The sequence below is a fragment of the Garra rufa genome, chromosome 8 (genome assembly GCF_049309525.1).
Source record: "Garra rufa chromosome 8, GarRuf1.0, whole genome shotgun sequence".
In the NCBI taxonomy this organism is placed as follows: Eukaryota; Metazoa; Chordata; class Actinopteri; order Cypriniformes; family Cyprinidae; genus Garra; species Garra rufa.
In genome coordinates, this window is record NC_133368.1 from 17,226,346 (window position 1) to 17,292,609 (window position 66,264).

The 66,264-nt window shown below is 38.4% G+C and overlaps 3 protein-coding genes across 4 annotated transcripts in view; 1 reads left to right on the forward strand and 2 right to left on the reverse strand.

Annotated features, from left to right (window-relative positions):
- Positions 1 to 4,859, forward strand: part of tlk1a (tousled-like kinase 1a) — a 61,096-nt gene extending 56,237 nt beyond the window's left edge. For both annotated transcript variants that reach the window (XM_073845401.1, XM_073845402.1), the window contains one exon: positions 3,780 to 4,859. In XM_073845401.1, the coding sequence (XP_073701502.1) occupies positions 3,780 to 3,920 (141 nt within the window). In that variant the 3' untranslated portion in view covers positions 3,921 to 4,859. The remainder of the gene's footprint in view (positions 1 to 3,779) is intronic.
- A 15,401-nt stretch (positions 4,860 to 20,260) lies between these two features.
- On the reverse strand, positions 20,261 to 44,012 carry gad1a (glutamate decarboxylase 1a). Its single transcript, XM_073845702.1, has 17 exons — positions 43,522 to 44,012; positions 42,447 to 42,590; positions 40,976 to 41,035; positions 38,640 to 38,792; positions 37,334 to 37,576; positions 37,058 to 37,148; positions 30,334 to 30,446; positions 29,437 to 29,552; positions 27,511 to 27,590; positions 27,382 to 27,436; positions 27,130 to 27,246; positions 26,973 to 27,037; positions 26,600 to 26,678; positions 25,464 to 25,613; positions 23,020 to 23,127; positions 22,823 to 22,912; positions 20,261 to 22,703 (listed from the first exon to the last, which is right to left on the reverse strand). Exons 2-17 carry the CDS (start codon positions 42,529 to 42,531, stop codon positions 22,530 to 22,532), a joined length of 1,779 nt encoding a protein of 592 aa, XP_073701803.1. The 5' UTR covers positions 42,532 to 42,590; positions 43,522 to 44,012; the 3' UTR covers positions 20,261 to 22,529.
- Positions 44,013 to 49,158: 5,146 nt separating this feature from the next.
- On the reverse strand, positions 49,159 to 51,836 carry sp5a (Sp5 transcription factor a). The gene is made up of 2 exons (XM_073846226.1): positions 51,530 to 51,836; positions 49,159 to 50,941 (listed from the first exon to the last, which is right to left on the reverse strand). Exons 1-2 carry the CDS (start codon positions 51,578 to 51,580, stop codon positions 49,880 to 49,882), a joined length of 1,113 nt encoding a protein of 370 aa, XP_073702327.1. The 5' UTR covers positions 51,581 to 51,836; the 3' UTR covers positions 49,159 to 49,879.
- Between the last annotated feature and the right edge of the window lie 14,428 nt (positions 51,837 to 66,264).

The following is a 66,264-nucleotide window of genomic DNA, read 5'->3' on the forward strand; positions in this document are numbered from 1 at the left end:
GTTAGTAAGACTGCTGACAGTGTCTTTTCCATGCGTCATATATATATATATCTATCTTGCGTGGCTTGGAAAGCAACGACCAGCAGTTCTGCTTTATTTTCACAGCAGATGATTACAGCATTTCAGTAGATTTGTAGTGGGATGTGTTTTTGTAAGCCTGTTTTTACTGAAGCTGGAGTTTTCCGTCAAAATAAAAGCTTAAAAGTGCAGTATGAATTGCTGACAACTAGTGGTTTAAATGGTTAACTTTACTGGAGTCCAATATAAAAATATGATTTTTAAAAGATAAGTTGCTGTCTAATATAACACCCAGATTTTGACTGTAGAGGAAGTAACAGTACATCTGTCTATACTCTTTAAAATAAAGGTTCCTGCCATAGAAGAACTTTTTTTTTTTTTTTTTTTTTTTTTTTTTGTCTAAATGGTTCCATAAAGAACATCTGAAGAACCTTTCTTCATAAAAGGTTCTTTGTGGCAAAGGAAGGTTCTTTAGATTATAAAAAGGTATGGTTCTTTGTGGAGCCAAAAATCGTTCTTTTATGGCATCGCTTGAAGAACATTTTTAAGCACCTTTATTTTTAAGAGTGTAGTTGCAAATTGTAATTCAAGAGATTTTGTGTGCTGTTTTTTGGTTCAATAAGTAATATCGCTGTCTTATCCAAATTTAATAGGAGAAAATTATTGGTCATCCAATCTTTTATATTTTTAACACTCTCTGTTATCTTTGATAAGTTAGAAGTTTCATCTAGTCTTGTTGAGATATATAGTTGAGTATCATCAGCATAACAGTAGAAACTAATCCTGTATTTTCTAATAATATTACCAAAGGGGCAACAATATATATTGAAAATAGCAGAGGACCTAGAACAGATCCTTGTAGTGATAACTGAGATGACTCCCCGTTTAAAGGTTGTATCAGCGATTTCTAGGCTGTAAAACAAAGTGTCAATTTCAGCTGACCTTTCATCACGATCCGCTCGCTGCCTGCCCCATAAATTGTCTGAAAAAACCGCGTCTCTCTGGTCAGCCTAGGGTCCGAGATATGCCAAAAAAACAATCGGCACTACCAACCTTTCCACACATAAACAAACATTGTTCCAACCAATCAGCGTCAGGGGTTTGGTGTTGTGGACTTTCGCTCCGCCTCCCTCACATCCCTGCACCAGTAGGAAAGTCCACAACACCAAACCCCTGATGCTGATTGGTTGGAACAATGTTTGTTTATGTGTGGAAAGGTTGGTAGTGCCGATTGTTTTTTTTGGCATATCTCGGACCCTAGGCTGACCAGAGAGACGCGGTTTTTTCACAGACAATTTATGGGGCAGGCAGCGAGCGGATCATGAAGAAAAGTCAGCTGAAATTGACACTTTATGTTTTAGGCTAGAAATCGCTGATACAACCTTTAAATTAACAAAGTGGTAGCATCGGACAGGTATGATCTGAACCATCTTAAAGCCTGCCCTTGAATACCCATATAGTTTTGTAATGTCATGATCTATAGTGTCGGACACAGCACTAAGATCAAGTAAACTTGCAATAAGATACAGCCTTGGTCTGATGCAAGAAGCAAGCAGGGCCTGAAACCTGACTGAAATTCTTCATACAGATCATTTTTTTGCAAGAAGGAACACAATTGAGCAGACACAAGAACAATGGGTTGGAGCTCTTAATTTTGAACTCTAAAAGTGCATTAGATAGGAAAAATGGAAGTCTTCATCTGTCTTTTTTTTAAAATATCGCACCGTGCGATATTACTGTATTGTGAGATTTTGATATAGTTACATATCCATGCATTTGGTTACAGATCAATCATATAAATCATACATATAAAACAATAAAATCACTCCATTCTCCATCCTTTCTTGTCTGTAGGGCTGTTCGATTCCTACATTTTTGGAATCGATTCCAATTCCTGGTTCTGGAATTGATTGGATTCGATTCCAAGAATCGATTCCTCACTGTTTTTTTTTTTTCAAAAGCTAATTTCGCAATGACTGCAGGATATAAAAGTCATAGAAAGTAGCCTTCTCATAATATGAAGCTTCATTTGTAAGAATTACGATATTTCTGTAGCTCTGACTTTAATTGTAATTTTGTCTGCATTGCCCATGGAATTAGTCATAACCCACAGCTCAGCAGTGGACATGCATGTATTGCATTAATAAAACAAGACAAGTGTCTAATGTCCATAGTTCAGCTGAATGATGTTTATTTCAACAGTATGTTTTGCACAAAATTAGTAAACTATACACTGAAACAAAATAAACAGAACTTAAGTGGCTTAGCTGTCAATCAGATGCACTCTTAGCCACTGATTTGTGCTCTATGCATTTTTCCCCCCAGAATTATCATTGGCCGATAGAAAGGTTAAAAATAGCATTTATTTAGGATGTAAGATCACGTCATGATCTATTCCGTCATGCAGTGCTCATGGACAACATGAATGTGGACGACAAAATAACTTCAAAATCGTTTTTTTAACTGAATAAACCTTTTCGTGGAAACAAATCAGACTTCTAATAATTATAGGCAAGCAAGAGGCAAATTAATGGGTGCTTTTCAAACAGAAGGCTGCACCCTCAAACTCAGGCGAGTTCAGTAATGATCGTTTTCATAGTTTATTTTTGTAGATCGATGTTCAGCAACGTTTGATGACTAGCAGCTGAGATATGCAGACTTCGTTGGAGAGGCACCCACAGTACAGACCAAAAGTTTGGACACACCTTCTCATTCAAATGAATGAGAAAGAGTGTTTAAACTTTTGGTCTGTACTCTATATTTTTCTGTTTATTAAAGTAGAGTAAAAACATTTGTGCAGTTCTTAGTGGGTTAGTGATATTTTTAAATATATATAAATTAATTAAAAAAAATTTAATGGGTTTTTATACAAAAACTGCTTTTTTATGTAAAATTCACTTTATAAAAGACCCACATTTCTAACTTTAATTCATGGGGATAACATGGATAATTTCACATGGTTTAGTGTCAGATTTTTGCCCATCTTTTGGAAAATCCAGTTTTAAAAGTAAAAAAAAAAAAACTTTTACCAGTAGGTGGCTGCAGAGCTCCACTATTTGCTATTTGCTATTTGACCACCTGAAAGATATTTTTTCACAAGCTTTTTCAGTTGAATTCATATCTACAGTACAGACCAAAAGTTTGGACACACCTGAATGAGAAGGTGTGTCCAAACTTTTGGTCTATACTGTATATATAAGTTTTGTTGAACTGAAAACGGTTCTGAATGAGGAGTCGATTCCCCTTGATGGGATCGATTCCAACTTTGGAATCAACTCTCGATTCAGAATTCCTCGGAATCGATTCTTTTTGGAATCGATTCACAGCCCTACTTGTCTGATCTTGTCTGACTGGTGTGTGTCTTCATTCCTATCCTATTGTCACTCCCAAAAGACGCTCTGTATTTGCATAAAGTTAAACACTTCTCATCTTTATGTCACTGGACTTGCCTTCATTGTGTCACCCATAGTCAACTGTCACAAATTTTGCCTAGTTGCCAGCACTCTTTTGCAAATGATTAGGATCCTGTCCAGGATTCTGGGCTTAACATATATTGTTAGCTATTAATTTCAGTTGTCTTGATTTATTACATTTTAATATTAAAACACGAGTCACTTGCGTTGGCTGACAAACTCAGTCACTCGAGTTTAACCACAAACTTAAATTTTTTATTGTTGTCAAATTCAAATACTGTTGTCAACAGGCGCATTATTATTTAGTGATGGGATTTGTAATAATTGGCATGTTGCTGTTCTCTGTAGGCGTTCATCCGCCGGTGTCTAGCCTACAGGAAGGAGGACCGGTTTGACGTGCACCAGCTGGGCAGTGACTCCTACCTGCTGCCTCACATCAGACGGGCCAGTTCGTCAGGAACCCTGGCACCAAACTCCGCCTCCTATTGACAACTTGCACTGAACACTCTTGACTGACAGCCCGAGCGGCCAGCGTCTGATCTCCCTTCCCTGGAGCAGGGCGGGACCATTTCCAGGCAGCCATAAGGAAAAGAAGCTGGCTTCCTCAGCTTGAGGAAGTTTGTGTTGAATTATTGTGCTTTTGCAGCAATGAGATTTGGGTTTACTGAGAAAAGTGTTCGGGAAGAGAATGAAGTAAAATAAAGCATGAATATTTAGACACCCAGAGAATGCCACGATAAAGTCATTGAAGAAAAACAATGCCTTCTGGAGACTCAGCTACTGTTAAGTACTTTGGAAATGCGACTGTTGTCATTTGGTTTTTTCACACGGTTGCCTCCTAGTTCAAAGAGGAGAGAGACCTGGCAAACCACTATCAATTCCCCGCCGTCTCTGCTGGGTTTCCGACAATTAAGGATTTCTTTGAAGAGGCTGCGTTCAGAGTTACTGTAACTGGCCTGCAAAGGTTTCATTCTTCACTCTGTAGTAATGTTATGTGGTACAGACAACAGTGTTAGCTTTCCTTGCTTTGTTCAACTAGCTACGAGAATGTAATTCTAGCATACAGAGCGGCTACTGGCACACTAGGCCCAGGCAGCATACTAATGTTAAATGCACAAAATAACCAAATGTAGACGAATGGCAATGTACAGAATCCTATGCAGGACAAAATAAAAGTATCCCCTCTGGAGAATTCATGTATATTTGTTGTACAGGACCTTACTTTCAGATATTAACTTGCAGCAGATTCATTCTGTACAGAGGTTTAACATTTTGCCCTTTTTTCTTGTAAATTTGGTTTCCTGGTGTGTTTCTTTGATTTTGCTGCTTTGATGTTGCTCTTTTTCAAACCGCTGTATAATGTACTTTGGGTATAAATTGTACAGTCCTGTTAAAAGAATAATTGCAAATAAATGCCAGGAAGCTCCATTTAGTGTATTGAATATGGTTGATGTGAATTGCTGTTCTGTCAGGCAGTCTGTAGCGCCACCTACTGGCCTTCCAAAGTAACGCTTAATGCATGCATCAAGCTACAGTTCATCAAATACACACAGAAGGCATCCGGTAAGTCAAATACATTGTCAAATGTAGGTTCATAAATTGCTGTGGGGTAAGTTGAGCCACTCTTTATACCTAGTAAACGGCATCAATTTTAATGTACCATATCTATCTATAAATATAATGCAGTTTTGTCATGTTTTGCAAGTAAGTTTCATAAGTATGTTTATGCCAATGTCCGCTAGACATGCCCTAAATAGTGGCGCCTGATTTATGAACTAGTTTCTGCAATACATAGTCATTGTCATAATAATGGCTGAAAATTAAACTAATGATGGGCTGGTTTATGTTTAGATATTATTATGATTTCTGGGACAACACTCTTCATAGTCCAGTCTCCTTCCTCCTCAGACACATACATATATTTCTAAGCACTAATTAAATTCATAATTACACACATGCCACCATTTGCCAGTGGTGTAATGTAACGAAGTAATAATACTTCGTTACAGTACTTAAAGTACAGTTACTCCCAAAAAGTACTTGAGTTTTTATGTGTCTGCCTACTTTTACTCCACTACAATTCCCTGAAGCATATTCGCAACTTGCTACAAAATAGTCAGAAGTCAGGATCTCAGTCAGAATTGCGAGATGTAAATTCGCAACTGTGAGAGAAAGTTTTTTTTTTTTCTTAATTTTGCAAAACTATGAGAAAAAAAAATCTCTTACAAAAGTTTTCCTTTTCAGGAAATTCTGGCTTTTTCTCCCCAGAATTGCATGATACAAACTCAATTCTGACTTTTTTCTCAGAATTGGTTGATATAAACTTGCAATTGCGAGAAATAATATCAGAATTGCGAGAATTCTGACTTTTTTTTTTTTTCTTAGAAATGGATGATATAAACCCGCAATTGCAAAAAAGTTGCATTTACTTGTACTTTTACTTTAAATTCAATTACATTTAAAAAAAAATTGTACTTGAGTATAAGTCTTAAAGTATGTGATATTTGTTGTACACTGTAAAACCCGACAAGTTACGTTAACTCAAACCGTTTGAGGAAACCAATAAATATGTGTAGCTACTATAAACTCATCCACATTGAGTTAATTTAATAAATGAATAATCATAACAACAATTATAATACATTAATACTTGAGTATTTGAGGGTATAACTTATAAGATTATGATTGTTTATAACACAATGGACGGCATATTAAATCTTCATTTCTAATGGACTATTTTATATACATTTTTTTACATTATATTACGTTTTATTTTGATGGTCCACTTAGTCTATTGTCTATAAGCAACTTTCCAACTACATGTCAGCTAACACTCCTTAGAGTATTAGTAGACTTAGCTTAAGGTTAGGCTATGTAGAAGGTTCAAGTTACTTTTTTTCAGATTGTCTTTTGGTGATCCATTAAAATATATTGTTTGCAAATATTTAGCATACTACTAAACAATTACTGCTAGCTAACATATTATAAGGTTTTTTATAATGCATTATGCATTAATTACAATGCCTTAAGAATACCCTTATAATGTATTATAAATACAGGCTTCATAGAAAGTGTTAACAAAATTTTTATACTTTTTAACCACAAATGCGCATATTTGCACTATAGTTTTTTGTGCATATTTGCACAAAATTGCTGATTTTACTAGATAAGACCCTTATTCCTCAGCTGGGTTTGTGTAGAGCCCTGTGAAGCTGCATGGAAACTGCAATTTGGACCTTCAACCTGTTGGCCACCACTGAAGTCCACTCTATGGAGAAAAATTTCTCAAAAAAACTACTTTCTTTGCAACTGAAGAAAGAGACACATGAATATCTTGGATGGCATGAGTGTAAGGAAATTTTAATTCTAAAAAAGGGAATTTCTCCTTTAACACATCATCTCAACTACACTTTCCTCCTGAAGACCTGTGTGGCTCTGGAATCCACCTGGAACTTCCCTGAGGAACAGTTTTAATAAGAAGGCCAGAATAGGAATATTCCCGCTGTCCAACTCCTGAAACATTCAGCTCCTGACAGCCTTTCACTGACCTGTTGACCCTGAACAGGCCACTCTTATTGAGACAAACACACATTTGACAAATACAATCTCTGCACAGAAGTTACAAACCCACACTGTACTCACCATGCTTGTCCATAAATGTGTGTGAGCACTAGTGGAAACACTTGTTTGTCTGTCAAAACCAGAAAAACCAAAAAAGCCGAAGAAATAAAAGAAATTCATCTACCGCAAACCATTTAAATTTTTTAATGAAGTATAATTTAAATAATATATTAATGGGCCTATAATAAAATAAAGGGTTCTTTACTGGCATCAATGGTTCTATAAAGAACCTTGAACATTCCATGGAACATATCAAAGGCAGAAAAGGTTCTTTATAGTCAAAAAAGGTTCTTTAGATTTTTAAAATGTTCTTCAAAATGGTTCTTTTAAGAACTGTTCACTGAAAGGTTCTTTGGAGAACCAAAAATGGTTCTTCTATGGCATTACTGCAAAAACCCCTTTGGCACCTTTGTTTTTAGGAGTATACCAGCTAAATGCTTTTGAAAAGTAAGATGTTTTAATATTAATGTTGCATTTATTTGATCCAAAGTATATCAAAAACAGTACAATTTTGAAATAGTTTTACTATTTAAAATAACTGTTTTCTATTTGAATATATTTTAAAATGTAATTTATTTCTGTGATTTCAAAGCTGAATTTTCAGCATAATTACACATGATCCTTCAGAAATCATTCTTATATTCTGATTTGCTGCTCAAAAAATATTATTATATATTGAAAACAGCTGAGACATTTTTCAGGTTTTTTGATGAATAGAAAGTTTAGAAGAACAGCATTTATTTATTTATTTATTTATTTATTTATTTATTTATTTATTTATTTTTGGAAAATAAAGAGGTAAAGACGTGGTCAACCCCCTATAAAATCTGGAAGACCAGCTAAATCTTTTGCATAAATAATCTTTTGTAAAGTTATAAATGTCTTTATCATCAATTTAAATATTGATAATAAAAAAAAAATGTTTCTTGAACTGCAAATCATATTAGAATTCCTTCTGAAGGATCATGTGACGCTGAAGACTGGAGTAATGATGCTGAAAATTTAGCTTTGATCACAGGAATAAATTACATTTTAAAATATATTCAAATAGAAATCAGCTAGACCTATTTTAAACAGTAAAACTATTTCAAAATTATATTGCTTTTGCTGTACTTTGGATCAAATAAATGCATTCTTGGTGAGCAGAAGAGACTTAGCCTAATAAGAATCTTACTGTACAAAAACTTTTGACTGGTAGCGTATAAGCTAATAAACATCTATTAAAACATTTCATTCATACCTTACACGCCAGTTAATTTAATTTCCACCACACTGAACAAATTTGGCCATGATTTTATCCGAGAAATAATTGGGTAAAGTGTTGATAAATGACAGTGAATGCACTGCATACCACGATCGGCCGCTAGATGTCCAGCTGGCATAGCAGAAGTGAATGCAATCCACAGTTTGAATGCACAACATGCATATAAAACCACCTGACAGCCCATCACTCCCTGTGATTGTGAATGTGTTTCTGACTAATAAAGCGGCTGATGTCTATTCTTTCATTGTCTCATGCAGTGTTTCTGTTCCAGCTATTTTCGCATGCAGCTTGTGTTTTCACTGTACGTAATTCACATGATGGACATTTGGGCTTTTTAATTACTCACCTGCCGACTGTCAACCTTAACAAGAGCCCCTTTACAGACTCCAACAAATAGGCCTGTTTCTGAAACCAAGAAATAGACCAAGCAGAACCAGTAACAATTGCCTGTGAAAATGATCCTTTTCAAAGAGCTCCTATTTCAATAATAAATCTTATTTTACATAACTGATTAGGCATAGATAATGATGCAGTAATTATTATGAATGATTGCTGAATGAATAATCAGTGAAGTATGGTTAACACAGTATAATTTAGTAAGGACTGCACAAGACGCCCGTATGCAGAGGTTAATGTATTAACGCTGCACTGATTACACTGCGTTCTAGAAAGTGATTTAAGAAGGAACAAATAAAGGAGAGAACGACGGGGAAACAAACGGGCTGCCATCCAACCCGTTTCTGTCAATATCATCACTGTTTCAATTGCAGGGTTCAGCACTGAACGGCTGTCGGTATTTATCAGACGCAGGCAGTGCCAGAGAAAAGCAAAAGCAGCTGCACATCGGACCGCTTGAGGGCGCTGGAGCGCCGACTTGCGGAAATGTTGGCTGTGTTGCATACTGCGCAGTACACACAGTTTTATTTATTTATCTATTTTGAATAGCAGTATATGTTCCATTCTTCAACTACAAACGTTGTAAACGACGTAGCAAGTTGTCCCATGACTTCAGTTTCGCGCCTCCTCTGCCTTCGTCAAGGCAACAGGGCGATAGAGGAGTATGTTGAAGATTTTTGTGGACTGTGCCATCTTGTTGCTTTTAATGATGTGGCCCTTAAGGACATTTTTAGAGTGGGTTTAAATGAGCCCATGCGTTCTCAATTGCCTGGGGAAAGATTCATTGGTCATTGGAACAATATATTGACTTTGCTTTGTTGCTGACGGGTTCCTCAAATACTTTGGGGGTTGCAGATGAGGAACACGTCACATCTGCCAAGCCACAGCCAGTTCACGTCATGCCTGCTGCTCCAAAGCCTGCTCACATCATGCCTGCTGCTCCAAAGCCTGCTCACGTCATGTCTGCTGCTTCAAAGCCTGCTCACGTCATGTCTGCTGCTTCAAAGCCTGCTCATGTCATGTCTGCTGCTTCAAAGCCTGCTCACGTCATGCCTGCTGCTCCAGGGCCTGCTCATGCCAAGCCTGCCGCCATCCCAGAGCCTGTTCACAAGATGGCCGCCCTTCCAGAGCCAGTTCACAAGATGGCCGCCATCCCAGAGCCAGCTCACAAGATGGCCGCCCTTCCAGAGCCTGTTGCCAAGATGGCCGCCATGCCAGAGCCAAGACAAGATGGCTGCCATGCCAGAGCCAAGCCAATCCACGGTCCCTATACCAGAGCCACGCCATGCCTCGTCTGATCTGCCAGAGCCATGCCATGCCTCGTCTGATCTGCCAGAGCCACGCCATGCCTCACCTTATCCTTCAGAGCTTCATCATGTCATGATTGCAAGTGTGATGGACCCACCAATGATGTCAGTGAGAGCTGCTGGCATCCCAGTGGTCCCTACACCCACTAGCCCGGTGGGTCTCCCTCTATCCACTGCGCTGCCTGTGATGGCCATCGCCATTTTAAGTGTGTGGGCTGCACACTGCATCACAGAGGCCACGTCTGTCCACGAATCTGCTCCAGAAGCCTCGTCTGACCATGAGTCTGCTGCGCCAGTGCCTCCAGAGGTGGCAGTACCAGCTGCAGAACCTTCCAAGGAGGCGGCGTACACAGCAGAACCTCCCAAGAGGGTGGCACCCTTTTATGAACTTCCTGCTCTGCCTGCACCGCCAAGGCTTCCTGCTCTGCCTGCACCGCCAAGGCTTCCTGCTCTGCCTGCACCGCCAAGGCTTCCTGCTCTGCCTGCAACGCCAAGGCTTCCTTCTCTGCCTGCTCCGCCAAGGCTTCCTTCTCTGCTTGCTCCGCCAAGGCTTCCTTCTCTGCTTGCTCCGCCAAGGCTTCCTGCTCTGCTTGCTCCGCCATGGCTCCCTGCTCTGCCTGCACCGCCCTGGTTTCCACTGCTCCACAACGCAGGTCCTCCAGATCTTCTCCATGATCCAGGTCTGCCATTACTCCATGCCCCAGGCCCTCCACTGTTCCACAGCCTGCCACTGCTGCACGGCCCAGGACCTCCACTGTCTCACTGTCTGCCACTGCTCCATGGCCCAGGTCCTCCCGTGCTTCACTGTCTGTCGTTGCTCCATGGCCCAGGTCCTCCCGTGCTTCACTGTCTGCCGTTGCTTCACGGTCCAGGACCTCCATGTTTCCACTGTCTGCCACTGCTCCATGGCCCAGGTCCCCCCATGCCCCAATGTCTGCCTCTGCTCCATGGCCCAGGTCCTCCAGAGTGTCAGGGTCCACCTCTGCACCAGGGCCCTGGTCCAGGCCCTGACTTGAGACCTGTTCCCCTACATGGACCTGGCCCTCCATCCTGCCCTCTATTTCGCCCCTGCTCTACCACCCTCCTGGACTTGTTGATTTTGGGTTTGGTTTTGGCGTCTGGAGCCGCCCGTAGAGGGGGGGAAATGTAACGGGTTATTTGGGTTTTGTTTTGGGGTTTTCTTCATGTTCATGTTTTCATGTCTTTTAATTTGTATTTGTTTCATGCTGTTGTGTTTGGCTTCCCTTTCCCTGTTTTCCTGCCATTGGTCCCCCTGTTCCATGTGTCTTGTTCTGATTGGTTGCTATGTCTTGTTCCCTGTTTTTCATTGGTTTGTTTGTATCATGTGACCTGTATTGTCTTGTATAAATAGGCCTTATGTTTCTTTGGTTCCCTGTCGTGTATTGATGTTGTAACCGCTGTTTGGCGAGTGTCTGTTTTTAGTCAAGTCTATTCTATTCTAGTTCATGCCAAGTCTGTTTGGTCAAGTCTGTTCAAGTCAAGTCTCGTTTGTTTTGGATTATGTTTGGATTATGGATTTCGCACATGTGAATAAACTGCCTTCACCTTACATCTCATCATTCAGTGGACTTAATCGTTACAACTAATAAGAAAAAATGACTTTAAATAAACTAACATTTGTGCTTTATTGTTTTTTTTTCTGGCTGAAGAGTGTCAACCTTTCTTCTCCTGCGTTTTACTGTACAGACGTGAATTTATTTTTCCTTCAGCCTGAGGCTTATTCATTTCACTTTTTGGTGTGAAAGATAATTTACAGTTTTTCTCAATTGCTTAAACACATTTCTTGAAATTATGCCTCTTATTTGCGAAACTCTAAACACAAATCCACAACTCCTAACTCATTTCCCCAAACTTCCTATATTGAGGTCAAAATGAAGCTCTCCACTCAAAACAATTCAATCTTGCTGAAAAACCAAACTTTGCTTTCAGACATGACACACAAATCCTCAAAAACAAACACACTACAACACAGTTTTACACACTGATGATATAAATTCAAAACAATACTACAAAAACAATACAAATAAAAAACTTTTCACATGATGAACACAACAAATCTATGCCTTTGCAAGTGTTTTATTCCTTAATTTAATGTACTGTAGAGTACAGTACAAAACAGCAAAAAACAACAAAATAATTATTCTGCCCAGCATCCTGTCTTTGGTCTGGGACAGGCCAAAGAACCTCTTCAGCATCACAGGCTAAATTAGCCCTGGCCAGGCAGCAGGGGTAATATCCTCTTGCATGCCTGATCCAACCCTGGCACTCATCAACTAAAATATACGAGACTGCTTGTCTTCTTGCCCTTGCCCTTCCTCTGTCTCTTCCATGTTGTTGTCGTCATCGTCCTCCTTCTCCTCCTCCTCTTCCTCTTTCACCTCCTACTCTTCCTCTTCAAAATTACACATTACTGTGTGTAGGATATTGATTGAAAACTGGATAGGATTCACAGTTACACTTGTACTAGTGGTCTGACAAAAAAAAAAAAAATAAATAAAAGCACACAGCGTCATTGTGAAACAGAAAAAAAAAGAAAAGAAATATGGGCACAAAGGTGAAAATAAAAATAAGAAAGTCCACTGTCAGAATTTGTAACTCCTGTGTTGTCCTCTGTCTATATGCTTTCCAATGGAAGGTTCATGAGATGTACCTTTGATCTATTTCAGAGAACTGCTTTATCATTGGTTGATCTATATTATCTTCATTAGTGAAAGTCAAGATTCACTTGAATAATTCATGGCAAATTTACAAAAAGTCTAATAGAAATGTGTAGAATATATGATTGACAGTTTAGGACAACTAGATCCAAAATTTTGCATTTAGGTGATTTATACGATGAGCTAATGACTTGATGTTTTGAGGGGTAAGACTATTGAACAGAGAACTACAGTATATAATACATTTTGAGCAACATGACAATAGCAACTGATAATATAGGAAACTGCAGACAAATGTATATTTCATTTCTGATCTGAGAAATGCACCAAAGTGACTGAGAAAAACTTTTATCCTTTTATCTCCATCGAAGGTTCTGATGGGTGTGTGCTAAATTTTGACTCCTAGTGTTTCCAGTTGGGTAATTGTGTGCTAATTGAGCTCAAACTTCGCAGACTTGAGTGAACAATATTGAATGCTTGTGCTTTCTAAATGACCTCATGGTGTAAGCACTGAGAAATGTAGGGATTTGTGTGTAGAGTTTTGAAGTAACAGTTCACCAAATATAACTCATGTGTCAAAGCAGGAAATAGTGTTTATAGTTTAGGGAAATGGGTGTGCTTTTTCAAAAATGGCGTTATAGTTTTGAAATTTTAGTTCAAAAGACTGGTTATAGTGTTTTAGCAATTGAGAAAAACTGTAATTTTTTATTTTTTAAAACAAGCAATCCCTGTCCAGATTTGAAAAGTAACGCGAATGTAACTCAAAAAGTAACGTAACACATTACGTTCCATATAGAGTAACTAAGTTACGTTATTAGTTACTTTTTAGGGAGTAACACAACATTGTAATGCATTATTTTTAAAAGTAACTTTCCCCAACACTGGGTAAGACACATGTGAATAGCTAAAACTAATCAGCTAAAACAATTACAGTAGCCTAAATGAAGATAACAGTTTTGTATTACAAGTTTTTTTTTTTTATATTATTTTTAAATTATGCATTATCTAATTACAGTGCCCTCCACTAATATTGGCACCCTTTGTAAATCTGCTATTAGGCTATTTATCCTTTTGTTTATCATTAATTTAAAAAATCACAAAACATATAATTGAAGTAAAACAATGGAAAGTAGAGGGAAAATCTCATTATTAAATAAATGTTTTTCTCTAGTTCAAGTTGGCCACAATTATTTGCACCCAATTATTGTAACATCCTTTTCCCAATATAACAACTTAAAGTTTTCTCCTACAATGCCTGATTTTGGAGAACAGTTTGGAAATTAGAGACCATTTCTTTATACAAAAGAAAGATTCCCAGCTCCATGTTAGTGCTTCATCTCTTTAGTTCAGCCCACTCATTTTCTACAGCGTTCTGGTCAGGGAACTGAGACAGTCATAGCAGAAGCTTCATTTTGTGCTCAGAGGCACATTTTTGTGTTGATTTTGATGTTTGTTTTGCATCATTGTCCTGATGGAAGATCCATCCATGGCCTATTATAAGAGTTCTAACAGAGGCAGTTTCATTCTGTTGGTTTAATAAAATGATGCCATATCTGAACAAGACGTCCAGGACCTCAGGCAGAAGAAACAGGCCAACAACATTAAATACCCAGCAGTATTTTTAACTGTGGGCATGGGGTACTTTTTTATCACTGTTTGCACCAAACCCCATCTGGTGGGTTTGCTGCCAGAAAGTTCTTTTTTAGTTTCATCTGACCATAAAACCCTGTCGGTTTGAAGTTCCAATCATGTCTGACAAGTGAATATGCTGGAGTTTGTTTTTGAATGAGCGAGGAGGATTTTTCTTAAAACCCCTTCTAAACTTGTGGTGATGTAGGGGCTGTTTGATATATTTTTAGGCTTTTTGACCCCAAGACCCAACTAATCTCTTCAGTTCTCCAGCTGTGATCCTTAGAGAGACTTTAGCCACTCCTCAGTGTGCATTAGGACAATATAGACACACATCCTCTTCCAGGCAGATTTGTACCATCTTTAGTTGATTGGAACTTGTTAATTACTGCCCTGCAGTCTTTTAAAGAACCTTCTCTTTCTTACATTTAAAAAAATCTGAAGAACTTTCCTTTGCCACAAAGAACCTTTTGTGACAGAAAGGTTCTTCAGATGTTAAAGGTTCTTCATGGAACCATATAGACAAAAATGTTCTTCAATGGCATCATGAAGCGCCTTTATTTTTAAGTGTGTGATGGTGGAAATGGGGATTTTTAATGCTTTAGCTCTTTTCTGACAGCCACTTTCTATTTTGTGAAGCCCAAGAATCTTGTTCTGCATATCAGAACTATATTTTTTGGTTTTACTCCTTATGATGAATGATTAACGTAATTTGGCCTTTGTGTTCCTCATATTTATACTCCTGTGGAATTCAGGAAGTCATGGCAGGACAATTTCATGTGTGCTAAAAATATGTAAATATGAATGGGAATATACTTCAGAGATATTTTACTCATTAGAATTTCTAGGGGTGCCAATAATTGCGCCCAACTTGTGTTTCATAATGTGGTTCCCCCCACTTTAAATTGTTTCACTTCAGTGAATGGTTAGAATTTTGTGATTATTTTTTTTTTAAAAGATTAAAAGGATAAACAATGCAGATTTATTTTCACTGCCACTTTTGGTTATATTTACCAAGGGTGCCAAAATTAATGTAGGACCCTGTAAATGTACTAATTTCCATACATTTCCAGAACAGTGTTGCTGGAAAGAAAAAAAAAAAAAAAAAAAAAAAAAAAATTAAACAGCTAAAACCTGCCTAGGCTGGTTGCCTGCCTGGTATTAGCTGGTTTAAGCTGGAAGTAGCTGGTTTTAGCTGGTCTCCCAGCCTGGTTGGCCAGCTAAAACCATCCAACCAGCCTAGGCTGTTTTTTCAGCAGGGAGAACATTGGTTAAAAACAGGTTCAAATTTCTTGTTGCACCAGTCAGAAATTTTTTTGATGGTTTCTTTACACTAGATACAGCAACGTGTTAGATGGTAATACCAAGTTACTTTGATATGCACCATGATACTAAATGATTACCATATTCATGTACCATTGTATTTGCGCTGTACTCAAAGGCACTTCAAAGAATATTGTTCTACTTTTATGTTATTGTTACAAAAAAAAAGACATTAACTGTAAAGAGATTTCACAGCAGTCTATTTTGGTTTGGATGGTTACCTAATGCAATGGGAGAATTGTGTGTGTGTGTGTGTGTGTGTGTGTGTGTGTGTGTGTGTGTGTGTGTGTGTGTGTGTGTGTGTGTGTGTGTGTGTGTGTGTGTGTGTGTGTGTGTGTGTGTGTGTGTGTGAGTAAGTGGCCTTGTGTATATGGGGTGTAAAGTCAGAGCAGACGGCTGGTTTTCTCAGTCTACTGGTCACAGTCTGCACAGCAGCACACCTGAGACGTGTGTGAGGGAACAGAGCCAAGCTTATTCTTTCCAATGCAGCTCTAAGTTTAATAACGCTTGCAATTGGAATGGATGGGTGCAGAAGAGCTCTGCTAAGACTGTGAAGCTCACCTGAGTAAGTGAGAGCGCTTTTGGTTGCTTTCCACAAGACTTTTCCATTTGACAGTATAGGAAAATAACATTTACAAGTGTACCAGCAGAGTCTTAGATAGAGAACTAGTGATAAATAAAAAGCTTAAATAACAGAGAATTAATAAAGAGTTCTTTGAAGGGACAAACACATTATCATAAATCTAAACAATACATGCTATTTCATAATTTCATTTCATAATGTCTATATATAATTATACTTCTTTTATGGCATGACTGAAAACCCCTTTACATTTACATTCATGCATTTAGCAGACGCTTTTATCCAAAGGAACAAAGAGGAACAAAGCTATTTGTCAAAGAGCCATAATACACAATGCCAGGTTTATTATGCAACTAGAACAGGAGACTTTCTTTTTAAACGTGTAATGCTGATGTTGTTTTCAATGCCAGAAATCACACATTTCAGGCTCCAGCTTGAAACGAAAAAAACAAACAAAACAGAAATATACCTTTCTCCTGCATTAACCCAAACCCAGATAAAAGGCGTTCAGCCAGCAAGCGCTGAAATTGGCTCCCCACAGGCTGCTTTTGCTTATGAAAGAGAACAAGTCCTGATGGCTTTTATGATAAATATCTTTAAAGAGGTAAATAATGAGCAAACCTGCTCCCACCGGACTGGAAACTCTTCACTGCTGTGATCACTCAGTAAAACTCCTGCTCAGGGTTATTAATGTGAGAAACGTGGAGTGACAGATCTGAGGAAATAAGATGAAATCTGTAGATCCGGAGTTTCTTTCCCCTGTCCTTAGGCAAATCGCTTTCATTTACGGCAAAGTAAACTGAATTCTGCCATAAGAAGCTTTTTGGGTAAGGTAATGGTGCGTTTTGTAGTGATTGCATTTCGATTAGAGAGATGCATTTAATGCTGCAGCTGTGTCTCAACATTATATCCAATGGCTGTGAAATTCACAGATAATCCCTGTGAAATGGGCTGGAACATGGAAATTCTGCAGTTTATGGAGTCTAATGAGTGGTGTGGGCTCTTTGTCTATTATAATGAATCATGACCTCACGCAGTGCTTTGACTTTGTTCCTCTCGTTTGACGCACTGACCCCAAGACACCCATCTTTCTCTTAAAAAAAAACAAAAAACATTTTAACATAAAACACAGCATTTATTTTTGAGATATTCAAGTAGTTCACCCAAAAATGACAATTTGCTGAAAACGTACTAATCCTCAGGCCATCCAAGATGTAGATGAGTTTGATTCTACACTGAAACAGATTTGGAGAAATGTAGCATTACATCACTTGCTCAACAATAAATGGGTGCCATCAGAATGAGAGTCCAAACAGCTGAGAAAAACATCACAATAATCCACAAGTAATCCACACCACTCCAGTCCATCAATTAACATTTTATGAAGAGAATAGCTGTTTGTTTGTAAGAAACAAGTCTATTATTAAGGCCTGTTTTACGTCAAGTCCATAATACATTCTCCAGTGAAAAATCATTTGAATTAGGAAAAAAATATGCACAGATCAAGCAAAAACAGCCCAAGACGGTGGTAAACAAAGATGTTGGTGATTTTGATCTGAGAGGAAAACAAGGAAAGGACTTTTTCTCTGGAACAAGCATGCCAAGCCAGGAGTGGTGTGGATTACTTGTGTATTATTGTGATGTTTTTATCAGCTGTTCTGACGGCACCCATTCACTGCAAAGGATCTATTGGTGATCAAAGTAATGCTACATTTCTCCAAATCTAGTTCCCATGAGGAAACTAAGTTCACATCTTGGATGGTCTCAGGGTGAATACATTTTTAGCACATTTTTATTTTTGGGTGAACTATTTCTTTCATCTGCTTCTATATACAGTTGCAATCAAAGTCATTCAACCCCCAGAGATTGCAGCACTTTTCAATACAAGGTTTTATTAAGATCCAGGACTTTATAAAAAGTGCATTTATAACATTACTGGTAAATGATAATGTTAATATATAATGTAATATTTTTGAGTTCTATGATTTTTTTTTTTTAATAACACAGCTATGTCATAATTATTCAAGCCCTACTCAACAATTCTGTTTTTTGTCACTTATTTGTATATTATAGTGGGGAACAAAATTGTCTTAAAACACAGTTAAGCCTTAAGAAACTCTAATGGAAAACAGAATTAGCTTAAGCTGTTTCACATACAGTGCCTTGCAAAAGTATTCATACCCTGTCATGTTTTTCACGTTTTATGTTGCAGCCTTATGTTAAACTGCTTTAAATTTCTTTTTTTCCACATCAATCTACACTCCATGCACCATACTGACAAAGCACAAAACAGGTTTGTAACAAATTTATTAGAAATAAAAAACTGAAAAGATCCTGTTGCATAAGTATTTCTGGGACACTACAAATTTAGCTCAGGAGCATTCATAGATGTTACTACACTTCGAGTGGAGTTAAACTGTGGCAAATTCATTTGAATGAGTATGATTTAGAAAGGCACACACCTCTCAGAAAAGGTCTAACAGATTAAAATACATATCCAAGCAAAAACCAAGTCCTGAGGTCAAGATAACTGCCTGTAGAGCTCAGTGACCGACTTGCGTTAAGGCAATGATCTAGGGAAGAGTTCAGAAAAAAAATCAGCTGCATTGAAGGTTCACAGAAGCATTATCCATAATGGAAGACGACTGGAACAACTAGGACTCTTGAAAATGTCTGCCAGCCCCCATCCAAGCTGACAGAGCTTGAGAGGTGAAAAGGTGAGGCAAAGAATGGCAGATAATTGCCAAATGCAGATGTGCAAAGCTTGTCACATCATACCCAAAAATACTTGAGGCTGTAAAGGTGCTTCAACTATTTACTGAGTTAAGGGTATGAATACTTATGCAATATACTTATTTCAGTGTTTTATTTTTAATAGATTTGTAAAATTTGCAATTCTGGTCTTTGGAGTGTAAATTGATGTGGGGAAAAACTAATTTAAAGCAGTTTAACATAATGCTGCAACAAAACAAAATGTGAAAAAAATAAGGGGTATGAATACTTTTGCAAGGCACTGTATATACACTTAGCCCATGCATGTACTGAAGTTTGAGTAGCTAATATGATAAAGTCAATATGACAAATAATTGTATTACTTTAGAAAGTCTAAGGCTATATATAGTTTTCAAAGACATTAAAAGTTCCTAGAGACCCAGCTGGCAGCCTTATTCCTTAGCTTAAAATGTGTTGAACCAGAAAACCTTTGAGGGTGTTGAAGAAAAAGCACAATATCATAAAATGTTTGATCAGAACAACTGAGGAAAAACCTGCAATGTACAGTCAAAGACTTTTGACCCAATGAAAGGTGGAAAAAACATTTCAATGCAGATTATAAGATGAACCTCTTGCCGAATACCACTCTTTACCCAAGAAGAACACAAAAAGCTAACTTGAACATGCTAAAATTAATTTAGATAGACCTGCGGAATTCTGGAGGAGTGTTTTATGGAGTCTTTTGAAATGTTTCGCAGGTCAAGGGGATTGAATATTTCTGATTGCAACTGTTGATTGCAACTATAATTTAGATTGCAACTTTTGCGGAGCAAATCATTTCCCATATAGCAAAAATCGTCTGGCCCAGACCCATCAGAGTCCGTGCAATAGACTGGTTTTGTTTTGCACAACGGGCCAATACTGGCACGGATTCATTTTTCCACATCTGAACCAGAACCGGGCCAGCTCCGGGCCAGATGTGGATTTCTTTTTTAATGATCTGTCCCAGATATGGGGCGGATCTGGTCCAGTACCATGCCCAGATGGACTCGGCCCAGATTTGCTCTGTGACTGTTGTTCACACCCACTGAAATCCAGGCTTGGGCTGAATCCATGTTAAAGCACTGAAACGGATGTGACTGTTATGCGGATTTGCCTGTTAAAAAACGGATCCGGCACAGAGTCAGCTGCTGTCTGGGTTCTAAGCATTGCTCTATTCTCAGTCTATTTGGCAACACTTATTCCAGCATTCTGTTTATTGATACACGACAACCATCATTCCTTTCTTTTATAAATACACACAAAAGAAATCCAGATTTTTCAAGCTGAGTGTTTATTTGTACTGGTGACAGTGAACAGCAATATTGCACATACTGCAAGCCAGTTAAAATGCACATTTTCTAAGTAGTAAACACTCAGGCCCTTCAATCTAGAGATCATTAGCTTTACATCTACTGTGCAGACTGAAGTAAGCATAGCGTACACAAAATATTAGCATAGTTTGTTACTTTAGGAATGTGAAATTGTGTTTGGTCTATACTGAAGAAATCAAACCTAATTACTAATACTACAAAGAGCTGCTAATAAAATACATCTCCCTTTTCAGAGGATCATCGCTGTGACGTCGCTGTGCTTTTCTCTTAATGAAAGTTAAGAGACTTTATTTTAGATTTTTTCTTCCTTTTTAAACTTTTTTAATATTAATTCATGTATACCAGTGACTAAATCTCAGCTACAGCATTCATTGCACTATGGTTAGAAAATGCTCTGTTATATTGATATCCTAAGTTAGACATTCATTTCTTACACTAAGTTAGATACACTATATGGCCAAAGGCACTGATGTTGGATGAGGGTCAACTGATGTTAATGGGGTTCAAGTCTGGGCTTCACTGGAATTACTGGAATAGCAAAACCCATTAATTTGAATGAGATGTTCACATACTTCTGGCCATATAATGTAGCAGAGTGTTACAGGTGTGTAGATTGACAATGAAATGTCATTTTTTTGTTCCATGTCTTTGGTTAATAAATGAATTCAAATCTCTAATGCACTATTTTTTTTAAACAATATAGATAAATATTGTCTCTCAAAATACAAATGAAAATACTTGGAGGTTACAAATAGAGGAATAATCTCTGTCACAGAATTGTTCTTGTGATATAAATAATATACCTATTGAATTACCACTATTCAAACATTTCTTACTGTAAAACTATGTGATATATGTTTGTCACAAACAATCACAATTTACACAAAGAGTCATAAATTCTAAAAACACAGCGTGGCAATACAGTACTTGGTACAATGGTACACACTTCAAATGATCTTCATTACATAACAGCTAAGAAGTTATGCATTTGTGCAATCACACAGACGGTCCAGATGGCTCTAAGATGGTGGTATGTTACAGTAAACTCTTAAAGTCTTATTTTTATTGAGAATTCAGAGCAGTTCTGGGTTTTAAAGGAAATGTTCACGGTTGAAAAGTCATGTTCTATGTCCCTTAGTTTGTACAAAAGTATTGTGTTTAAATTATTGCACAATGTATGTCTACGGGGCAAGACGTTCATGTCTTGTGTGATATATGAGCTGCAGGTTTCTCAATCGTAATTGTGACTATTAATACAGTGAGATATTGCAATATTGTAAGCACAATTTTTGCTTTTTTGTAGAAAGTGAGGGACAAAATATTTTTAAATTCTGTGGTAATCAACAGAGTATCAAAGACACAGTCATAGAGCTTGTATTGAACCATGAACATTTCTTTAATGTACAGTTAATGTATAGTTGTGCTGTATAGTGAGTATAATATTTCCTGTTAAAATAAAGGGTAACACTCTACAACAAGGTCTCAGTAATTAACAGTGAGTTAGTGCATTGAGTAAGGAATAACTGACAATGGGCTGTTGAATTATTAGCAAATAATGCACACTCGAGGAGGTGATTTAAGGGCTGTAAGTTTAACAGCTTCAAGAAGAGCAGCGTTACCGTTTGTCAGGTTCATTTTGCTACTGAGAAATGTCATGTAGCTTTTCATTTAACTGTTAAAGTTTTAGGGCAGCACTGACAAAAAAAAAAATAAAAAAAAAAAAATAATAATAATAATAATTAGCTGTGTGTAAGTAAGCTGTGTGTTTTCCTAAAATAACTGCACACCTTAAAATGTTCATCAACCAATCGGATTCAAGCTTTCAACAGCCTGTTAGTATAACATTAACAAACAATAAACAAAATGTAATTTTTATGTTAACGAATGTAGTAACAAATGTTAAGAAATAAACCTTATTGTAAGTGTTACCAAAGAAAGAACAGAACAGGAAACAAGACATATAATGTCATAGGAGGAAATCTGATCCTTCATTATGAAATTATAGCTTGAAGAGCTCACTATCTCTGCATTCTGGAATGTCCAGTTTCTTAGTGGAACATTCTAGAATATCCGAGAGGTTCATTATTCTAGAGCACCTCATTGGTCTAATACTCTGGAATGTCCAGCTGATACAATACTTCAGAATGTCTTCTCCATTTGCTATACCTCTACAGAATTTACTAACATCTACAGACTTGCCAACCTGTGTGCTCTATAAATCCTGTCCCAGTCTTTCTATCTCATCGATCAGGAAGTCAATGTCAGACCTGGTTACAGCCGCATTAGAGACGACCATTCTGAAGAAGTTGACCTTATCACCTTGAGGCTGGTAGCCCACCATTGTCGTCCCACACTCCATCATCATTGCCTTGATCTTGGGGGCAACCTAGATAGAAGGCACAGGACAGATGCTTAAGGTAACCTGGCTAGTGGTGAAATATGTTATCAGTTACATAAGAGCAGCTTATGTTGACTAAGAAAGAGTGAGTCTGAGTATCATCTCACCTTATGAAGACGTTGTCTTTTCTCCTCTCCATCTGGCAACAGTCGCAGGCTTGGAGGAATGTACCAGAAACACACATTGGTGTGCTGGGGCTATAATACAGAAAGAAGGGCAGCATTAAAAAGGTATGAATCTGAATAATACTAGAGTATGTGACTGACATGTGATGGTAAACTCTGTTGTGACTGTTTTCACTCACCTCCCCTTGAAACACCATCTGATATCCTTCTCGGTTCTTTATCTTGTGGTAGAGATACTCAGAGAGCTCCAGACATCTGTCAATGTGCTTCTCAAAGCCTATAGTGCCCTATTAAAGACAGCAGATTCATTACATGACAATTGATAATCTACACAGACATCTTTGTGTTGGATCGACATTAATTCTACACATGACAATACAGTAAAGATACATCCAACATCCATCCATCAACCCATTTATCCATTTAACTGTTAGTCCATCCATCCATCTGTCCACTCCATGCTACAACTGTTCAATTTCCACCCATTAATCCATCATCCATCTAATCATTCATCCAACCATCTATTCATACATACAACTGTTTGTTTCACCCATTTATCCATCATCTATCCAACTATTCATCCATCCATCATCCATCTAACTGTTCATCCATCCATATATTCATCCTTTCATCAGTTAATCTTTCATTCATCCACTATCAACTATTCATCCATAGTCTAGCGATCAACCCATTCATCCTTCATTCATCCAACCATTAATTTATCCATCCATCAATCATCCAACTATTAATCCATCATCCATCCACCCCTTCAAACATGTAACCTTTCATCTTCCACCGATTCTTCCAACCATCCGTTATTAAAGGAGAACTCCGGTGTGATTTTGACCTGAAGTGTATTGAATCATGATACCGAGTGTGAACGTACCTTGCATATCTCATCTCGGTTTGTGTCCAGCTGTCCGAAATCTGGGGTCAGTTAGCCGATGCTCACAACAGGTTGTCAGTGAGAGTCAACAGGGCATCGGAATAGCCGATGTAGTTTCCTTCGTGCTCGACACTCGACTTATCGTGACTACATTTAAGATGGCGGCGACCGGATTTTCTTTTCCAGGTACTGTCTGTATAAATCTTCTTGTAAACAAATTACCGGTGCTTTTTCTGAGTTCTCAATGTCTCGTTTTAAATGTCAGGGCCCTTGGAAGTCTACCAATGAAGTGTGGAGCTACTTTGTGCCTCGTAAATGGCGTAAAACAGTGATTTATTTACATGGCTATTCCGATGCCCTGTTGACTCTCACTGACAACCTGTTGTGAGCATCGGCTAACTGACCCCAGATTTCGGACAGCTGGACACAAACCGAGATGAGATATGCAAGGTACGTTCACACTCGGTATCATGATTCAATACACTTCAGGTCAAAATCACACCGGAGTTCTCCTTTAATTCCAACTGTTCATCCATCCATCCATCCATCCATCCGTCCATCCATTCAACATCCAACTATTTATCCATCGCCCATCCACCCCTTTAAACATGCAATCGTTCATCTTCCACCCATTCTTCTAACATCCATCATTAATTCCAACTGTTCATCCATCCAAGCAACTAACTATTCATCCATCCATCATCCATCTATTCATCCATTCATCAATTAACCCATCATCAATTTAATATTCCATTCATCCATCCACCCCTTCATACATAGAACCGTTCAACTTCAGCCCCTTTTAACCATCATCCATGCATCATCCATCTAATCATTCATCCATCCATCTATTCATGCATCTATCATCCGTCCACCCTCCCCTTCATATATACAACCATTCAACTTCCACCCATTTATCCATCATCCATCTAATTGTTCATCCATCTATTCATCCATTCATCAATTAATTATTCCATATTATTAATTAATTATTCCATATTATTAATTAATCCATCATCCATCCAACTATTCATCCATAGTCTAGCGATCAACCCATTCATCCATCATTCATCCAACCATCCATCCATCCATCATCCAACTATTAATCCATCATCCATGCGTCCATCCATCCATCTATCCGTCCAGCCATCCATCCACCACTTCAAACATGTAATCATTAATCTTCCACCATTCTTTTTAACCATCCATCATTAATTCCAACTGTTCATCCATCCATCCATCCATTCATCAATTAATCCATCATCCAATAAATTTTCCATCCATTCTTTAATCTATCCATCCATCCATCCATCCATCCATCCAACATTAATTCCAACTGTTCATGCATCTTTCCATCAATCCACCCACACTTTCATACACACAACCATTCAACGTCCACCCATTTATTCATTATCTTCTCATTAACTATTCATCTATCCATCCATCATCCATCTAACTGTTCATCCATCCATATATTCATCCATTTATCAATTATTCCATCATCCATCCATTTATCCATAATCTAGCCATCAACCCATTCATCCAACCATTCATCCATCCTTCCTTTCTCCCATTCATTCATCCATCCACCCAATGCATTCATCACCCATTCAACCAATCCAATTCGTTTTACATCAGTCCATTAAAAACATGACTTTCACATCTTGCATTTGATTCATTCATGAGTAATACATTATCAAACACTGATGTTCTGATCTCATGGATGTGCACACACACCTTTGACTTCCACATGAGCCAGAATTTGAAGATGTCTACATGGCGGCCACACTGTATGGCCTTGTCCCCTGTGTCATAGGTGACATCATACTGCTTATCCGGCTGAAAGAGATACCCAGCACACATGGAGTTGCAGCCCTGCAGAAGACCCTGAACACACACACACACACACACACACACACACACATGTTGGGTTTACATGTTTTATGGGGACATTCCATAGGCGTAATGGTTTTTATACTGTACAAACCGTACTTTCTATCGCCCTACACCTACCCTACACCTAAACCTAGCCCTCACAGGAGATTGTGCATACTTTTACTTCATCAAAAAACTCATTGTGCATGATTTATAAGCCTGTTTCCTCATGGGGACCTGAGAAATGTCCCCACAAGGTCAAAATCTACTGGTATTCCTATCCTTGTGGGGACATTTGGTCCCCACAACGTGATGAATACCAGGCACACACACACACACACACACACACACACACACACACACACACACACACACACACACACACACACACACACACACACACACACACACACACACACACACACACACATGTTGGGTTTACATGTTTTATGGGGACATTCCATAGGCGTAATGGTTTTTATACTGTACAAACCGTACTTTCTATCGCCCTACACCTACCCTACACCTAAACCTAGCCCTGACAGGAGATTGTGCACACTTTTACTTCCTCAAAAAAACTCATTGTGCATGATTTATAAGCCTGTTTCCTCATGGGGACCTAAGAAATGTCCCCACAAGGTCAAAATCTACTGGTATTCCTATCCTTGTGGGGACATTTGGTCCCCACAACGTGATGAATACCAGGTACACACACACACACACACACACACACACACACACACACACACACACACACACACACACACACACACACACACACACAAACCCAATGAGACAGGAGGAACACTGAGTTGAGACACATATACATAATAACATTTCCGATAGAAGCCTTCTCTCTTTTGATTCGTTTTCTCCACCGCTATTGTCCTCTTGTCCTCACTTAGTTTCCTTTGCATTCTATTACTGAATTCTTCTCCATTCCATTGCTATTCAGACTCATTTACTCTGATACCCCCATTTCTCTCTTTTCCTCTTACCTTCTCTCGGACCAGAATAGCGGAGCACTGTAGTGGAACGCCCATCATCTTGTGCGGGTTCCATGTGACAGAGTTTGCTCTGCAGAAACATCACTGATCAGAACACGCTGTTCTCACACATGTGTAGTTTCTTATAGAGGCTTAGCAGGTGCTTAGCAATAATTATAACATTTAGAAATTTGAAATTTGCACCTCTTTTGGAAAATCATTATATTTTAGTTTTATGTTGCATGTCTGCAGTGCAAAAATAAAAATAAAAATCTAGTCAACTGCATGAACTGAATGTAATGTTTTTGGACAATTAATTCTATTAACTGCAATTAACATTGGAAAAAAAAAACTATGCTCTGAAGCATAGTGCAATGTACCATACCTCTCAACGCCATTCAGTTTGTGTCTGTGTTTTCTAGACATCAGCAAACCTCCACCCCATGCTCCCTTCAAAAACACATTCACACCATCAGCTCCAAAAAACTGGTTTCACTAAAATAGGTCTGTTATAGTGAATAATAAAATAATCACAAACGTACATCCACATGAAGCCATATGTTGTATTTCTCACAGATATCGGCGATTTCATTAATTGGATCAAAGGCTCCATACACTGTAGATCCAGCTGTAGCATTCACGAACATTGGCACAAACCCCTGGACAGCAAGAGATTTCAAGACTGGATTATAACTTCACACAAGGATAGTAAGACATTGTCTCAATAGCCTCATATAATGTTAAAGTCTTTTGGTTCGCATTGAAGAGTTTATTCTTGTGCGCTGGAGACTCACCTTCTGTTTGGCATCAATGACTTTGGCCTCCAGATCAGCTGGAATCACTCTACCTCTAACAAAGACACGCAAAGACTATTGTTGATGGGACGGTCCACAAAAGCACAGACACAGAGAGCTTCCACTTACCTCTCATCTGTCTTCAGCAAGATCAGATTCTCTGTGCCGAAACCCAGCACTGCACTGGCCTTCTTTATGGAGTAGTGACTCTGGGAACAACATTGTAATGGACTGGTAAGTGCTAGTTTGTACATTTAATTAGATTCAAAGCTTCAAAACTGACAGAGAAGACACATGAAGAAACACAATCTAAGATATGCATGTGCATCCCAAAGCTATAGTGCAAGATGAGTATTTGTGAATAAAAAAGTTTATAAATTGTAATTTTTTTTTAGAAAATGACCAATCATTTTGCTAGATATGACCCTTATTCCTTGGCTAGGATTGTGTAAAGCCCTGTGAAGATGCACTGAAACTGCAGTTTGGACCTTTGACCCATTGGCTTCCACTGAAGTCTACTATATGGAGAAAAATCCTAAAATGTTTTCCTCAAAAACCTTAATTTCTTTTCGACTGAAGAAACATGGAGAAGGTTTACAGTAAATAATGGGTTCAATTTTGGTCTCGCAAAAAGCTAGCGTATGGTTTTAGAAGACTTACAATATAATGCACAATTTTTATGGGCTACTGTTTGGAGCTTGTTTTGTCAGTTTTAGAGATTTCATTGTATGAAAAAGAGACACTAGGATATTCTGCAAAATATTTTCTTATGAATTTCAGCAAGAAAGAAAATACAGATGAATAAATGACAGAATTTTCCTATTTTGTCCCATTATTGATTTTTGGAAGATTTGATACTAACAATGCAAAGTGAGTGATAACTTTTTCAGGCTCTCAAATCATAAGCATTTAACTGCAGTTATATTTAAATATATATATAAAGTGAGGGGGGAAATATTTTATCCCCTGATGATTTTGTATGTTTTCCCACTGACAAAAAAAAAAAAAAAAGATCAGTCTATAATTTTATGGTAGGTGTATTTGAACAGTGAGAGGCAGAATAAGAACGAAAAAAAAAATCCTGAAAAATTTCAATAAAGTTAAAACATTAATTTGCATTTTAATGAGTGAAATAAGTAAAACATGACTTAGTACTTGGTGGCAAAACTGTTGTTGCTAATCACAAAGGTCAGACGTTTCTTGTAGTTGGCCACCAGGTTTGCACACATCTCAGGAGGGATTTTGTCCCACTCCTCTTTGCAGATCCTTTCCAAGTCATTAAGGTTTTGAGGCTGACGTTTGGCAACTCAAACCTTCAGCTCCCTCCACAGACTTTCTATGGGATTAAGATCTAGAGACTGGCTAGGCCACTGCAGGACTTTAATGTGCTTCTTCTTGAACCACTCCTTTGTTGCCTTGGCCGTGTGTTTTGGGTCATTGTCATGCTGGAATACCCATCCACGACCCATTGACAGATTTGGGATTGACAGTTATTTTTTTGTTTCTTCCGTTTTGCAAATTATCGCACCAACTGTTCACCTTCTCACCAAGCTGCTTGGCGATGGTCTTGTAGCCCATTTCAGCCTCGTGTAGGTCTACAATCTTGTCCCTGACATCCTTGGACAGCTCTTTGGTCTTGGCCATGGTGGAGAGTTTGGAATCTGATTGATTGATTGCTTCTGTCGACAGGTGTCTTTTATTCAGTTAACAAACTGAGATTAGGAGCACTTCCTTTAAGAGAGTGCTCCTAATCTCAGCTCATTGCCTGTATAAAAGACACCTGAGAGTCAGAAATCTTGCTGATTGATAGGGGACCAAATACTTATTTCACTCTTTAAAATGCAAATCAATTTATGACTTTTTTGAAATGCATTTTTCTGGATTTTTTCGTTGTTGTTATTCTATCTCTCTACCATTAAAATTATAGACTGATCATTTCTTTGTAAGTGGGCAAACATACAAAACTAGCAGGGGATCAAATATTTTTTCCCCTCACTATACACTGAAGGAAGGAGCAGAAAGAAAGTGAAGAAAGAAAAGGAGTAAATGACCTACATGTTCTGAGGTGAACAGCACCAGTCTGGGAGCCGCTGCCATGCCTTTGATTTTAACCTCAGGGTAGTGTTTATACCGTGCCACCATCACGCTGTACATGTTTGAGATTGCTCCTCCTGCAAGAACACACATTTTACTACATTTAGTAGATCTGTCATCAACCCTATAAAGCTTTGTAAATCATAGCTGATGCACAACATTTCTGAAACATTGCACACAATCTACTACATGCCTTTTAATTATATAAATGGCCATATAAACATCAGTAACTGCACCAAATTGTATATTTTGCCCAGTTTGGGCCTCTGAATAAAATTTTAATCTGTTTTTCTCCATTCGAGCTCCATATGCTCTATGAGCTACAAAGCCTGGTGTATCATATTTGAACAGATAATTTTTTTATTTTGTTCAATATACCATTTCATTACAAAGATTTGTTCAGGCTTTCAGTGTTAATGTGGCTGTGGCTAGATTATATTGGGTCAAAAATAATATTTGTGCATACATGCATTTATGATTTTCTGCAAAAATCTGTAATAACATGGCAGCTAGAAGAAGATGTCTAGACCAGATCCATGCACTCTGGGCTTCTCCTAAAGTTTCTTCCTTTTCCTATTTAAAACATGAGTTTTTGCCATTAGCCTTGCTCACTGTGGGTTTGTAAGGCTCTGTTCATTGTAAAAAAAAAAAAAAAAGCTTTAGAATAATTTGTATTACTACTACATGGAAATGGAATGCAAACATCAAGAGAGTTACAGTTTACTTACAACATTTTTTGTTTGTGAATCTGTGCAGCCACCAGTTGTTGAGATGAAAACATCAGCCATTGGAGTTTTACATTAAACATTAACCGTTAATCTAGAATTTTTCATTATTCTGTTGTTTACATGACCACACCTGGTGAGAAAATGCCATCGCCCTCTCCATTTGGCCAGCCAACGATCTCTCGCATTTTCTTCAGAGTGAGTTGTTCCATCAGTACAAATACTGGTGCAATCTCGTATGTGAACCTGTAAACACACACACACACACACACACACACACACACACACACACACACACACACACACACACACACACACACACACACACACACACACACACATGTTGGGTTTACATGTTTTATTTATGGGGACATTCCACAGGCGTAATGGTTTTTATACTGTACAAACCGTACTTTCTATGGCCCTACACCTACCCTACACCTAAACCTAGCCCTCACAGGAGATTGTGCATACTTTTACTTACTCAAAAAAACTCATTGTGCATGATTTATAAGCCTGTTTCCTCATGGGGGCCTGAGAAATGTCCCCACAAGGTCAAAATCTACCGGTATTCCTATCCTTGTGGGGACATTTGGTCCCCACAACTTGATGAATACCAGGTACACACACACACACACACACACACACACACACACACACACACACACACACACACACACACACACGTTGGGTTTACATGTTTTATGGGGACATTCCATAGGCGTAATGGTTTTCATACTGTACAAACCGTACTTTCTATCGCCCTACACCTACCCTACACCTAAACCTAGCCCTCACAGGAGATTGTGCAAACTTTTACTTCCTCAAAAAAACTCATTGTGCATGATTTATAAGCCTGTTTCCTCATGGGGACCTGAGAAATGTCCCCACAAGGTCAAAATCTACTGGTATTACTATCCTTGTGGGGACATTTGGTCCCCATAACGTGATGAATACCAGGTACACACACACACACACACACACACACACACACACACACACACACACACACACACACACACACACACACACACACACACACACACACACACACACACACACACCTCATTTCTACTTGTCCCACAATAATGAGTGTCCTGACAGCAGGAGGTAATTCACTAACTATCTGTATTCATGTCAGTATGTTCAATCCATCACAGAATCATTGTGATGGGACGAAGCCCACTGGAGGCATCTTCAACCTATTAGCACCAGTCAATAATCATCCACGGTGATTAGTAATGATGAGCAGCTCATTAGTACATGCAAATGTCAAGCGCTCATGCAGTTCTGTCTAATCAATATAAACAATACTGACATATCATTTAGAGACATGTGAACATGTGCAAACACGAGAAGGTGAAATCATATACTGCAGAGGAGACCAGGGCAAAGGTCCAATTAAAGAATCTCTAGCAGAGGTTTTATATTTTTGTTTAAAATTCAAAAAAGTATTTTTGCATGTGTATTCTGTCTTCCAAATGACTGTTTTGTAGTAGCTGTTGGGTAAATGCAATAGAACAATAATTTCACTTAATAAACTATTGATGTTTTGTCATTCTTTGAGTTGTATTATGCTTCATACTTATTTCACTTTAGGTTTTGCTCAAATAAATGAACAAAATGTTAATTTTGCTGGACAATAATGGTGGAAATGTTCATTGTCTTTCCATACAAGATTTTAAAGATGCACAATATTCATTAAGGCAAAAAGTGTGCCTATACAGTACCTGATACATACTTCTTTACATACAAACTTCTGTATGTGCTCACTCTAAAGTACTTCATGAAGAAAACAAGGCATTTTACAATAGATCTGGATCAGATTTGATGTCATTTTCTTAGTGTTAATTTGCTGCTTTTATGGCACCATCAGTTCAGTCATAAAACTGACTGTTGGCCATTATAGGCATTAAGCAGCAGTGTCACACAATACAGCCCCTAAAATCCAAAGGTTCGGTCATTTGGGAATGAGGGAAGTAAATCTGAGGATGTGGAGTAAATCTTTTATTGATCAAAGGAGTATTTGGGCATGGACTGTGAAAGACATCATAAAATCTCTGACCCTCAGAGGTCAAACAGGACCAGGGGACTCACTGCTGCTGTCCTTATGTAAATGAAGAAGATCCCAACAGACCCATAAAAACACTAAGACAGCAGAATTAAACTTTTATAATCTGACATTAGAGTCATTAGACCGAACTATACAGCAGTATAGTTTTTTTTAAAGGACTGGCATGGTTGGTTTTAGTATTCCTTGATCATAGAGAGTTCTTAAACGTTCTAAAAACTGACGAATTTGAAATGTTCTTGAAATATACAGTGGTGGCTAAAATGATTAGAGCAGTATTTTCAGCAGCTAAAAATGGTTTTAAGTCAGTTATTTCTATCTTTTGCTGTAGTGTGTCAGCAGGAAATATCTGTTTACATTTCCAAATAGGGGTGGGCGATATGGTAAAAATATCATATCACGATTTTTTCAAGAAATATCACGATTCACGATTTTATCACGATTCTTTGTCTGAGTAGTACAGCCAAATTAATTTTTCTATTTTAAAACCAAAACCTTACAAGGTAACAAAATATAAAATAAAAAGAATGGCAGATATTTAAGCCAAAGTGGGCAAAGACAAAAAATCTTTGTCATTATTTTCTTTGTTTTTAAAAAATAAGAACAAAGATAAGCTACATGTTACAAATACACATACTATACAAATAAAACAAACAGTGCTTTAATTTTCAGGTACAGTCCATGTATTTATCAGTAGCATTCAAGAAATTTAATTAACAAATATAAAAATAAAACACTATATACATTATATACATAAATTATACATAGAAGCAACATTTAAAGCAACTGTATTGAAGTTCTTCAGTCAAGAGCAGTGAGTGATTTTCCTTTGTGTTTTGTTTTATTAGTGTATCATCACCCAAAAATGACAATTCTGTCATCATTTACTCACTCTCGCATTTTTTTAAGCATAAAACATGCTGAACATAAAACTTATTTTGAATAATGTGGGTAACCAAACAGTTGCTGGGTCCCCAGTTACTTCCATATATTTTATTTATTTATTTTAAGTCAGTAGGGACCAGCTACTGTTACCCACATTCTTCAAAATATCTTATTTTGTGTTAAGCACAAGAAAAAAAAATTAATAGAGATTTAGGACATGTGAGTGACAACATTTTTGGGTGTACTGTCCCTTTAATGACAATCGACAGCATGTTTAGCTCTGTCGCAGAGCTGCACGCATCTATACAGACACGCATCCGTTTTTCTCTTAACTGTTTACTTTCACTTTAGACAACCGACTGTGTTTATATGTAATCCTTGCGTGTTTTTGACAGTATAAGCAAATTAAACGCCAAAGATAGCTCAGTTTAGTAATCAGGTGCTGTTTGACAGGCTTTTAGCGCACGTGCTTCAGGTTTACGCGCTCATGAAGCGCATGCCAGAACAGCGCGCGGACCAAATGGCGTTATTTTACCGGCAAGACTTTGAAGCACATTCAAATAATGTACTTTTGTGATCGCGAATATGAATAAGTGCAGTGTCCCGTGAGTGAATGTACAGTATATTAAGACGGAGGCACACTGTAGCACGATACTACGATATTTATTCAAAAGCAGATCGTGGAGACATTTTAATCGTCCACGATCAAAAATCGTCATATCGCACACCCCTATTTCCAAACATTAATTTTGCCATTAATTGTAATAATCCAGTGAGATTTTTGCTTGCAACAAGGAGTCTGACATCAGCCAGTGCTCCACACTGACATCTGATCTCATCCTCATTGGGTCTGTCTGGAATCACATGAAGAAACTGAAGAAACTGAGACAGACTAAATCCAGAAAAACTGTGGCAACGTCTCTAAAATGCTTCAAGAGACCTACCTGCAAAGCTACCTGAAAAACTATGCGCAAGTGCAGCAAAAATGCAAAGTCACACCAAATGTTGATTTAATTTAGTTAATAAAAGTTAATTGATTAACTAAATCTATTTATGGCATTATTTTTGACAGCATCTCCATTTTACAGCATTTTTACACAAGTGCCTAAAACCTTTAACAGTACTCCAGGTAGGTTTGTAGGTAGGTTTCTTGAAGCATCTTGGAGACATTGTCACAGTTTTATCTGGATTTAGTCTGTTTTAGTTTGTTCTGTTTCTTGATGTCATTCCAGACCAGTGTTGGGGAAAGTTACTTTTAAAAGTAATGCATTACAATATTGAGTTGCTCCTTAAAAAAGTAACTAATTATGTTACTTAATTACTTTTTATGGAAAGTAATGTAACGTACTTTTACGTTACTTTTAAAATCTATTTTTGGCAAATGTAAAAGCTTTTTGCACCAAAAGCCTCACGTCAGTACAGTAGACCGCAGAAGAAAATATGTCAACTCTTCAGCAATTAAAAAAAAGGAAAACAAATGTTAGATTATCTTGAGTAATTTTTGCTTATTAGTATGGATGAATTGGATCATCGAATGTCAGCAGCAAAGACATTGGTTAATAAAATGGGATTAAATACATGAAGGATATTTGTATTATTTAACATATTTAATAATTGCAGGTTTGTGTTGAATTTCACTGTTTTTATTCATTTTGAGGAATACTGTATCTGTTTTTTTAGTGAGTGAGATGAATTGATGCATTTTCACATTTATTCTAGAACTAAAGTAACTCAATCTTACTCACAATTTCTCTCAACATGGGACAGGAGAGCTTATAATCAATAAATGAGGGGAAAAGTAACTGGCACTACTTATTTGAAAAAGTAACTCAGATATTTTCTTGTCAATTAAAACGTAATGTGTTACTTTACTAATTACTTGGAAAAAGTAATATTATGTAACCTGCATTAGATGTAATGCGTTACACCGAACACTGTTCCAGAAAAAGTGGATGATGATGAGATCAGATGTCAGTGTAGAGCACTGGCTGTTGTCAGACTCCTTGCGCAAACAAAAATCTCACTGGATTATTACAATTAATGGCAAAATTTGGAAAAAATGTTTGGAAATGTAAACTGATATTTCCTACTGACACACTACAGCAAAAAAAAAAAAAAAAAAAAAATTGAAATAACTGACTTAAAACCATGTTTTAGCTTGTGACAATGCTAGTGTTCTAATAATTTTGGCCACCACTAAATATTTCAAGAACATTTCAAATACATTCGTTTTTAGTCAGTTTGTAGCGCATTGCATTGTAGGTTTCAAAACTACAGAGCTTTGATCATAAAACCAAGCATTTAAATATCATTAAACATCGAAAATGCGTGTGTAGCACCTTCCTCATCCTTTGTGCTACAGGCTTGCATAATACCTCACATTTTGGTAAGAGGTGTAAAATAAAGAACTCATTGGACTTATCTAGAGATCAGAACATTGTAGATAATGTAGATAAAAGCAACCACAACAACCTTGCAACTACATAGCAAAAGTACATTTTCTTTTAAGCATAATTTGCTTTTATAATACCACTATTATTTTTGCTATTTTTAAACACTAAATGTCAAATAAATTACTCACAGATACCAGTCTACCTTCAGGATGAACAGAATAGATGGGTGGATGGCTTGATGAACAGATGAACGGGTGGATGGTTTGATGGACAGATGAATGGGTGTGTGGCTGGAGTGATGGGGGTGGAGGTGTGGATTGTGTCAGAGTCTCAGCTGGCACTGTTTCTCAGCGTGTAGCTGTAAATTAGTCTTGACCAATGAGGTGTTACTCTTCATTCTGGCCATGTCCATCCGCATGCTGTTACATATCACTGGAGCTTTTCTGATTAGAGCTAATGTGTGTTATTCTGAGCTGCCACAAGCAGGTACATGCCAGTCATGTTACATTTTATCAAAGACTTCGGTTTGCAGAGCAGCAATACACTTTATTTGCTTTTTCTGACTCTAGTGTTAATAAGATTTAAATTAAATTTCAGGCTGTGATTCTACACTGCATCAGCACAATTATGTTTTCTGTCATCTGTGCATGAATCTTTGAAATGTAAAGATGACTTTATGTTTACATAGACTGACTATGCAAAAATGTATATCTTACTGCTGCTGCTGTGAAAAATGGTCTCCTTAAAATGGTAACTTGTTCAATTTGAGTCAAACATATTATTTCACTTATTAAATTTTTTTAATCTAATTGTTTAATTTAACTAATTTCTGAACCGATCTACAGGTCACCACTTTTTACAGTGTGGCTACAGTTTGAATGTTTGACATCACATCAATAGGAGTTTTTGAAATTCAACCAACCAACCAATCAATCAATCAATCAATCAATCAATCAATCAATCAATCAATCAATCAATCAATCAATAAGATCCTTATAAATCATATCAGATGTAAAGCTAAATCTGAAATACACTCTTAAAAATAAAGGTGCTTCACGATGCCATAGAAAAATCCTTATTGTCTAAATGGTTCCATAAAGAACCTTTAACATCTAAAGAACCTTTCTGTTTCACAAAAGGTTCTTTGAGTTAAAAGAAGGTTCTTCAGATTATAAAAAGGTAAGAAAGAGATGGTTCTTTAAAGAATTTTTGACTGAATGGCTCTTTGTGGGACCTAAAATGGTTCTTCTATGGCATCGCTGTGAAGAACCTTTTAAAGCACCTTTATTTTTAGGAGTGTAGCTTGAATTGAGGCTGTACATTTAAGCTTCCTAGACCCTGTCTAGGAAGTTTGAAAAATATTCTTACTGTTCTGTCTTGCAAGCACCGTAAAACTTCTTAAACGGTGTAAAAACAAAGTCTTCAATGGTCTGATTGCTGAACTGTCAAAATAATGTACTCACTCAACACAACAAATGACAACTAACTGGAAGGAAAGTTGAACTCACATGTTAGTGTTGGCAGTAGAGGTCAGCCACTCTCCAGCTAAACCAATGATGTCTAGACCTGAAGACAGCTGGTTAAAAAACCTTGGGTGACCTACAGAGAAAGAGAAAGAAGGAAAGAAACTGAGACATGACCATCACTGTACAGCATATGTGACCCTGGACCTCAAAACCAGTCTTAAGTAGCATGTGTATATTTGTAGCAGTAGCCAGGAAAACATTGAATGGGTCAAAATGACTGATTCATTGAATGGGTCAGGAAGAGCAGGTATGGGTCACCTGTGCGGACGCCGTATTTAAGCGTGTCCCTGCAGTCCACCAGGATCTGCTCCAGGCTCTCTGGCTGATCACACAGCTCTAGATTGAAGCCCTCCATTCCTTCCAGCAGCTGGTGTGGATGATGGAAGTCCAGCACTTTTGTGGATCTGTCGAAAGTCTTCCGCACATAGTTAGTGAGGATGTCCACCACCTCCAACAGGAACTGCATTGTATACTCGTCTCCATTTTTGGCAGGAAGTAGATCTGTGACCAATTTTGTTGCACAGCTTTTTGAGTCAATCAAATTGCCATTTGTTCTGACAGTTTTCATCATTAATATAAAAATATGTAAATTACACATACTGGTTTGGAATAATTAAGATGTTTTTTTCTCATCTTTTTTATGTTTTTGAAAATAGTTACGCTCACCAAGGCTGCCATTAATTGATTAAAATACAGTAAAAACTGTAATAATATACAATATTATTAGAAATAACTGTTTTTTATTTAAATGTTTTTTTAAATTAAATGTATTCCCATGATAGCACAGATGATATAAAGAAAGAAATTATTACTTTAAATTTAAAGTAAATTCAAAAGTATTAATGCATTCAAAAGAATGCATTAAATTCACTAAAACTGAAAGCAAATATATAATATTATAAAATAATTCTGTTTTGGATAAATGCTGTTCTTTTGAACTTTCCATTTATGAATTTGAAAAAACAGTGGGAATGTACAATTCCCACGAAAAATATTAGGCAGCACAACTGTTTTCAATACTGATAATAATAAGAAATATTTCTTGCAAATCAGCATATTAGAATGATTTCTGAAGGATCATGTGACACTGAAGACTGAAGTAATGATGCAGAAAATTTCCTCTTTACATCACAGGAATACATGTCATTTTACAGTACATTCACATAGAGAACAGCAATTTTAAATTGTAAAAATATTTTAAAATATTACAATTGTTATTGTATTTTTGATTAAATAAATGTAGAGTATAAGAGAGTTACTTCAAGCATTAAAAAATCATTCATTTAAACCGTTGGTATTATGAGAAGAAAAGCAGAATGTTTAAATTAAAAATAATGTTACATAAATGTCATATTTTTTAATTTTTAGCATTCTTAATTCATTCCAAAACATGATTATCTGCATATCAGAAGAAATATGTATAATAAAATAAAAAGAATCCCATAGTGAATGATATAAGTAGCCTATATTTTTTTTATAATATGGACACTTTTGAATTAACCAGAAAATAGACATTTGAGAATAAGGCTTATTATACTGTAAAACAGCAGCTTTTATCACTCACCCCTTGCATACAGATTGGAGAAGTCAGTCTCTGTGCGTCTGAAGCGAGAATCTCGCTCGTTGTCCCGTGTTAAAATGCTCCTAGGCTGCTGATCGTTAAAAAACCCGACAATTCGGCCCTTGTCGTCAACATTATTGTTCTTCTGTAAAAATCCTATATCATTGCACAGAGAAGAAGACTGAAATGAGCGGCCTCCATTTCCAAACATTGCAGCAAGTAATTGAACACAGAATAAAGTATCTTTAAACTTCTTCTCTTCGGAGCAGTGAGGATGATCTTACTGTCCGACTCATGTGTATTTATGGTCCAGGTTATCTGGGGGGAGGTCACCACTGATGACATCAGTGTAACAGTGATTTAGATGGACTGTAAATGCTCAGTGAACCCTCAACACCACAGAGACCCAGACATGAGCGCGGGGACGCGCTGCTGATGCTGATCTGATGCCGCGTTGATGTAGCCTGACAAGCCAGACCCACTATATTCTAGGCTAGCGTTGATGATATATGGACCATAATTGCTTTAATTTAAAATGGCATAGTTAATAATAAAAATCAGTTAAAAATAAAATAATTGTACTTTAATTTTGTAGCTTGAACGCACGGTGCTTTCGTTTAAAAACAAATAACTACAGTTCTACATGAGTGCAGAATTTAAGATCTTATCGCACTGTATTTACTAGGGAGGAATTATAGCATAACGCCAGTTTAGCAAAACACACACACACACACACACACATGTTGGGTTTACATGTTTTATGGGGACATTCCATAGGCGTAATGGTTTTTATACTGTACAAACCGTACTTTCTATCGCCCTACACCTACCCTACACCTAAACCTAGCCCTCACAGGAGATTGTGCACACTTTTACGTCAACAAAAAAACTCATTGTGCATGATTTATAAGCCTGTTTCCTCATGAGGACCTGAGAAATGTCCCCACAAGGTCAAAATCCACTGGTATTCCTATCATTGTGGGGACATTTGGTCCCCACAACGTGATGAATACCAGGTACACACACACACACACACACACACACACACACACACACACACACACACACACACACAAACTCTGCATCGAGACAGCAGCAGACGCTTTCCATCCGCATTTGAACGCCACTGCAGATTATTTCATTTTGTCTTCTTCGGGTTTTGTCCTCATCCTCATCTTCCTCATCTGATATGGGATCATTCAAGCGGTGCTTATGAACGCTCTTCTTCTACCACGGTAGCGCCACATTTCAAGTATGCCGAATGAACCTATTGTAAATGATGCAATATTTCATTTAAATCGTTTTCTAGAAAGGATAGACTAGCCTATATTTCTTCTTTTACTCCGTCGTTTTATATGTACTCTTATTTATAATCGAATTTTTTTATTTATATTCTCATTCGTCTGTATCTAATGAAACACATCCATAAACCGACTTGGCACGACTAATTCATGAACGACCATTTCTTTGGAAAGCACCTCTTATCAGTAAGCATTATGTAAAGGACTTGTGTTATCGCTGCAAAACAGAGGCTTGACGGATCGTCGTTTAATAGATCTCCACTGAGCATAAATTCTCTTGGGACACATAGAGATTTATCTGCTCACATCCTAACTCTATGCTAACATTCTAACTATATGCCGGACAAAACAATCGCTATTCTTTATCTTTAATAACCGCACCTTTTCGAAGGGATTTTCTTTAAGCAACATTGAGCAAATTCTCTATTCAGAATGTTGTTGTTGTTGTTGTTTTTTCTTAAATAGTCTACTTAGGCTAATGCAGTGCATTTTCAGTCTTTCAGATGAGTCAAATACTCAACCTTCATTTTTTTCTTTAAAAAGAAACGCATTTTCAGTCTTTTCCTCCATTCATGCGTACATAATAGAGGTAATTGCTATGGTGCTGTTGACTGTCAATTAGGTGACCAAGAGCCTACCAAAAGGGGGCGCTAACACGTCTGCTTTTCAAAAAGCAATTAATACAGACATATTATGCACCCCAGTGCCAGGTGGTGTTTCAAAATTGTTGGCATACAATCTTAAAAATAAAGGTTCCAATGGGTGTTTTTGCAGAGGTGCCATGGAAGAACCATTTTTGGTTCTCCAAAGAACCTTACAGTGAACAGTTCCTAAGATAACTATTTTAGAACCTTTTTCAACTATAAAGAACCTTGAAAGGTTCTATGGATGTTCAAGGTTCTTCATAGAAGCAATGGTGCAAATAAAATAACCTTTATTTTTAAGAGTGTAGTAGCTATTTCAGGCCTACGAACGATTAAACAATTCCGTCTTATTATTGTTCACTGCTTACTTATTATATTTATTTTTTCAACTTACCGCATATCTTCATTCCAAGTTTCCTCGTACATCCATGCGCGACTCCACTCCAGTCATAGTCTACGGGGAGAAAACGGCAAAGTAATCTGGCAAATAAAGCGATAATTATGGTTCCCGCCTATCCACAAAATACAATCGAATCCCTCTTTCTAAATTTACAGAAGCGGTAAATGCGCCATCCTTTATGCTACTAATATGAAATTAATGTGGCAGCTGAACAGAATTCAGCATTAATACAGGCCAAATCAGGACAAGAGGTTCATTTGGAGCTCCGCCGCGGTCCCGCCCCTGCGGCCCAAATCCTCGGCAGCGCTATTACGAGTTCAGCACCATTTAGCAGCTCATTATCTCTGTCGGTCCAGAGCTCGGCCGCCCAGCGTCTCCCAGCAATTCCGTCCCATTCTTCTCCAAATGGCTTCTCCTCTATTCATCTCAGGTGCATTAAATCGTTTTCTATTTCAGCTGCAATTCTGATTTACTTTTCTTAGACTATGATGTAAATAATTGCCTTGCTTGGTAGATAAAAACATAAAATGATTATTTGAAATCTTATTTGAAATTTTATATTTCTAAATTTATATAGAGGCCTGTATGACGAATTTGTTGGCATCTTGTTTTGAAAAGACTGCATAAAGAGTATAATAATGGAATTGAATAAATAGCGATGATTTTACGCTTTTGAAAATTCTTAAAAGAACATTAACACTATAAGAAATAAAGTATTAAAATAAACTGCTAATCTAAAAAATGAATAAAACAGAGCTCAGAATGAATGTAAGCGAATTTACCCTGCAGCTACAGACATACATGAAATCACAATATGCCGTGTCTAATTTTTGAAAAGCAGTTTCTGTTCCGGTCATAAGGAAATAAACAGAGCTGTGTGCTTCTTCCATCACAGAGAAGCACACTGAAGCGAGAAGCGAGCCATTAGTACCGTTTTAGAGTGCCAACAATTAGAGCTACACTTCATATAATTATACACTTATACAGACTCGTTCTCTTTTTTCCTTTTAAACCGAGAAAATATAGGCTACTTAATACAATGCCTAAGCTATAAAATAGTCTTGGAATATAATAATAATAAGCTAAATAAGTAATAAAAATAATAATAAATAATTTTAATAATACATTTTAAACAATAGTGTGTGGCAGGTTACCTGTGCATCTAGCAATGAAAAAAAATGTATTTAAAAAATGAATAATGACGGATCAGAGTTAGCTGCTCGTCTGTCTTCGCTAATTGCCTCTGAGCAGGTGTGTTTAAAAGCCATCACCTATGTTGACAACGACATTGGTCTGGCTAGCCGGCTGGCGCCGGAGGTCCGCGGCGCGCTCAATGCTGCGGTGATTTGTTGGTCCTGACGCGTTGCGAATAGCGCCGTTTTCTCGCCTCACAGACAAGATTAATGACGTTGGCCACAAAGCAAATAGCCGGAGTGAAATAGCGGTTTATCGGTGATGGACCTACTTGAGGAAGGTGGCCGTAAATTTGTCGAGTTGGGATCCGGATCGCCGCCAGAAGAGGAGGAGGAGGAGGGTGCCGACGCCGCCATCAGCCCCAGTGTTTAAGTCCTCAATCCAAAGAGCGCTGTCACTCTCAGAGAAACGGCTCCTATTTTAGCAGACAAAAAAAGTCAAGCTGACTGCAGGGGAGAAATAGGGGAAGTTCAGCATCATTTAAGCTCCATATCTAGCTTCATTTCATTGAAACAGATTTTCATATCATAAATTAAAACTATAATTATGTCGAATATGCCAATGAACTAGATGGGCACTCTTTTCTTTAAAAAATAAAATACTTTACGTTTTTTGGGTTACAAGCTCTTTTTTTTTATAAAAAAATCTAAAGAACAGAATAGAACCTTAACAAAGAACCATTTCAGCATTAATGATTATGATTATTTAAGTGGATGTGGTTTAAATGCGCACACAGGTTGCGCCTTAAAAATATTTCTTGTTGGCTAACTTCCTCAAATAATGAGAATAAACATACAAGACAAACTCATGATTTTTACATTTTTTCCCCCTTCACTGATGAAATGCCTCTGGATCAATATGTCAAATGATTTTAAGACCTCTGCATTGAATGAATGAATAATAGCCTACATGTGAACTAAAAACGGCACTCTAAAAGTTTATCACAGAAATCGATTTGGTGCTCATCATCATGCCAACAGGAATCGCATATTATCTTGATTAATATAGCCTACACATGTTAACATTGATTAAGAAATGGTGCATATTGATTTCTCAGTTCAGGTGACATGGATGATCGAAATGATGGGTTGAAAGGTTAATAGAAACCTGATACTATATAAGCATGCAATATAGACTGCCATTGTTAGATTTAAATAGATATTTTTTCAGATAACATAAAATATAACTAGTTTTACCGAATGAGCATGAAGCACAAAAGCACAGACTGCGCTTTACTGAACGCTTGACTGTCGGTGAAGCACCTGTTAGATTAATAATTGCAGTTTTACTTTACACAATCAACATAAACATTTTAAAAGAAGCAAAAAATCCAGGAAGCAGCTTACCTGTGAAAGAATCGAGAGTATGCAACAGTATCCAAAATCTCCACGCAACTAAATTTCCTCGACGTCAGATGCGCCCTCACTCCTCCAAAATCAGCTCACAAATATCAACCGAAAAATCTCATTGCGATGACCTTCCCCGAGGCAATGTTTTATTCGCTGCTACTCAAAGCGTAAATCGCCTATTTATTTACGCGTGTGACGCGCGTTTAGTACTCCTCGGACTCTCTCCACAACATCAGATTGGCTCTGAAACACATCTCATTTCTACAGAAGCATCAGCACGAGCATTACGACAGCTCTGGTACGTTCCCGCAGGACTTTGTGCCTTAAATGAGAACGCAAGTCACGAACAAACACTTTCCAAGTTTGACACACGACAGCAACGCGCAGCACAACCACATTACACGCTGCTCTGGAGCTTAAGAGGCTGTGAGAGGAGTCTGGGTCATTCTGACCTTGAATCATCAAGGACAAAAGTGCTTGTAGAACATCAAATGTCAGAGTGTTCGTGCGTTTTACCACCTGTTCTTGAACAAGTTATTCATTATAAATATCTGTAAGCGTAATGATACTCATCGAGCTTTGAAAGGCTGCCTACATGTTTATGGGCAAGCGATCTTCTTAACCTTGAAAAGATAAGTCTCTCTTGTCTGAGAAGTTTTAGTCTTGAATATTGGGCACGAATGGGAATGCTTTTTCAGAATTCCACATGGTGGCAGCAAGCGTTCAATTAATGCAATAAACTCATGCGGTTCACACGCACATTCTTAGTTCACGCATGCAGTGCTTTTTACGTTTACCTTTTTTCCTCAAGGTGATAAGATTTCATTAAACATTATCCTTAAATATTTTGACACGACAGAATGCATCTACGGTAGGCTTTAGGAATAAAACTGATCGCTAGATTCTATCATATTGTATCGTTGATTTTGTTACACGACAGCTTCGTGGCGTTTCAGCACCTGGACAGCTCCCTCTCTGACTCAAACCTGCAAAAGGACTGCAACATAAGCACTAAACATTTATTAAGTTTCAGTTAATCAAACTGAATACTCATCATATCCGCCGTTGATTGTTTACAAAGAGGTTCTTCAGTGGTTCTCCTAACTCAAAGAGCGCTCTCCTATGAAAAAAATAGTTTTCTGTTGAAGAGAGAGTTCTTGAATTGGCAATCACACGGCATGTTCTAAATGTATTTATTTGTTTGTTGAGAAACTTCAGAACCTTTATTTTTTTATGAATATTGTTTCCCCATAGATATTAGCATTATCAACATTGGTGGTCATTACATAATAAGGCCGCTTTTATTGTAAGTTTTTTGGTCTTGCGTTTTTATGGATGCGATTAAACGTTTAAACAACTATTGAACAACGTTGTTTATGACTGTAACGCCATTTAGTGGAGCTATACCCCACATATGGATTATAAATACAGCTGTCAAAATGATCACGTCCTGTTTAAACCCATTCATGCCATAGTAATTTCAGTGAGAGGCAGCACAACAGAAGCAAAACATGATCAAACTTGTAGTCTCAGAACCTCAAGTCGACGCAAGATGGCGCTGGTATATTAGCAGCGGTCCGCAAAGCTCAGTCATGGCTTGCATTTCTTCCTCTGTGCAAATTATGTCACCTTGTAGGTCATATAAAAACCCCGAGATACATGAAGTAGACATTAAACAACAAAATCAAATTAAAATAATAAAATGAAATAAATAATTACTATTAATAAAACTATTTTGTTTGTTTCCCTGTGGGCAATTGACGTCAAAATTGACGACAAAAACTTAACATTATGTTGATTTGATATAAATTGAATGTCAAACATATTGGCTTACATATATATTAAACTAGTTTCAGTACGGGATTAACTTTCTACTTTCACCGATTTACCACTGGAAGAAATTGCCGTCCAACCTGAATTTAATAGGATGTTACAGCTTCATTCTTAAAAATAAAAGTTATTTTTGGCATCAATAGTTGAATGAAGAACCTTGGACATCCACGGAACCTTTCAAATGCAGAAAAGGTTCTTTATAGTCGAAAAAGGTTCTTTAGATGTTTAAAATGTTCTTCAAAATGGTTCTTCGAGAAACTGTTCACTGAAAGGTTTATGGGGAACAAAAAATGGTTCTATCACTGTAAAAACACCCTTTTGGAACCTTTATTTTTACGAGTGTTGATTAAGTTTTGACTAATATTTGATGTCAAAATGATATCAAGGTGCCTGCTGGGATAGCATTAATATATTGTTCTTAGACATTTTAGACATTTGACTTTTTTGAAGGTGGTCAAGAGATGATAGGTTTCAGGTAAGTAATTATAACAATTATGATAATCCCATGATATTAATTATATCCTAAAACTTAACTTGCATGAATGAATGAATGAATGAATCAATAAATTATTTTATTGATTTATTAAATGCATAGATTCATAGTTTTGGCCCTGGCACCTGATTGCTCACTACAGCATTTTAGCCATACACTCTTAAAAATAAAGGTGCTTCAAAAGGTTCTTCAAGCGATGCCATAGAAGAATCATTTTTGGTTCCACAAAGAACCATTCAGTCAAAGGTTCTTTAAAGAACCATTTCTTGCTTACCTTTTAATGATTTGAGGAACCTTATATGCCACAAAGAACCTTTTGTGAAACAGAAAGGTTCTTCAGATGTTAAAGGTTATTTATGGAACTATTTAGTCAAAAAGGTTCTTCTATGGCATTGTGAAGCACCTTTATTTTTAAGAGTGTAGCCTTGGCATGTTTATCACAGCAATCCACCCTGCCTATAGCAGATTATTATTTCTAATGCACAGAAACAAGCATAGGGACTATATCTTTTAGTGGAAGGATTTCACATAGTAAATTAGCTGCAACATTTCCTAAATGTCTTAAAAGTAAGCAATTAAGCAGTCAAATCACTCACTGCTAAACAAAATAAATGAGTTGTTTTGGGGGGAATGAAGGAAAGGAAAAGTAGCATGGGACACTGAGGGGAGGCTTAAGTGAGAAATGTATCAATTCTCTGATGCAAAGTGTCACTTGATTCTCACGCCAGAAGTGATGCTCTTAAACACACCCCAGACAACCTTTGATGCTCAGCCTGGCCTGGTTTATTATTTTTCTTCCGCATTTAATACTCTAAAATAAACAAGCACATGTTAGATTTCAAGTATGCATGCTTAAGTATGTGTGTCTAAATGCCTGATTCTGCCAGACTTTCAACAGACTGACATCAAAGGAAGATCAGAGTGTGGCATTCAGATCAGGTCACGGTGAGGCTTAAACACAAACTCCCTCCAGCAGTTCCTCCATGCAAAGCCACATGTGTTGTTGTGATAGCCTGACCATATCTCACTCTCTGAAGGAGAGGAACAGCCTTTTCTGCCCTATGGGAAGAATGCACTGTTTGCTGGAGCAGTGGCACAGTGAGACATGTTACTCAGTACCTGAAAAGGCACTCAGTGCAGATCCTTCAGCAATTGGTTTTTAACTTCATAATGGGACATTTGAAGCTATTATTCGTTCTAGAGCAAGACTCCAGTTGAAACAAAACTGCACTTGGCAGATGTTGTTTTGTGAATCAAGATTACATTTCAAATACTCTGCTTTCTTTTGTCTTGTATTTTGGGGTTAATCTGTGTGAGTTTAATAGCAGCATGATTAATCAACTATTATAAGCAACTCTTATTGCAATTCATATCTATTTTAGGTAACACTTTATTTTAAGGTGTCCATGTTACACATGTTACTTGTACTTACTATTATAATTAATTAACAATTAATAATGCATAATTACATGCAAGTAACCCTAAACCAAACCCCAATCCTAACCCTAGCAATATAGAAAGTACATATAGTCAATCAATATTACTCAGTACTTAAATAACCCTATTTTACATTTTAGTGAATTGAACATGTGTTAGTAAATTGGCTAATTTGTACGGGCTTCTCATAATGTGATTACTCTGGTAAGAAAGTACTTGCTGAAAACATAAATGAATGTGAATAGATGACCGTGAATGTCTGAATGATAGTAATATATATACATGTGTATATATGTATATGAAAGAACTGTTTTAATAATAAAGTTTAAATATGTTAAATCAACATATTTACATTTGAAAATTAACTTGGAAAAACATTGTAATTAGGGCTTCTCTCCTTTACATAATTTAGAATTGAAAGAAATTAAGCTCACTCATGTTTATGGATGAAGATCCAGCACATGATTGGGATTAGGAGTTAAGAACAGAAAAAAATCAATAAAGAAACAATTATACGTAAATATTTTTTCCTAGAAATCTAAAGGATACAGAAGTATATGATTTAAGGAACACATTACAAAGAAACTTAGAAACCAAGTTAGAATTCTTAGAAACGAAGAACCTGTCAGGGCATATCGTCAATGAGAAAGAGGTTTTATAAATCTGAATAAAATTGTATTGCATAGTGTGTCTAAGAAACAGAAAAATAACTATGTTTTTATAAAATATTAATACATTTTACAATTTACGGAAAAAGTACAACAATTATAAATGCAGTTCAACTGATCCAAGCAGGTATTGCTGTTTTTGCCCTTCTGTAGAGACTAAAGAGACTAACCCTAAACAGTACAGCTATATCAAGCAGTACAGCTAGATCCTCTAAACCGGGCAAGCAGGCAAACATCAGAGAAGCTTTTAATGATCTGTGCCAGGATTTTACCAATGGAGGCGCTATTGCTGGAAATACTGCACCATGAAGTTCAAAGAATGAACATCTTATAGGTGCCAAAAATCCCCCATACTTCATTGATTCTAATTTGATTTAGCAATGCTGGTTTTCGATGTTAAGTACGAAATGTTGGTAACACTTTATTTTAAGGTGTCCTTGTTACATGTACTTACTATTATAATTAAATGATACATAATTACATTTCAGTAACCCTAAAACAAACTCTAATCCTGAACCTAACCCTATAATAAGTACATGTAGTTAATTAATATTACTCAGTACTTAAATGGATAATTACACTGTAACAGCCTTGAAATAAAGTGTAACCTAAATGTTTTATTAAGACAAGATAATATAGAAACCTCACTTAATAACCAGATTTTTTCTCTGATACTATGCATTTCTCAGTGCAAAATTGTTAGTAGCCTGTAACCCAGACAGAGAATTAAACCACAATACTCCTATTATTTAGAGTGAATTCCCAGAAACCAAAATCTAAATGCACAGATTGAGGTTAAAATTGATGCAATTTGATTTTAACACCAGGATCCGTGTGAGCACGTCAAAATCTGGATAGAAATGAAGTTTTGCTATTACTTACAAGGCATCTGAATATGTTGTATCTAGATGGATGAGATTTGAACGCCACAGTACTGATATTCTGTTTTCTAACTGGGTCACACAGATGGTATTATATGAATTTAGGAATCTGACATGAAGGTAACATATTTTTTCATTAATGTGATTTCAGTATTGTGATGAAGTGCAAAAACTCCATGATTTCTTATAAATAGACATTATTTTGTAGAATAGCTTGGGGATGTGTTTATATATTTAACATATCAAATACTGACAGCATCTGCAAAATGCTCATGAGTGACATTACGAAGAACAGAAAAATACAGCTGATGTCAGTTAACGTTTGCTTTATTATAGTTTTTGCTGACTTTGTTCTTAAAATCTGTATAAAAGCTGTCCCTTGAACTGAACATCAGAGCTCTACGTATCCTAATAACTGATAAATCTCACAGTGCTTCATTCTAAACATTTTTAACAGAGTTTCACCGTTTCTCTGTTAAGTCTTTCACACACTCATACACTATAAACTTACTGGAATCTAAACTTTGACATCCGTTTGATTTGCATTTTTCCTTTTTAAAAATTAAATCTATCCGCTGTAATAACTCCACTTCACCGCCTTGTGTTTCAATGGCATGTACAGGTCATAGTCTTTATTTTCACACAATAATTTTGAAAGTTTAACAGATAGCATGCTAAAACACCCCACAAGGAGCGAGAACTGACACTTTCATTCAACAAAAGCTATCAATATATTTACAGAATAAAGAAATCTTCCACCGAAGACAGAGATCTGAACACAAGTTAAAACTTGTTAATGTTTTGAGTAGCTCAGGGACAGGAAACATTTTCCAGGGTTCCTTTAGGAACTGAGAACGACTTGAAAATTATATTTACAAGTCCAAGCAGCTGCTTGTTGTAAGTCTCATCAACCTTTTGAATGAAAAAATAAAAAACGTCTTTTCACTTCATGAGGATCCTGAAGATTATATATATATATATATATATATATATATATATATATATATATATATATTGCACTAGTCTATGGTCATCCAAGTCTACTACACAGGTCTCAGGTCTTCTCTTTTGACGTAATCAGAGCTCTTTTCGTGACTTTTGCTCTTCTTGTTCTGGTGCGTCTTCACATGTTTGGCCAAATGGTCGCTCCTCATGAACCTCTTGCAGCAGTCCGGACAGACAAAGCGTTTTTCCCCAGTATGAGTTCTCAGGTGCCTCTGTAACTCGTCCGATCTGGTGAAACTCTTCCCACAGAAGAGCCAGTTACACACGAAGGGTCTCTCTCCCGAGTGCCAGCGCAGGTGCGCCTTCAGGTGGGAGGTTTTGCCATATACTTTCCCGCATCCGGGGATGTGACAGATGTGCTGTTTCTTTTTCCCGGGTTCATCGCTGGAGCTAGACGACTGGCAGTTAGGACACCGGCATCTCCGGCAGCGCCTGGCAGTGGCCAAGGGGGATTTGGTGTGGAGGAGGGCTGCGATTTGAGTCTGGTATTGTGCAAAGTCTGTGTGCCCCAGCACCAAACCTCTCTGGATGGGGAAGCGGTGGGGGCCGAGGGTCGACGGGTGGCTGACGTGGTTTCCTTGCTGAAGGCTCCACCATGGTATATCCTCCCCCGGGTTTGGAGACAGCTGTCTCTGCTGCTGATGGACCAGGCCCGAGTGTCCCGGCACGAAACCGGGCATGGCGGGCGGGATGGGGGCCGGCGCCGCGTAGGTGACCGCGGGCACGTAGGTCGGCGGGCAGGTTGATTGTAATGACTGCATGGAACATGGCAACATCTTGACCGGAGAGAAATCATACGGATACGTGGGGTCGGCCGGAGGGGTTAACGGGAGCTCATGGTGGGAGGTGTAGGAGCCCTGCAGGTGAGATTTCGAGGATAGTCCAAAGGAAGAATTGTTGGAAAGCGAGGACTGGGGATTCGCCTCGGTACTCCAAGGGTGGAAAATCCGTGACGGAGACCCGAGGGTCGCGTCGTAGGGAACTTGAATAAAGTCCGTGGGAGTGGATCCGTGATGATGACCGATCCGGTTACACGTCGCTGCTAGAAGTGCCAGAGGAGAATGTTTGGTGTTTTCCGGCGAGGAGTTGGGAGTGCGATCCTGGATCGTAGGAAAGAGCCACATTAAAACAATTAGACATGAAACATGCTTGAAAAGACTTTTGAGGTAAACTTTACAACGTTTTGTTCAATGATACATACAAAATTCTCATTTTATGACATATATAAATCATTACTCAGACAAGATTTTAAATGAGGACATGCTCAAGTTAGACAAAATGAGAATCTTGTTGAATATACATAAGTTTAGCTGCGTTGGTGAAATATGTTTACAGTCATTTTTAAGCAAAAAAAGACGTTTCATTTGAGATACGTTAAACCAGCTTTTTACGTTAAACCAACAATAAATGTAATATAAAGTTTATATCCCACTAAATTGAATTATGAAAATCGAAAACGTTTTAACACAACGATGAAGGAAGTGCTACAGTTCGTACAGTCTTTTTATGTGCAGTTTGTTAAATATGAAATCGTTCAAACAGTCGTTCGCCAAATAAAGTAGAACTGTGTCGTTATCAGCAGGAGTTCGCGGCGTTTAGAGACACTTCTCGACAATAACCACCGTTTATTTGCGTTATCCGCGCGTTACGCAAGACATTTTCAACAATATCTCAAACTTTTCACCAACCTGAAGAAATGCCTGTAGTGTGTCGTTCCTCAGCACAGCCACAGCTGCCATGGCAACACTTCCTCGAGTTCCTCAAGCTTCCCGATTTACAGCAAGCAAATTCACTTCTTAAAAAATACTTGAATACGTCTTCGCATGGAAAGTGCGGTCGCGTCGCTTCCTCTCCTCCAGCTATCCCTGGACTATCTGAGGGAGTGAAGGATCACTTCTTTGGATTTGATAAGGACTTTGGTGGGCCGCCAGCCAGTCAGGAGTGAGATTTATGACTTTGAAGTTCGCCGCTGCCCAATCATCAAAGAAGAGCGGCTCTTTGAGAGGGGGAAGCAAATCCTCTGAATCCACACAAAGCTCCTATGGTGTGTTTGTTGGTCTGGATAAAAGGGCTGATTATTAGGGGGGGATGGGACGGGTGGGGATAAAGGCGGGACAATTAATGAAGTAATCACTATGTGGGAAATGTATATACACAAATAATTGGATTTTCTTGATCAAAGACCCCCTCGCCGCCTGGAGACCCCCGCTATTGGATGCCGGAGTCACCCGATCCCCCTTTCTGTAATTAAGGATTTGTTGTGCGACAATAGGACTGCGTGTTATCTCCAGAGATCTCGTACAGGCTTATGAGATAACTTCAAGAGGAAGGAATCATTTGACTCAGTGGAAAGTTCACACGTACTTTTTCTGTCCCGCAATTTACGATTATTGCCTGCTTACAAGCAGTTTGACTTGTTGGCTCCTTACAAAAATCTGTGAACACGCATATAATACAACATATTATTGTATGCAATATATAAACACAACAATGTAGACATTAAACCTGTGAAACTGAATTTTTTTATGTAATATTTAGAAGATGTCCTGTGAGTAAATGCAATAATTCTATTTTAAATGAGTTAAAACAGTAATAATGAACCATTAAAAATATGTCTGAAACATGTCTGTGATTTAACAGATTTAATGGTAACAAAGTTTTTAACAATTCTAGTTGTTTCTGGCAACCAACAAATCAGCTTTCAAATAGTTTTTCCTCTTGTTGCACTAATTGCTTGTGATTAAAGACCAAAAAGAACAAGCGACTGCTTGTTCTCATAGTTAAAAAGACAAATCATTTAGGAAAGCACAATCCCACAACGAAAGTCAAGGTCGAGCCATCAAGGTGTTGAGGTGACATGATGATGATGATGTCTTAGTTGTGTGATTCGCAGGCTGGCAAGAGGAGGAGATCCAATCTTTGAGAAAGTCTGAACATTTTCCAGTTCTCCTCCCTCTGCTCCGCCCTGAACCAGTCAGGCCTTCAGTGCAACCCAGTCTCCAGCACATATGACACCTCCACAAATATCACACGAATCAAAGACTAAGCATCATAAGTGAGAGCTAAAAACCAAAAGCGCTTCAAAGTAAGATGCGTTTAGGAGTTTCAAAGTTTTGCAGGCTGTCATATCAGTGCAGCTTCAGTATGAGCAGGAGACTAAATAAGAAACAAGACAAGTAAACACCCACGGAGAGATGCGTCTAATCTATGACTTTTTAAACTGTCCCTTTCGAGCAGTTTGGAGTGGTTGATGTTGAAGCAGATCAGCTCTTTTGATGGGATTAAGGTTTCTCACATAGTAATGGGGGAAGGAGGGGGATTCCCAACGGGAGGAGATCTCAGTTTTCCTGCAGTCCACAGAGAATTCCAAGAGGGCACAATTCTGTTTCTTCTTCTTAACAGTCACCTCCAATTACATGGTGCATACTGTTGTAACATATAACCTTTTTTTATATATGAATATATTTCGGGGTGCTTCAGGATCTTAAGTGTTTACATTTTTGGTAATACAGGTAATAGAGTTTTAAAATAATAGCACACAATAAATGACAAAACTTGATATTGTTTATTTTATTTTTTAGATCGATTGGGATACAAAACAGCTGGCAAGATTGGATCGAGAACACCAACACTGACTGTACAAGGCTGAAACTTCACCCAAACTCACAACCTCATCTCGGGAGTTTTATAATAACCAGTGATGAAGATTTAAGATCTGTACCAAACTGTTACTGGAACAGCAAGTCTCACATTACAGCCTTACATTTACACGCTCTGCTTCTGTAAAGTGAAGAGAGCACATTATTGAGCAGCTGATCACTCTTTATCAAGAGGATGTACACAATTTGTTCTGTAGTCTGTTGCTCGTAAAAAGCTCTAACCAAATAGAAAAAAGAAACAAATGAAGCACATTGCATCAGCCATCACTCATCTAATCATGTTGTTTGGCAACACATTATTTTAAATATTAACAGTTCAATCAGCTGCCATGGAGAGTCCTTATATAATTAACCACAGTACGCATTTTTCCTTTTTATTTGACAAGAAAACAGATAAATAGCACATTTTTCTTTCGTAATAAATACATAAATCCAAATACTGAGAAAATAATGCATACATAAATAATTAATAATTAACCCCTCATTGTTTTATATATACAGCACATTTCGTAGCAAAAGGCTGAAGAAGGCAATCTGTAAAAGAAAAAAAGGCTGATTAGTTTTTAGTGTTTACATAAAACATAAATGCACAAATTTAACTGTAAGATGAACTTCTGATAGCTTGTAATGCAAATCAGTTATCTATTAAAATATTAGCAGACTACATACAATGCATGTAAACATCAGTGGTAACACTTTACAATAAGGTTGTATACAAGTTGTGTTTGTTAACATTAGTTAATGCACTGTGAACTAACAATGAATGACTGTATTTTAATTACCTATAATTAATAGTGTAATAAATCCATTGTTCATTGTTTATTCGTGTTAGTTAATACAGTAACTAATGTTAACAAATGACACATTATGGTAAAGTGTTATATCAGTTGTTATTCTACATCTCCAAATGATGTTTTAGAAAGATCATATTTAAAATGCTTAGTTTTAAACTCTCTAGTTTTTATTGTTGTGGGCAAAACATATAATTAATGCAATATAATGACTGAGAGATGAAAAAAATAAATGTTCCTCAATATCCTCTTGCAATATATTCGATACATTTTAACAAATTTTTTTCAAAAAAATAATGCATGATAATCAAATAATAAACCTTGAGTCCATTAAGTGTTTATTTTGAAATATTATTTACAATATAAAGGTTATTTTGTTCATCAACTCCATAAAAACCAATAAAGATTTCACATTAAAAGACATGTTAACCACAAGCTGAAGGGGGACATTTTTACAATTACAATAAATGGCCTTTTACTTGCTGAAAAAGTTCAGAAAATCTTCTAATTTAGAAGCCAAGAAACAGTACACTCTTTTAAAAATAAAGGTGTTTTAAAAGGTTCTTCAAGCGATGCCACGAAAAACCATTTTTGGTTCCACAAAGAACCTCGGTTCCCTGAAAGACGGGAACGAGACATTGCGTCAGAAGCTGACGCATTTGGGGACTCCCTTCCTTCCTAACCTACCTGAAATCTTATTGCACAACGCCAGTGAAGTTGCAACTCTTCGCTGGCCAATGCCAGCCAAGACGGCGATTATGGGCGGGGCCTGTGCCGCTATATAATGCGTTGTCTTGGTGGCATAAACTCAGAATCTTCCGACTGAACAGACAGTACAGCAGATCTGAGCAGAGAACATGGCAGTGTACGCAATGTCTCGTTCCCGTCTTTCAGGGAACCGAGGTTACGACAGTAACCGGAGATGTTCCCTCTCAAGAACGGTTCACTCGACATTGCGTCAGAAGCTGACGCATTTGGGGACTGTATAGAACAACGCCGTGTGAACAGCGAAGAGGAACAGGCGGAGTTAACAGCAGCTGTACTATGCAGAAGAAATAGCGCAATCCCCTCAACCTATCACAGCTATATGTGTCACAAGCATGAAACATAACAAAGCCAAGAAGAGTGTGAATGGTAAAGCCGGGCACAATAATAGTAACAATATATACTCAGCGAGCGGCTGCCACTGGCGCTAGTATCAAGCACATAAGAGTAAATCACGTTAGTGTACATAACGAGAGCTGAGCCATCCAACAGCTCTGTGCCTCGCTAATTATTACTCTGTACCACATAGACAACGGAGGTACGATAGTAGTATAAACGCAGCTCCGTCTATCAACAATAAGGCGAGCATCGCAGACTGGGTACGGCGATGGCTCCGCCCTTAAGGTTATACGACCTAGTCGAAACCACCCGTAGAGCCAATCGGCTGATAGTTATAGGTGGAACCGCTGCCTGTACTCATCGACAGGACTTGAGAGGCCAAAGAGCTTACATCCAACTTGTAAAATTTGGCAAAGGTGTTCTGTGAAGACCATCCAGCTGCCGTGCAGATATCTTTGATAGAAATCCCCTTAGCCCAGGCCCAGGAAGAGGAAATCGCTCTTGTTGAATGGCCTTTGACACCAATAGGGCATTCCTTTCCCTGACTAGCATAAGCCAATGCAATTGCATCGACCACCCAATGTGAAAGCCGCTGTTTGGAGACGGGCCGCCCTTTGGTGCCAACGCCTCCAGTACCAGAGCCAGATTCCAAGGTTGCACGGTGGGAGGACGAGGGGGTCTTAGCCGTCTCGCGCCCCTCAAGAATCTGGTTACCAGATCGTGCTTACCCACTGATTGTCCAGCGATAGTGGCATGAAAAACTGAGATAGCTGCAACATAAACCAACACAGGGCAATTCTCCGGGTCGTGGTCATTCAGTCTGCACCATTTCACAAAGACCGCCCACTTGAGTGCATAGAAGCGTCTCGTAGAGGGGGCTTGCGCCTCCATGATTGTGCCCATACCTGGATGAGACAAAGAGCGTGCAATTATCGGTTCCCGCACACTGACCACACATGCAGTCTCCACTATTTGGGGTTCGGGTGCCATATCGAGCCGCCCGCCTGAGACAGAAGGTCCCGCCTCAGCGGGATCGGCCACGGGGGTGCTGTTAGCACTTCCAGCAGATCGAGGAACCACGGTCTGTTCGGCCAGTACGGGGCTACTAACAGCACTGACGCTTTCTCCTCCCTGAGTTTGTGCAGTACTTGCGGCAAAATCTTTAATGGGGGAAACGTATACAGACGGGCTTTCGGCCACGGCATTGTGAGCGTGTCCCCGCCCAGAGGAGAGTGAGTCAGAGAGAAGAACAGAGGGCAATGTGCATTTTCCTCCATCGCAAACAGATCCACCTCCGCCTTCCCAAACTGATCCCAGATCAATTCCACCACCCTGGGGTTCAGTCTCCATACCCCGTGAGGGATTCCATTCCTCGACAGCACGTCCGCGCCGCTGTTCAGACAGCCTGGTACATGTGCTGCCCGGATGGAACGCAGGTGACAATCTGCCCACAGCGAAAGGCGTGCTGCCTGCTCGTGAAGGGCTCTCGAGTGAACCCCGCCTTGGCGGTTTATGTATGACACCACTGACATGTTGTCCGTACGAATCAGCACACGGACTTGCGTGATGAAGCTCTGAAGGGCTAAGAACACTGCTCTCAGCTCGAGGCGATATATGTGCCATGTTCTCTCCGACTCTGTCCAGCGGCCTGAGGCTGGTACTCCATCGCAATGAGCTCCCCAGCCCGCCGTCGACGCGTCTGTTGTGACGACTTTCCGCCGTGTGACCAGTCCCAGCTGGACACCTCGGTGGTACAGATCGGGATCCCGCCATGGCTCCAGCGTGCTTAGGCACCTGCGAGTGACCACAATGCGGGCACGGCCGTTCTCCAAGCCCTCTTTGGAACCTGCGTTTTTAACCATATCTGGAGGGGGCACATATAGAGCAGACCGAGGTGGCACACCGTTGCAGCTGCCACCATCCGACCCAAGAGCCTCTGATATTCTTTCAGCGCTACGGGTCGTCCCAGGCTGAACGCATCCAGAGCTGACATTAAATCTCGAATACGCTCCTGACACAGACGCGCTCTCATCGAGACTGACTCCAGCTGCACCCCCAGATATGTAATCGACTGGCTGGAGCATAACGCGCTAATAGAATGCTCATAACACGTAATAGAACGCGTTTGTGGCTGTTGAGCACATCTTCTGAATGGGCCAAAATCAGCCAATCGTCCAAATAGTTCAAGACGCGCATCCCTCCGGCTCTCAGAGGGGAGAGCGCAGCATCCACACACTTCGTAAACGTGCGTGGTGCCAGGGCTACACCGAAGGGCATGACCGTGAATTGATATGCTGTGCCTTCGAATGCAAATCTCAGAAAGCGCCTGTGCCGGGGGGCGGTCTCAGAGGACGGGGGGCCCCGCTCTCTGTAGTCTGAATAACACCTCTGTATATCGGGGGTGTGTTCAGTGAATTCACTAGGCAAACGGGAGCGCTGTGTGACAGCGGGGGTCGCGCATCGCCGATTGACGGGGAGAGCGAGCCTCTTATTGAATGTGTGTGTGACACCGCCGTGTCCACACGGGGTGGTTGCCTGTGCGCAACCGCAATCATTGGAGGAGGAGAAAAAAGCTCTATTTTGTGAGGGTGTAACAGACTTTATTACATTCTGAACAGACACAACAAAGACATTCTCGTAGTCACCCGCAACTGCCAAGGGGACCTCGTGAGAACTCCTTACATGCTTCACCGCGGGCCCGCCACTCAGCGTTCTCCTCCTCCGACCCAACTCGTCAGGAACGAGGCTTCTGATCCAACGGGGGCATGCCTCCGGGGCGACCGCCTTTCATGGGACCGTGCCGAATCCTCGGCACCCTCTGCCATACTGGTTTGGTGCGAGCCGCCGTGGGTGCGAGCCGATTGGGGTGCAGCCCACGCTTTAGCGACCTCGTCGTGCAGGTCGGGGAGAAAGGGGGCTCGCTTCCTCGGAGCGGCAGCTCGGTGGCCCGAGTCAAGGAACCATGAATCCAGCTTGCTTTTAGCCGGTTCGTCGGCTTTCTCCCATTCCAATCCGAGATCGCCAACGGCTCTAGTGAGGATCCTGACGAGTTCGTCCTGAAACGCGGCGTGCCCTTCCACTTCAGAACACTCTTCTGAAGCGTGAGCCCAATCCTTCTCGGACGCTGTCAGCGACATGGCCTCGTCAAGATCGTCGCCCTCCTCTGCGCCGAACGAGATAATCTCCAAAGCACCAGGGGTGGGTCGAAGACTTTCTTCAGCAAAGAGCACCGGAGAGCGGGAGGGAGAAGCACCCTTTCTTGGTGCATGGTCGCCCGTGCGTGGCTGTGGTCCCACCAGCGGCTCGCTGGCGGCAGTGGGACGGTGCCGAGAGAAGTCTCCAAGGGCGACACTTCTCCTGGACTTAAGTGCCCGCACTGAGAACTCCTCGCAATGTGGGCAGTCCGATCCAGCGAATGCTGCTTCCGCATGAGCGAGACCCAGGCATAGGATGCAGAACTCGTGAGTGTCCAGAGCCTCCATAGGCCCTGAACAATGTGTGCAAACCTTTGACATGCTGGAACGCCAAGAGGGGAACCCGTCTTCTCGCGTCTTCTCCACAGCTGTCTTCAGTAGATATTTCTTGAGAGAGGAAGATTCTGAGTTTATGCTGCCAAGATATCGCCGTCTTGGCTGGCATTGGCCAGCGAAGAGTTGCAGCTTCACTGGCCTTGTGCAATAAGATTTCAGGTAGGTTAGGAAGGAAGGGAGTCCCCAAATGCGTCAGCTTCTGACGCAATGTCGAGTGAACCGTTCTTGAGAGGGAACCATCTCTTTCTTAACTTTTTATAATCTGAAGAACCTTCTTTCACCACAAAGAACCTTTTGTGAAACAGAAAGGTTCTTCAGATGTTTAAGGTTCTTTATGAAACCATTTAGACAAAAAGGTTCGTCTATGGCATTGTGAAGCACCTTTATTTTTAAGAGTGTAGGCTTTATAAGCTTAATGAAAGAGCTTAATTAAATCACATGCACATATTGTCAAATATCAGTCTAATCTAGAAGGGTTTGGTGGTGATGCAAAACTTTATTGGATGTCCTCTGACAGGATCACAGCATTGTCTGTACTGTTTTTGATAAAAGCATCAACAGTGAAGTTCTTGATTTTTTAAGGCTTCATTCGGACAGGTCAGAGCCCTGTCTAACTTTTCATGTTCCCTGGACAGACAGCAGAAGAAAATAAAGTAAAAAGTCTGAAAAAAGAAAAAAGCGGGCTCCACATCTGTCTCACACACAAGAGATGGAAAGGCAGAGAACTGCTCGGGGCTACTGGGTACGAGAGCCTCTGTAATGGTGTCTCGTATGAGAAAACATCTGTGAATTTCCTCAGTGATCTACAACAAAGTCCAACTCAGAGTAGTCACTCAGCGACCCTTTGAAGTTTCTCCCTGACAGAAAGCTGCCATTGTGTTCTGCCCTCGACGCTGTGTAGCCTGACTCTGCTCTTGCTAATTTCCAACATTTTCCCCTGAAATCTGATACTGTTGCCTGTGCTCAGGCTGGAGCGGTGTGCTGACGGGCCTCGGGTCAGGAGATGAGGGAGAGGTCGCCCCTTAAACACCCGCTCGCCGCTGTGTGTGGCAACGCGGCTCTGACCCGCTCTGTTCCCGCCGGCCCGGGGTAATTGTTGGGGTCACGTCTGGCTTCCTCGAGCGTGATCAGAGGTTTCGGATTAGACGGAGGGGCCAGAACAGCTAGTTCATGGATATTTACTAATTTTAGATTTAGTCTAATGGGGTTTGAAGCCCTGTGCAGATGTTTGTCCTTGGGACAACTGAGGCTCTCTTTATTGCTGAATTAATCAAATGTTTCAGTTTGAGCACAGAGAGTGAAGTAATTACCATTCAGAATTCTCTAGAATCTCTTATCAACAAATAGTTTTGTATGCCAATGAATAATAAACAATAGTAATCCAACTGGAATTAGAGATATTGTTCAAACTACTGAATGATGGATTGGATGACTATTGAAAATAGAGCTGCAAAAACCACAAATCTCTGAGGACTTGTTTAGAGCTCGCTCTTTCATAGCTCAAAAGACAAAACTAAGCTCTTAGCTGGACTTAAGTATCAACTTTATTTCAAATCTGAGAAATGCATAGACTCAAATGAGTCAATAGTTACAATAATAGAGATATGAGATTATAAAATTGTAAATAAATGACATTCTGTTGAACTATCATTTAACAAAGAATTAAAAAATCACTTTGAAAATAGTAATTTTTATTTATTTATTTTAAGCAGCAAATCAGCATATTAGAATTATTTCTGAAGGATCATGCGACAATGAAGACTAAAGTAATGATGCTTTTTAAAAAGCCATATTTCACCATATTATATATATATTTTTTTACAAATAATTGCTGCCTTGGTAAGCATAAAAACATCACCACAAAACATAAAAAGAGCAAAAATCTGGCTACAATAATCAGTTGTTTTGAAAGAAGTAGGTGAGAAATATTTATATAGTTTATATGAGGATAAATTTTCAAACATAGCATCTTGCCAAATCTGGTTTCAGTTTGAGAAATAATCGAGATCTCTTCTGCAACTTTAGAGTAGATCTGAGAGAATTTGTGTTTAAATTAAGTTGTGTTTAAGTCACAACTGAGATATTAAATATTTAGTATATTTAGTTTGGCATTTTAGTGATTATATTACATCCCAGTAGTCATCCAACCCAGGGTCAATAATTAAACCAAAACCTAAAACCATGAAAAAGTTACTTCAAAAGTGTACTAAAATAACTAGAGCTGAAATAAAAATTGGGAAAACACAAAGTAAAATTGCTAAAAAAAAAATTTTAATAAAAATTATAATAGTACCTAAATAATACTAAAATACTGATTCAATCACTTTAATTTTTTTCTATGATCACAGAACTCATATTTTATAACACTTTGTGTAGAGAAGTTAAAGCTAATTAGGTCAATTACTTTCCATAATCGTTATGTGTGTACATTATGAGGCCTAAGAAACTGTTTGAACTGAGACAGTCTCTTCCCAAGGCTTGTCCTGACTGTAAGAGACAGATTTGTTGTTTTGCCTCCTGAATGTAAACAGGTCCTGGCCACTTCTCTCAGCGCTCGCCCTGCTTGCGTTTACTCAGTGGCAGCTGCGAGCACCATCTGGGAGGGCTTCAGCAAGGCCAAACAAAACAGGTTACACCTTCGGCCATGCCAAGTCCTGTAGCCTATTCCTGGTCTGCACAAACAACAGGGGCTAATCGCAATTTCATGCTCTGATTTTCCCCAGACCTCTATCCAAGCCCCGCAGGAAAAGAAACTTTAGCTCATTTTCAGGAGATATGGGCTACATGTGCTTCCATATGGCCGTGCTCATGCAGGAGAGTCTTCAGCTCTTACCTCATGATTACAGAAACCAACATTTTTTATGCTGAAAGTTGTTTCTCTAACTATGGGTACTTTTGGAAAGATTTTCACAGTGTGTTTAATTTTTGTGTTTCAGTGTTTAACAGTAGACTTACAGTCAAACCAAAAAGTATTCTGTGCAGGACACTATAGTTCATTTATTTAAGTGAGTAAGTTTTTTCTTTAATTGCTAATGCAACATTTTTACACCACAGACTGAATAAAATTAAGCATTGCTTGGTAATTGTTTGACCTAAATTGACATTATCTAATTGTGTTCCTAAATATAACAGCTTATCAAGATAATATCAGACATAAAGTGATAATGTGAGAAATTTTGAAGGTGTCAGAATACATTTTGGGTTGACTGTACATACATCACAGGACAAATTTGTCATCATTGTCCATTTCATTGCATGTCACAATTACTTATTGTATTTAATTTTTGTATTTAACAATTATTTTTAACATGCTTTGCTAAAAGACAATTTTACAGCTAGGATATTATTTGTCCTATTTAAAACAATTAAATTATTATATTTTAATTGCTTTTATATAATTTCACAAACTAACAGCTTGTTTGTAAAACAATACAAAATATATATTTAAATTGATTTTTTTAAGTTTTCTTTACAAATTATGTTTCATATTTCTCATATGTCAAGCTCTTTCACTAACAATGTTTTCCTTGGTGAAAAACTAATCTTAATGATTTTTTTTTTTGCTGATCTGATTGAAAATTAATGCCAATAAATAATTTTCACATGCACTATGATTTTTAAAATTATATATTCAGCTGATCAAAAGTTACAGTAAGGACTTAAAATGTTACAAAAAAAGTAAATTGTAAATAAATGAAAAAAGAATCATAAAAAATCATGGTTTCCACAAAAAAGGTTTAGCACCACAACTGTTTTCCAGCTTTGAAAACAGTAATTTTTATTTTAAATTAATTTATTTATTTTAAGCAGCAAATGAGCATATTAGAATGATTTCTGAAGGATTATGTGACACTTAAGACTAGAGTAATAATGCTGAAAATTCAGCTTTGATCACAGAAAAAAACAAGTTTAAAAAAACATCTATTTATTTATTTCACCATATTACAGTTTTTACAACCAATTGCTGCCTTGGTAAGCATAAAAACATCACCACAACACAAAAAAGAGCAACAATGTGGCTACAGTAATCACGTCCACAAGAGGTCATTTTTAAAATTATGAAACCAAAACAGTTAAAGATCCTAGGAACAAAAAAGCCTGTAGATGTGGAAACACACTTAAGTTCATGCGAATCGACTGAAAAAGTAAAGACTACTCTTAAAAATAAAGGTGCTTCACAGTGATGCCATAGAAGAACCATTTTTTTGGTTCCACAAAGAACCATTCAGTCAAAGGTTCTTTAAAGAACCATCTCTTATAATCTAAGAACCTTCTTTTGCCACAAAGAACCTTTTGTGAAACAGCGGTTTAAGGTTCTTTATGGAACCATTTAGACAAAAAGGTTCTTCTATGGCATCGTGAAGCATCTTTATTTTTAAGAGTGTAGTTTGGTAAATCTTTTAGACTCAAGACTAGTTTTAGACACAGTTGAGTTAGTAGTGAGGCAGATGCCGAACATTGGCGAGACTTGGCCACAGCCCACATTCAAGTCCAAATGCAGCGGGGCAAAATCTCCCACTTTTATCCCTCCGGTGTTCACTCAGTGCTCATGCAAATGTGGGTAATTCAGCGGGGCATAGAAAGCCCTCAACAAATTGCAGGTGTTAGGAAGCCGAAACAAAGGCCACTACAAGCCCTAATGGCATCCAGCATCATTAGCAAGTCTTTGATGTGCGTACTCCACTCACTCTTTTATCTCCTTCTCCCCCTCTCAGCCCTTCTCTTTCTACATCTTACGCTACCTCGCTCTCTCCTTCTGTCTTTCTCCTCTAACCCGCTCTCTTTCCGCGGTTCTTCATTAAATCAGTCTTTAGGGAGGGCGCCCACTCCTGTACCCGACATCTGTTTGGCTCTTATGCCTGTCTGTCTGTCACACATCAGTCAGCGCAAAAGCGGAGCGCTGCTAATCTGCAAATATCCTAAAGTACCTGTTTATTCTGAGAGGCAGCGAGCAAAGACGGCAAAATAAAGTGTTTACTTTCATTCCCGGCTTTATTATCCCGAGATGCGGCTCGCGGGAAGCGTTTACTAGCAAACGAACATATACGCGAGCGCGGGAGTGTGTGTGTGTTCTCGTGTATCAATAGCAGGTTACCTGCTTTACATCCCAGCAGGTTTGAAAGAGAGGCTTTGGAAACACTGCTATTCAAAACTCTTCCTTTGAACTCTAGAGGATATAGAGACAGGACAATGCCAGTCTATTTGTGTTCCCCCTTTGAAGTCCACCCTGTCTATTAGTATGAGAGAGTGTGCTGTCTGACAATAAATACTGCTCTATCTAAAGATTACGGCTGCAAAATATCTGAAAGGTGCCACATTGCTCCGCATACTTGGAAAAGAAAACACACGCTCTAGAACAAACAGTTAAAACCGAGGGGGAAAACTCTTCGGCGTTGTGCGCGGACCACATTAAAAGAGAGCATCGGGCGCTCCAGATGCGGAGGGCGCTTTAATGAGCGCAAAGAATAGGCCGCCCTGGTTTTATGAAGAGTTATTGAGATATTAAAGAGCACAGGTGCAGGGCCAACATTGTTTACCGGAGCAGAGCTTCTGACACGAGATCAGGGATCATCGGTAGCTTCAGCTAGTCAATAAAAACCATTGTGTTTGACAGCTCTGTTTCATTCTCCTCCTGCTTCTGGTTATTGAACGTCACCTCACATGGAGTTTCTTGTCTCAGCTAACCGAGGATGCCTGCTGAAGATACCGTGAAGGCGAACTTCAGAGGCTTCTTCTCGCAAGCACAAAAACTAGAGAGCTTGTTCAAAATTGATTTCCATGGCAAAACAGGGCCAAAATAATCTAGGGAACAAGATCTCTCTTAATGGATTCGATGTTCTTTAAAGAGGCACTCGCGGGTGTTAGAGTGACCTATTTCAGCCGGCGCTTTTCAGAGGAACTAAATATTCTCAGACGGGGAATAATGCTCGCAGAATATTCTCATTACCGCCTCATCCAAGCGCAAGAAAACTGGACACGGCCAGCTATGATTAGAACTAGAACTAGTGAGCATGCACACTGACACACACACTCACAAGCTGAATGTGTTATTAACACAGCTTTGTGATCATCATTTATCTATGTGCATAGGAATTACTGTCATTCGAAATGACGCTTTAAGGTGAGACACTGCAAGTGAATAGGGTAAAAAAATAACTAATAGTTATCACCTTACTTACTCAGTTGATTGATTACATTGATAATTGGAAATATTTTTTGTATTACAAGTTTTCTACAATTTTAGGTTTTAATATGCAAATGAGGCATTGTTTAATGAAATATGTGCTAATTTGCATACATTTCTAGTACAGAAATCTAAACACTGGATGAAGTCAGTTTCAAAACTCTTGTTTAATTATTTTTTTGACATTTTAGAGTCAAATGTTTTTACAGAATAAATGTTGTCACTCCATAATTCAGAAAATACTTAGAACAGGCAGAAAACTATATATATATATACAGGGTTTCTGCAGATATGAACAAGTGAAATTTAAGACTTTTTAAGACCTTTTTAATACCACCTTATATGAAATTTAAGACCTAAACCTGTAATGGAAATAGATATTATATTACATGCATATGTGATATTTAATGTGTTTAATGTAAAAAGTAAACAAAATTTCATGGCTGTCATAAATTAAATTTATTACTACGATATACAGTGAACTTTCCATATCAGCAGATACTATTCCACACAAAATATCCCCATAAAAGTACCACTAGAAATATCTGATTTAAAAAAAAAAATTCTGAAGCGATTTTTTTTTTTTTTACTTTTGAAATGTATGCGTACCTTTGAAATGTATTTTATGAATTTATCAATAAATTCTAAATGGCTGTTAGCAGTGAGATTACATAATTTACACTGCAAAATTAAAAGTGAGATTAATGTTTTAAATACATTTATTGATTTATAAATATATATATTATAAATGTTATATAAATACTGCGATTCTGTCTGAAGACGCAGAAACTTCCACAGAGGGAGAAAAAAATCTACAGTTGTTAGCAACTGGCCTTAGCCAAGCCCTATATTCAGTTTTTCCAAGCCCAGTTTCGCTAAACTTGCACTTCCTCATAGCTAAAAAGTTAAATCCATTTGACTTCTGCGGTACAATCCGAGAGACTCGCGCCAAAACAGAAAGCTGATTGGCTATTGCATGCTGGTCTCATTTGTAGTTTAAATTCAGCAAATTATATTTGGAATAGTGAAATAAAGAACTACAACACCACGGAAACAACAGAAAGAGAATTTAAATGAGCATTAGAGGTAGCGTTACATGGACATCGGAAAAATAAGACCTGTGTAAAATTATTTAAGACCTAGAACAGCGAATTT

Coding starts and splice junctions, on each gene's coding strand:
- sp5a (XM_073846226.1), bottom strand. CDS start 51,580: ATGGCAGCTGTGGCTGTGCTGAGGAACGACACACTACAGGCATTTCTT. Junction 50,942..51,529: donor CACTACAGGCATTTCTTCAG/GTTGGTGAAAAG, acceptor CCTACGATCCAG/GATCGCACTCCCAACTCCTC.
- gad1a (XM_073845702.1), bottom strand. CDS start 42,531: ATGGCGGCGTCGGCACCCTCCTCCTCCTCCTCTTCTGGCGGCGATCCG. Junction 38,793..40,975: donor ACTTGGAATGAAGATATGCG/GTAAGTTGAAAA, acceptor GCAATGATATAG/GATTTTTACAGAAGAACAAT. Junction 27,038..27,129: donor ACATATGGCTTCATGTGGAT/GTACGTTTGTGA, acceptor GTGTTTTTGAAG/GGAGCATGGGGTGGAGGTTT.